Here is a 72,089-nt window from a genome sequence, read left to right as displayed (position 1 = left end):
CAGACTTTTGAACCCATCAGTCTTTAAAAGTAATTTCAAATTGTTCCATCTGATGTTGTGCTTTTGTACACTGATTTTGTGGTTGTTGCCCAATCATCTAGTTGTATAGCTTTTTTGAAGTTCTTCAAATTTCCTTTAGTCTTGATTAATCTAAATATCCTTCAGATGTTTTCACCTTCCTGTTCACTCCTTCATTGAGATTAATATTGAATGAACCGAATTGTACTACAGAATCTCTATGGATAATACTTCCATGCTCGAATAATAAGAATATAGCAGTGGGGACATATTGCTGACCACCTGACCAGGATGGTGATAGTGACTGTGAAATGCTCAGGGAGATTAGAGAGATTATTAAAATAAAAAAAGTAATAATAATTTAGGATTTCAACTATCCCCATATTGACTGGGTACATGTCAGCTCAGGACGGGATGCAGAGATGAAGTTTCTTGACACCTTAAATGACTGCTTCTTGGAGCAGCTGGTCCTGGAACCCACAAGAGGAGAGGAAATTCTTGATTTAGTCCTAAGTGAAGTACAGGATCTGGTCCAAGAGGTGAATATAGCTGGACCCCTTCATAAAAGTGACCATAATATAATTAAATTTCACATCCCTCTGGCAGGGAAAACACCACAGCGGCCCAACACTGCAGCATTTAATTTCAGAAAAGGAAACTACACAAAAATGAGAAACAGAAATTAAACGGTACAGCACCAAAAGTAAAATCCCTGCAAGCTGCATGGAAACTTTTTAAAGACACCATAATAGAGGCTCATCTTAAATATATACCCCAAATTAAAAAACATAGAAGAGAATCAAAAAAAGAGCCCCATGGCTAAACAACAATGTAAAAGAAGCACTGAGAAGCAAAAGGCATCCTTTAAGTGGAAGTTAAATCCTAGTGAGGAAAATAGAAAAGCAAATAGATACTCTGACGAATGAAGTGGAAAAATATAATTAGGAAGGCCAAAAAAGAGTCTGAAGAACAGCTAGCCAAAGACTCAAAAAGTAATAGCAAAAAAAATGTTAAGTACATCAGAAACAGGAAGACTGCTAAACAGCCAGTGCGGCCAGTGGATGATTGGGATGCTAAAGGAGAACTCAAGGACAATAAGGCCATTGCAGAGAAACTAAATGAATTCTTTGCACGAATCTTCATGGTTGAGGATGTGAGGGAGAGTCCCAAAACTGAGCCATTCTTTTTAGGTAACAAATCTGAGGAACTGTCCCCAGCTGAGGTGTCATTAGAAGAGAATTTGGAGAAAATTGATAAACTAAACAGTAATAAGTCACCAGTACCAAATAGTATTCTCCCAAGAGTTCTGAAAGCACTCAAATGTGAAACTGGAGAACTACTAACTGTAGTCTACAACCTATCATTTTAATCAGCTTCTGCACCAAATGACTGGAGGATAACTAATATGATGCCAATTTTTAAAAGGGCTCCAGAGGTGATCCCAGAAATTACAAGCCAGTAAGCTTCACTTAAATACCAGGAAAACTGGTTGAAACTATAATAAAGAACAAAATTGTCAGGCACATAGATGAACATAACTTGTTGGGGAAGAGTCAGCATGGTTTTTGTAAAGGAAAATCATGCCTCATCAATCTACTACAATTCTTTGAGGGGGTCAACAAGCACGTGGACAAGGGGGATCCAGTGAATATAGTGTACTTAGATTTTCAAAAAGCCTTTGACAAAGTCCCTCACCAAAGGCTCTTAAGCAAAGTAAGATGTCATGAGATAACAGGGAAGGTCCTCTTATGAACTGGTAACAGATAGGAAACAAAGGGTAGGAAAAAATGGTCAGTTTTCAGAATGGAGAGAGGTAAATAGTGGTGTCCCCCAGAGGTCTGTACTCGGACCAGTCCTATTCAACATATTCATAAATGATCTGGAAAAGGTGGTAAACAGTGTGGTGGCAAAATCTGAAGATGATACAAAGATAGTTAAGTCCCAAGCAGACTGCAAAGAGCTACAAAAGAGTCTGTCAAAACTGGTGACTGGGCAACAGAATGCCAGATGAGCTTCAATGTTGATAAATACAAGGTAACGCACATTGGAAAACATAATCCCAAACTATACATATAAAATGATGGGGTCTAAATTAGCTGTTACCACTCAAGAAAGAGATCTTGGAGTTATTGTGGAATGTTCTCTGAAAATATCCAGTGAATGTGCAGTGACAGTCAAAAAAACAAACAGAATGTTGGGAATCATTAAGAAAGGGATAGATAGTAAGACAGAAAATATCATATTGCCTCTATATAAATCCATGGTACTCCCACATCTTGAATATTGCATGCAAATGTGGTGACCCCATCTCAGAAAAGATATATTGGAATTGGAAAAGGTTCAGAAAAGAGCAACAAAAATGATTAGGGGTATGGAACAGCTTTCATATGAGGAAAGATTACTAAGACTAGGACTTTTCAGCTTGGAAAAGAGATGACTAAGGGGGGATATGATAGAAGCCTATAAAATCATGACTGTTGTGGAGAAGGTAAATAAGGAAGTGTTATTTACTCCTTCTCATAACACACAAACTAGGGGTCACCAAATGAAATCCATAGACAGCAGGTTTAAGACAAACCACAGTCAACTTGTGGAACTCTTGGCCAGATGATGTTGTGAAGGCCAGGGAATATAACAGGGTTAAAAAAAGAACTAGATAAATTCATGGAAGATAGGTCCATCAATGGCTACTAGCCAGGATAGGCAGGGATGGTATCCCTGGCCTCTGTTTACCAGAAGTTGGGAATGAGTGACAGGGAATGGATCACTTGATGATTACCTGTTCTGTTCATTCTCTCTGGAGCACCTGGCATTGGCCACTGTTGAAAGACAGGATACTGGGCTAGATGGACCTTCGGTCTCACCCAGTATGGACATTCTTATGTTATGTTCTTATATATGTAACAAATGACAGTGTTAATATAGATCGTTAGTGCACTCTATTCACTATGAGGAAAATGAGCATTTTTAACCAGAGTCTAATCCATGATAGAAGCGCTTACCCTGACTACTCAATTTCACTAACAGCCACTTGTGATGGACTTTGTCAAATGCTATTTTTAAATCAAAATAAATATCAACAAATACTCCTTTATCATCCATTTTGTTGACTGTTTTATAGGCTGGAAAGAGTTTTCCTTTGCAGAAGGCATGCTGTTTTTTTCTTCTGTCTATCTAGGTGTTTTATAGCTCTATCTTTTCAATTAATTTACTTTATACTCAAAGTTCATTAGTAGATAGGATCACTCCTGGTTCCTGAGAATTATTTTAGATATATGTGCAACACATTCTGCCATCCAGTCTTATGGCATAACTTTACAAGCTTGGTATTAAATTGAGGATTTGTAATCTATGAAAAATGAGCCCTTTGTTATCAGTCTTAATATAAATTGTGCATGTTTTCTCAATATCTGCAAAATGTATATGGGTCACAAATGTGGTAAGGCAGTTTGATTATGAAAGAGAAAGCTTCTGTGCTGACCCCAAAAGTCTGGTATCAAATACAGCTGAAGAAAACTTCAAGAAAATATTCTATTAACATTTACTCATTTGTAAATGAACTCACTACTGTATTGCTTATTATCCTTGCAAAAATGGCAAATTTTGAGTGAACTGCAGAATATTTGTAGCAAACGTAGAATTCGTAAATATATGTGTTCATACAAGTAATCTGATTCTGTCAGGGAAGAAGAAATAGTCTATATGACCTATGTCTCCAAGCAAAATTAACCAGCAAAGCTCAACTGTTGGATATTCTAGCATTAGTCTGTTCATGCACAGTGTCTACATTACATGTAATCTAACTGTATTAAATACTTCTATTACCTATTTGTGCATGGGGAGGTTCTGGACTCTCTCTATATGATTGCTACTTGACAATGAAAATGAAAGGTGCCTGCTACCTCAAATCTTTTTTTAGGGTTGCATAGTATTAGCACATAAAAGCAAATGATCAGTGACCATAATTTTTAGCTGCAATTAAATTATTCATGTAACATACAAAATGATTCAATCCTCTAAAAATCTTCCATACCCTTTCCATAACCAGGATGTCAGGGAACAGGGTTCCCCACATGATTAACTTATTCATCCTAAGTTCCCGGAGGCCATAGAAGCTATTTTATTTGGCTCTCTACCCCAGTCCTAAACACTTATTTTATCATGGCCATAGATGGCCATAAAATGATGAAAGTTAATTCAAGGTAGAGATTGAGGGCACATCTCCTTATCCATTAACCCCAAATGGACAGTTACTTGAATATTCTAGATTGAGATGCCTCTTTCGCCAATATCCGTGGTATCTTGGCTGTCTGGCTGCCTCCCGTCATCATGACCCTTTATTTGGATATGCATTGTCTTCACATAAAACAGGCAGATAGCTACTTGTAGCTAGTATTCTGTGAATCTGCAGCTATGGAATTTGCCACAGAATCAATCTATTCCCAGGGAATTGTGCTTTTGAATCTAAAGTTTTCATTTAAAATATATCTGTATAAAGTCTCTTGCAAATGTAAGTAAAGGGTTGAGTCTGGACAGTTACTAGCATTCTGTATTGTGTGTGAAATTTCAATGCGAGAGATCTGGTTCTGAACTCACCTATTCTACTGTAAATTAGAAAAAACTAAACTGAAGTCAATGGAGTTTACACTAGTTTAAAAGCTCTGTAAGTGAGTGTCCAATCAGGCCCAATACCAGTAACACTTGATGAGGAGATATTTTTGTATCAGACCCAAGAGCCAACCTTATTATATTGTGAGTGTCTTCAAAGTCTAATAAACTCATTTTCAGCCTTCAAAATAGCAAAATCAACTTTTTCAGCCAAAAAGATTTACTATATGGTGATAAATAATTCCATTACCTATTTGTAACTTGCAATTCTTTAACTGAGTTTACTGTTTAGTTTAGCTCCTACACAACATTATTGTGTATATATTATGAGTGCAATTCAGGCTCTTATGAGCCTGAACTGCTTGGTAGGGGAAGTTGCACTGTCCAAGCACATGTACCTGGATAGAGGTCCACTCACAGAGTCCTGTGGGAAGCATGGGGAGTAGCATCCCTTCCTACACCTGTACAAGTTACAGGGGGTGAGGCAAAAGGTGGTAGACAGTGTGGGACAGCACACTTCCTTTAAAGGAGTAAGAGGGTGTTGACCAATGTGAACGTCAAACACAAAATAGTCTCTCTGGACTTCTCTGAAAATGTAACTATAGTTTTCATGTACCTGGCATGTCTATTAGGCATGCAGCACCTGACACTTCAAAACCTATCCTTTTCTGTTGCACCAGGCACTTTAGTTTCTCCCACAAAAATTTCTACTTATTATTGCAGTTGTGAGTCAATTGATGGCTCTTTTCTGTTCTTCCTATAAATTCTGTGGCTCATATCCTGTCCCTCATTTTTCTGTACCAATCTCATATAGCTGGCCCTGGCTGAGAGGATTTCTATCAGGGACGTTCCCCCTCAGGCTACAGAACAGCAGTGAAAATGCTTCACGCTCACTACAGCAGCCTGCATTGTCCTCCTTTCCACAGAAGCACTGGGCAGTGGACCTGAACAGCAGTAGATCCATCATTCCTTCCTTCCACTCTTCCCATTTCCTGCCTCCGCCCCACCTTCCTAACCCCACAGAAATATATAGTAGGACTTTTTGTGGTGCTATCTAGTTTCCTACATTGATACTTGTCACTATAATATCTGAGTACCTAAATTCTCCTCTAGGATACCTTGTTCCCTACATTTTACACCAACTCTAACGTACATCAGTCCTGCTCCCTTTGGAGCACCTCATGGCCATGAAGGAAGGAACAGGATTTGGAGGCTTGAAAAATTCACCCAGAATGTCCACTTACAATGGACAATTGTAAACTACTGCAGTCGTCACCCTTTATGGCCAATGATTGACTTAGAGAGGCAAGAGGGTGCTGCTGTTTCTTTGATTTAGGCTTTCTGCTCCAAAAAGGTGTAATTTTAAGAAATGATGGGATTTTATTTCCTGATTCTGAGCAGCTTTAGATCAAATTATGGGTACTTGCTTCCAATTTCTAGAAGTCTTCTGTCTGTTATAGGTATTGTTGCTGTTTTTACAATCCTATCACAAAGCCCAGCTCGGTGAGCTTAATACCAAGCAACAAAAAATTCTATTCATTCTAAATCAGCTACTAGGCATGGAATGGCAATTATAGTTTTTTGGCCAATGTGAAGGCTTTCTTGGGGACATTTTCCCTACACTAAAATCATTAAATCTATTTGCACTGAAATCATTTCTGCAGTCTTTAGGATTCATGCAAGATTTACTAAATAATTTCTGCTGCATCAGAAAACTGCCATATTGCATTGAGTTAATTGGTTTTTATAAAATACTGGTGTGAATGTGCTAAACTTCCCTGTCAGTCCTTCACATCAGAGCGCTGTTAAGTGGTTAATTGACAAGGAGCTCAAATCATTCCAAAAAAAGTAAGAAGAAAGCAAAAGGCTCAGTATTTCTAAGTTACTAGTCAAATTTTCTCAATATGCTGAGGTTCTTTGATATTTTATGAATGGAATTGTCCACTAAAATTAGAATCAAGACAAAGCAAAGAAAAATAACACTGAATTAAAAAATTTTGTTCTTACAATTTATTTTATGAGTGTTGTTTCTCCAGGTTGTTTTATTTTAATGTGCCAGTTTTGCAGTCTTCACTCAGGTACAACCCCCATTGCCATCAATGAAAGCCTTTGGAGCACAATACCTCTGAATTATCAGGGATTCGTTGCTCACTGTTAAACACCACATTTGAAAACACTACCTACCTATACAGCCTGGTCACTTTACCATAATATTGTATATTCCAACTTCTGCAAGCACCAGATCCAAGTCCAATTACAAAAACCGTAACTTGATGGGCCTTGAACACAAAACTTATATGGAGACATATGAGAAGGAATTCTCCTCCTCATCCCAGAAACAGGGAGTAGAAAAAGTCTTTCATAGCCCCTAACTAACTGCTGTCTGATCCACTGGCCAGTCCATTCCTGTGCATTTTGACCAGTAGTTACAAGTGGTTGCAGATCTACTGATCATGTTCTCAGCCCTCTCCAAAGTTAATCTAAAACTCAGAAATGGGTATGAATGGTATTACTTTGCATTTGCTGAAACTGAATTTCTTCTGCCATCACGCTGACAATTCACCTAGCCCTGTTCATTCCCTCTGACATTCCAAAGCCTTCCACAGACTTAAATAATTTTGTCAGCTGCAAACTTGGCTATTTCAACATTCAACTGCTTTTCCAAATCAACAATAAATGTACTAAACACCGGTAGTATGACAGAAGCAGGGATCACTGCACTGTTAAACTTTTTATCCCTACTTTTTATTTGCTATCACTTAGTCAATTTCTATGCCATAACAGTACTTTGTCTCTCACACCATGACTACTTAATTTCCTTTTGTAGCCTGAAAGGTCTGTCTCTGGATAACATTCAGCTCAAACTAGAAGCATGCTCAATATCTCAAAAGGCAGAAATCATCTGAGGTGATGGAAAGTTGGAGATCAACTGTGGAGAACCTCAGGTATGAATTTGGGTCAAAATACATGTTCAGCCAAGAAAAGAAGGTCCATTCAACTATTTTCAACCTCCATGCATCCTGTATCAGCATTCAACGCTTTCTTCCCCAATACACCATTAAGAAATTCTGTTCACTGATTTCAGCCCATAAATTTTGATGTTTTGTGTCTAGCCACATTTTCTAAAATGAGAAGTTTAAGGAATGATGTCATTGCACCCATTACAGCAATAAAAAGAAGATGCTACTTGTCTTATGTAAAATCACAGTTGTTTCAAAATATTATCTGGTGTCCCATGATTTTCTCTAATGCTGCTTGAAACACAAAATTTCTTAGCCAGAGCTTGACATAGACATGTCCAGAGCTGTTCTGATTTAGTTACCACCTTCAGTTCCAATTCTTAGTGGCCTCTGATCAACAAAGGAAGAAGCATAGCAATCTCAAAAAGTAATTTATATGAAAGAAAAGAGATGAAAACCACGAAAGCTAAGCAACCAAGTACAGTATGAAAGGACCTTGCTTATAATGAAAGAAACAATGATCTCATAGTGACTCAAAGAAAATGCTTGGTTATTTGTTAGCTGTTTGTGGATTTTTTATTTATGTACCTTTTTGTAACTCCTGTCTGGTTTATTTCTCTTGTAGAAATACTCATTTGTTGATAGTGGCAGCTTTTAATCAAACCTCAAAGTGCATCAGACAGAAATACAAGATAGAGGGGCACTATCCCTCTGAAAGTTGGCTTATATTTTTGATTTCTGTGCCACAGGGCTGTATTTTTCTCTTCTACCACATTGTTTCCTGACCTTTGCTTTTATACCCTTACTTCTCTAGTTTGTGGTCCCAGTTTTCCATCATCTGTCTAAGCATCCTCTATTTCATAAGTGATTCCTGAAGACATTCAGTTGTTTGGGGCAAAATCCTCCTTGCTTTATTCACATAGGTAGTGCAATTGATGTCAACGTGATACTTGCATGAGTTAGAGAAGTAGGATTTGGACCTCAGTCCTTACTTTTAAAAAAGTGGGGAAGGATTAACCCCCATAATGAGAAGTTCTTTGTCTCCTACTATGGGCTGGACTGCAACTTTACAGAAGCTGACCTAAGTAAGGTTTGATGCATAGCTACATCATCCTAGAAGCTGAGCTGAAGGTAAGTGTACCCTGCCAAAAAAAAAGGAAATAAGTGTTCTTAACTCAGGTTAGCTAACACATGCCAGCTAACTTGAGTTCAAGCGGCAATTATGATGTGGAAACTCTGCTTTTAACTTGGGTTAGCAGCTCCATTAAAGCCTAAAAGGCAGCCTGGGGCTGAATTCAAACTGGTAAGCTAACCCAAGTTAAAAACTGAATTGTCATGTCTTCAAAGCTTTTTTAACTCAAGTTAAGAACACACTTTTTTTGGCAGAATAGACATATTCTGAATCATAATCCTCCCACTACTTCCTACTTGTTCTACAGAGGAGAGGAAATTACTTCATCACTTTTCCTGGTGTGGCTTATTTCCCTTGGTGCACACTGGCTGGCAAGTGGTGTGAGGGAGCCACCCTTCATCCTTCTCCACCATCTCCTGTGCTACTTGTTTACAGAAAGCAATATCAAGTAGGTTTACGCTGCTCTTCCTTCCTGCAACTGGAATCACAAGGGGCAGATTATACATATCTCTTGCTCAAGGCTGTGCAAACTCTGCCACCCTAGGAGTAGCCCTGCCAAGCAGTGTGATTTAGAAGGGTGAAATTACCTCCTGACTTCACTCTTCTACTGAGGAGAAGAGCAATTTTTTTACCTCTGAGTGTCCAGTCAAGTACTCTGGTTGGCAAATAAGTGGGGCAGAGCTAAGACTCCTTCCAGTCACCACCCCTTTCTCCCCCTTCCCTGCCAGGTTGCTCACAGGCAGACTTTGGGCAAATAGTCCCTGCCATACTGGTCGTGTCAGGCCTCAGAGTTCAGGAGGTACAAAAATGGCGCAGTAATAGAGTACCTGGTAATCGGGGTCAGTGTGTTTAACCGAGTGACATTGACATATTGCAGCTTTTTACATATAAAATGGCGGCCAGGGAATGCCACCAATATTTTTATTTTGATCATCACAGCCATGTCAACGTTAAGCATGAAAATACCCATCCAATAATATAAAATCTCTGGGGCTATGGTGACTTCCAGTTGTGATGTTGCACCCCATCATGCTTTATAGAAATATGCTTATGAATGTAAATATGACATAATTGGAATATGTTTTCTGCTACATATGCCATGTAACATATCTTTGCAAAGGTTATGTTCTACTGAATGTATTCATCCTATTCGTATGCATGTATCATTTCTATATATGAAGTTATGAGCATTGGCTCAACGATTGTATTTAAAGTTTTTGCTGTAGGAAATACATAAGACAGATTTGGTCAACATAGTGTGAAGGGGTTATTCAAGTAATTAGCAGTATTTAACTAAATTTAAAGATGCCAATCCACATCTGAGCTTTCCTGGGAATGTTCAAACTAACATGTAGACAATGGCATCGGCCTGTAAAGAACTGAGTCATGCATGGACATGTGACTTGCCCATGTGACTCCAAAACTCCATCTTGTACCTGTGATTCTGCATAGGAAAACACAAGGGGTTCCAGTCCACAAGAGAGACTATATAAGGCCCTGGGAAACCCCTCCATTTTGTCTTCAGCTGGCTCAGAAGATAGCCTCTCCACCCCAAAGAGATGCCTGAAAGAAACTGGAACAAAGGACAGTGACTACAGAGGGTGTGAGTGATTGCTGGACCCAGACTAGGAGGAAGTCTAATCTGTAAAAGAAGCTTATTGAAACATCTCTGAAGGTAAGATTTACCTGCATTTAGTTTCTTATTGTATTAGGCTTAGACTTGCGTGTTTTTGTTTTATTTTGCTTGGTAATTTACTTTGTTCCGTCTATCATTACTTGGAACCACTTAAATCCTACTTTTTATATTTAATACAATCACTTTTTACTTAATAATTGGGCAAATTATTATTGTTTATATTATAGATGACAGAGCATTATTAATAATCAAGGGAGCAAACAGCAGTGCATATCTCTCTATCAGTGTTACAGAGAGTGACCAATGTATGAGTTTACCCTGTATAAGCTTTATACAGGGTAAAATGGATTTATTTGGGGTTTGAATCCCATTGGGAATTGTGTATCTGGCTGTTGGAGACAGGAGCACCTCTTACACTGTTTTCAGTTAAGCCTGCAGCTTTCGGGGGATGTGGTTCAGACCTGGGGCTGTGTTTGCAGTAGGCTAGCATGTCTGGCACAACCAGGCAATGTACCGAAGTCCCAAGCTGGCAGGGAAAACGGGCTCAGAGGTAATCCCAGCACATCAAGTGGCAGTTCCAAGGGGGTTTCTGTGGCTCAACCCATCGCACCAGTGTCTATTTTTAGACTTCAGATATTACAGAGTGACCTACTCCTTTGTCATGTAGTAGTTTACAGGAAACAAAAACCCAAGTGTGGAACTTGGGGGGAATGATGGGTATTGCCCCCCTCACCAGAGATGACATGTCAGGGGACATGCAAAGTCATGTGCCCCCCTACCCTCCTGATTTCTGCCTTTCATTTAGTAGCAGAGTTTTCCAACTCTGCGGCACAGCCCCCTCGAGGGACACGCCCCACGGTTTAAAAACCATTGCCTCCTCTAAGTAACTGACAGTTCATAAGTTGGTGGGAACCACTAAGGACCTGCCTCTCCATGCTGTGGGAGCCAGGGTGCTGGCTGGCAACCTGGCAGCCCTCCCTGCTCTGCTTCCTGAGTTGGACTGACTCTGTAGGGCCAGGCACTCCCCAGGCAGGGTAAGTGGCACTGCTTCAAGCTGCACCCCAGTGCACTCTTGCCTCTCCTCTGAAGGAGCCTGACACTGGCTGGCAATGCCCCCGAAGCCAGCGCCTGCCTGTGGAGTCTGGATGCCATGAGATGCTCCCCAAGGTACTCGCTCACTGCTGAGCTGGCTCCTCTGCCCCTGCCCTCCCCAAATATAGAAGTCAAACTACACCTATGCAGAAACTCCAAATTAATTAGTTTAAATCAAGCTCAATTCACTGAAGTATATAATGTAGAATAGTAGCCTCATTTTCTTTTCTTGATGTTGTAAGTGCAATCTGAATTAACAGTAAGATAATGGTTATCCATTTTTGAGAATGCAGTAGAGAGGAACAGTTGGCATTCACATGTGGTTCAAACTGAATTTTACTGTTTACCCATGAGTCTCCTCTGCTCCTAGTTTTGAAGCAATATGATCAACGTGTACAGTCCTTCCAACTAAAAATAATTTTGTATCATTTTAATTTTTTATCATGGACTCAACGTCATCATTTAGGCTAAATCATCACAGTAAGAAGATAAGACATGGCACAGCAATGAAAAGTTAATGCAATATACTTTAAAAGTTGTTCTCAATTCAAAAAGTGCCTTTCGCAGTCAGCTTAGAACATGGAACCAGAGAGAGTCCCTGTGTGAAGGTGGGTGTGAACTTTTTGTACTGGTTAACAATGATGATTCAGCACTGACTACAATGCCAATGTAAATTAATTTAATTCCCAGGAAATATATTCTGCATTATCATGAGTTACCACAGTCATGATGGATTACTCCTAAATTAAATAATTAGAACTCATAGAATTTGGTTTGGACATATTTCAGTACTGAGGATCATATGAGAGTCATAATGGAGTAACCTCCTTTTTTCAGAAGTTTTATGCCATTGAAATACAATACAAAATACTATATACAGTATATTCCATTATGACTTTTGAATGATCCTCAGTAATTTTTACATTTATATATATACACACACATACAATTTTGGAAATAATCCCAATGCAGGAATCATTTCTCCAAAGGCCTTTTACTATTGTGATGCTATATTGTAAGTTACAAACATACTTTGAAAAATCAGAATGAGGTACTAGGCAGCACAGTGTGTCAATACATTAACATTTCAGCCATAGAGACTTATGTTCAAATCCTCTCTTAGGTCATTGATTAAAGCCCCACTTTCTGCATCAATATTAGTAATGTAATAAATTGAATTAGTTACTTGAGAGCAAATTTAATGTAGACAAGGCCTAAGGAACATTGGAAAGAGTTTAATTGAGTAGCATGATATGCTTAAAGTAAAAATTATTTTCATCTGTATTCATGAGGGAAACCAGAAAAAAAGATACAAAAAATAGAAATAAAGTCAGGGGAAAAGGGAAAGATTAGTGACAAGAGTTTGAAGAATTATAAAATGAAATGCTACCAGTTAAAATATCTGAAGATAGGCAAAGCCCCAGCATCACCAAATCATCATCATCAAATCCTGGAAGAGGTGGCTGAATAGTTTTTGCCCCTTTGTATTTTTCATCACTCTTTGGAGAGAAGCAAACCTAACTTCAATCTTTACAAAGTGGACAATAGTAGAGCCAATTAATCACACAGTGGGCAGTACTAGGCAAGATATCAAAGAAATTAATAGGGGAAGAAATCACAAAATATCTGGAGTCATATGAGGTGATAAAAACTAGTCAGCCTGGTTTCATAATAGAGTAAATCTAGTCTGTGGAATCTGGTGAAATTTTTAAAAAGATAACAGGGAGAATAGAAAGAGATAAAGGAGGGGATACAATCAGTTTAACTTTCAAAAAGGCATTTGACATTATCATACAGTAAAGTAATACAAACAGGGTTAAGGCTTAAACTCCTTACTCATTTTAAATCCTGTCTCTTTTTTTAAAAAAATTAAGTTTAACTTTATAAGGATGTCAGGTTTGGGCACATACAACCAGGAAGTATACACAATTCAGTCTCCTTAAAAGGGTTAAGAACCAGTCAGTTGAACAAGGGCAGAGTGTTCTGAGCCAGCAAATATGATGATGATGCATGAAGTACATAAGGCTTTTTACTGAGGCCAACATATTCTTACTCTCTAGATCTAAATTACAGAAGAAATAGTGCTAAGCACTGAGACAGCTGGATCTTTCCACTATGCTGATGCCTATTACAGAGGGTGGACATGCTTAAATATTCCTGAAGCAAGCAGAGGTTCTGCAATAGCAAGAAGGAACAATGAAAGGAACCTACTTCATTTCAAAAGAGTTTTAAAGATCAGTGCTTGCATTTTTTACATTAAATGCTACCATGGTGAACATAAGTCATTTCCTTCATGTGTTTTTGTTATCTAATACAATGTTTATATTCTGAGAAAAGGCTCTACAGACTTAGTGAATTTATCATTTCATTTTCAGGATCTAAGACTTTCATTCCCCATTAGTAATATTTGCAACATATTAGTGATTCCCTGTTACATTTGCTCTTTTCTTATTACGTTAGGGCCCTTGTCATCCAAAAAGATTTACCATAAATTGACAGATTTCACACTATTCGTATTATGTGGTGGATTAGGTTATTTTATATACCCAGTTAAGTTAGATTCTACAAATGATTTATAGAAATAATTTTTTGATGTACAATAAGACAGTGTGGATGTCTGTAGACTAGACAGATGATGGTTATGTCTAAATCCAGACATGAGCACAGGAGAGAAGTACTTGGATTATTTACCTTGTACAATATAAAATTCTGTAAAGACTTGGTGGGGGGGGGTTCATTATCATTTTAATAGATCACTGCCACAAGACATCAAAAAGCAATCAGAGACAGTATTTGAGGTCTGCAAAGCCCATGTTTGCTTGTTCCTGAATGGGGAGATAACAAAAGACTTGAGAGCAGAGAATGGACTGGAGTGGGGACAGTGGAGGGGACAGGCAATCAAGAATGAGAGGGAATGAGGTTTTTTCCAAAGACAAGAAAGGAGGGAAAGAAGGGAAAGAGGAGATGAAGGAGAAGGGAGAGAGAAAATGGTATAGTGAGAGAATGAGTTGGTAATAAAGGAGTAAAAATGGAAAACAGAGCAGTGGGAAAAAACAAACAGAAGTACAACTCATTTAGGTTCCTTTATTGTATTTCTCTGGCTAGCACCTTAAAATGCTGTAAGTTTAGGGGAAGTAGACTTAGAAAGTAACCTAAGAGTCATCAGAATGCACTAAAGGCTTTTAGTGGACTCCATGGGCCAGATCCTCAGCTGCTGTAAACCCATGTAGCTTCATTGGTGTCACAGAGTTGCTAGGGTGACCAGATGTCCCAGTTTTATAGGGACAGTGCCAATATTTGGGGCTTTGTCTTATATGGATGCCTATTACCCCCCCCACACACACACCCCATTTGGATTTTTCACACTTGCTAGCTGGTCACCCTTAGTGCTGCTGATGGATCAGCTGACGAACTGACCTCAAGTTCATAGTTTGACTGATGAACTGTGCATTTTCACATGTAAACAAGTATTTTATCACAATAAAGTGATATTGGGCCTGGTCGCCATTTAGTGTAAATCAACACAGCACCATCAACTTTACTGGGGCTATTTATACCAGCTGACTATCTTTTCCTTTGTTTTTTAAATATAGAATACCCAGTTTATAAAGTTGTAAAATAGGCTTACAGTGTAGATCATGCTGAAAAAAATATAAGAAAAATATTGTAGGGTACAGTTGTTTACCGATAATACACATTTAGTGTGTCTCAATCACACCAATTTGTAGGAGTAACTGGGCTACTTCTCTAAGTATAAACTCTTCTCCTTTTCCCTTGCTAGTATAGGAAGACTAGGTGGGATAATGCCCAATTGTTTGGGAAATAACTTTGTGGATAGACTTGTTTTAACCTCCCTTTTCCAGGTGGAAAGATCTGGGGTCAGCCTAGTATCCAATAGTAGTCCCCTCCTGTGGTAGGGGAGCCAGGGCCCACTCACTCCACCACGCTCCAATCTGGGGTCAGATAGTATTGACCTTTCAAAGGTTCCCTCTGAGCTACCCTCCCTGGGTCACTCTGCTCCTGCTTTTCTCTCCCAGCTTCCAGTCCAAGATAAGGTGAAAAGAAAAAGAAAAGGCAACCAAACTAGGCTCAGCATATAGTCTTATTCCTTCAGGGAGGCTTCTCCTGTGCCCTCATCAGGAGCCTTCAGGGTAGGTCTGTCCTCCTACACCCTCCTGAGCTAGGTTACTCCCTTTTTTTCCAGGTGGCACATGCTCTGCAGGGTTTGTAGGCTCGCATTACCTGAGCCCAGTAATGTCCTTCAATCGCTTCCAGTCCCATGTGAGGTTGTACACCCCATCACAGCAATTGATACTAGAAGAACTGTTTCTTGTGCATCCATACCATGCAGCACCATTTGTGGGCTCAGAAAACCAGCATCAATTTGGTGAGAAAGGATTGTTCTGAAGAGCCAGGATGGCCATCGGCGGTGAGAGAACTTCAGTATGGCAAGGGCAACCTTTTTTGTGATCTGTGCTGAACTAACCCTGGAGCTGCAACAGCAGAGCACCAAAATGCAATTCCCTATTCCCGTAGGGAAGCAGATGGCTATTATAGCCAACCAATTTGGTGTGCAGAGATTGACTGCTAGTGCCATTGTCATGCAGGTGTGTGGCGCCTTGGCAAAGGTACTACTGCGTCAGGTTAAAGGTTTTTAATGTTCAGGAGATTACTGATGGTTTTCCATGAACGGATTCCCAAAAAGTATTGGGGCAATTGATGGGACCCATGAGCCTATTATTTGCCCACATCCATGCCAAGGCTCAGAATTCACGAACAGAAAGGGGTATTTGTCTGTGGTACTTCAAGGACTTGTTGAGCAAGTTTACAGACATAAAGGCGGGATGGCCTGGAAAGATCCACAATGCTAGGATCTTTTGGAACTCAGATCTACTCACCTTAATGGAGAAAGGAGAGTTTGGCCCCAGAATCAGTGGACATTAATGGTGTGGAGATTGCTCCACTGATCGTGGGAGACCCAACTTTTCCTCTGGCTCCTAAGTTAATGAAACCATTCACAGGCCCCATGGCTGGAAGGAAGGACCTTTTTAACCATTGACTCAGTAGGTGCAGAATGATAATGGAATGTGTATTTAACTGTTCAGAAGGAAAACGGTGCTGCTTGTGGAATAGACTGGAAAAAATGTACCAAAGATTATAGCTGTATAGTTGTACAATATTTGTGCGAGTAAGGGAGAAAACCTTAACGGTAGGTGGGAGCCAGAGGTGCAGAGACTTACTCAGTGGTTTGAGCAGCCATCAAGGCATCTAATAGTAAGTGGAAACAGTCAGGGCAATGCTGTCAGGGATGGTTATTGTTCCTACTTTGAGACTGAGGCCTGAGAATGTGCAGCTGAACAATCCACTGGGCAGGTGGGGGTAGGGAGAATGGATTGTGAGCAGTGCAGTCCTGTTTCTGAGTGGTGGAACATGGGGGCAATCCTTATTTTACCTTGGGTCTGTGCCTATGTACTTTTGTAAAACATAATGGATAATTTACAGTTGAAAGGGTTTCTGTCTAAAATGCGTTGGCACTTTATAAATTAATTTTAAATTGCTATTAAACAATGTATTATGTAGCAACCAAAAATAAACCTGTAATTAAAACAACACCAAAACCAATTCAATGTGGCGCAGTGCAGCGAATGGCATAACACATCCAAAGGAAGAGTGAGTCAAATCACAGGTACAAGAAAGATGTGGAGAAATTGGAGAGGGTCCAGAGAAGAGCAACAAGAATGATTAAAGGTCTTGAGAACATGACCTATGAAGGAAGGCTGAAAGAATTGGGTTTATTTAGTTTGGAAAAGAGAAGACTGAGAGGGGACATGATAGCAGTTTTCAGGTATCTAAAAGGGTGTCATCAGGAGGAGGGAGAAAACTTGTTCACCTTAGCCTCTAATGATAGAACAAGAAGCAATGGGCTTAAACTGCAGCAAGGGAGATTTAGATTGGACATTACGAAAAAGTTCCTAACTGTCAGGGTAGTTAAACACTGGAATAAATTGCCTAGGGAGGTTGTGGAATCTCCATCTCTGGAGATATTTAAGAGTAGGTTAGATAAATGTCTATCAGGGATGGTCTAGATAGTATTTGGTCCTGCCATGAGGGCAGGGGACTGGACTCGATGACCTCTTGAGGTCCCTTCCAGTCCTAGAGTCTATGAATCTATGAATCTATAAATGCCTCTGCCTCTGCCTCTGCCTCTTTTTGTTCTTGGGTCTTCCGGTATTGAATTGTGAGGTTTGTAGTATTAGGGGTGTTATGTGGCTCAAAAGAACTGGGCTCCCAGGAGCAGATGTTCTTGATGCTCTGAGCTTGGATCTAGGAAGCAAATGGGCACTGCTCCAAGGGTAAAGCAGGAATAGTTGTTGGTGTTCCCAGTTCCCTGTTTTGTCCAGGGGGCCACAGAACTTGGCTGAGTCCTGGCTTACAGCACTGTATTGCCTGCTGGCCTGGCAGCAGCATGTGCTGCAGCACAGCATTCCGGCCCTATATGTCTCCAGGAGTTGCCTCTGCATCTCCATGTCTTTTGCCATGGCAACACGATCCTTTGCCACTGTTATGGTGTCTTCAACCACTCCAGGAAAGCTCCATTTCTTTTCCCCCCTCCTCTGTCCCTCTCTGCCTTCTTCAATTTTGTTTCATATCCCATGCAGAAATGTGAAAGTTCATATTAAGATAGACTAGGTTCTGCAATGATTGTCTGAAGCATTCACTATTATCAGTTTTTCTCTATGTAAGCCTGTGAAAAGCTATTAAGAGATTTGCTATTCCTAAGCTCAAGCTCTTTTCCTGAGAATGCCTGTTACAGGACCTTCATAACCAGGGATAAAAGTAACATTCAACACTTACCAGTACAGGGCTGGGGGTCAGCTTTCCTCAGCCAGCCAATCCACACTACCTGGCCCGTGCCACCCGGAACTCCAGCACCGATTTAAAGGGCCCACAGCTCTGGCCACTGCCACAGTAGCAACAGCAGCGGCCAAAGCCCCGGGCCCTTTTAAATCACGGCTTCAGGGCAGCTATTCCTTTTGTACCCCCAAATGGGTGACCCGGAGGTGGGCAGGGGCAAAAGGGGAAACGAAGTTAAAGCATCAGCTTTAACATCAGCTGAGGACAGGCCGGCACCAGCCTGTACCGACTTACTTTCATCCCTGTTTATACCCCAACAGAGAGCTGTAAACTTTACCTTTGGGGCATGCAATGCCCAGGGTGTCCCTCATGTAAAGTGATAATACTAACCAAACTTCTTTTCATGTAAACTCAGGTTCAATAAACTGCTGAAGTATGCATTTTTTGAATCTTCTACAGTAGAGGAGGGGTGCATTTCTGCAGCTGTGCCATGCAGCCAGCCACTATTCTGAGCAGGTGAACAGGGCTGGAGGGGGATGCAAGGGCATTCACCAGGCAGGACAGATGCAGGGAGGAGAAAGGAAAATAGGTAGATGGGCAGAAGCCCTCCACAGCATGGGTTTGAAAATGATCAGTTGTCAGGATGTTAGCATGAGACAGAGGCCAATCACTGGCCAGAGCAGATGCCATTTTGAAAACATATACCGCGGGGCTGGGGGGGAGGAGCATGATTAAACAGCATAGGCTGAGGGGAAAGAGGGAAGTGGGGGCTGTAGACTCAAAGTCCCCCAGCCCACACCCACCTACAATGTCTGTGGTTATAGGGTACATGTAACAGAAGCTAGTATGGCTGTATAACATAATAACAATAAAATATAAAGATACATACATGATTTCTGTCTCCTCAGTCTTGGCCTGAGTTTCTGACTGGGAATTTGGCTCAGCTTCTACCTGGCCAGCACCAGGGTCCTGAGTCCTGAAGATAGGCGGGCTTTCTGGGGCAGCTCTTCATTGGCCTATTTGTATTCATCCTCCAATGAGTCCTGCTGCTTATCCTTGAGGATTCCCAATCTTTTTTGGGTTGGGTAGTAGTGTAGCTGATCAAAATTCTGTCCAGCTCCTCAAAAAATGGACAGGTCACATTCCAATGCCAGACTTTTTCCTGGTATCCTGGGATATAATATATATTCTCCTGAGCTGTTTGTCCTTTATCCTGCATTGGTCAATATCCCAATATGGACCCTCAGCCATTTGCTTAGCAATGTCAATAAATAGATCTTTATTCCAGTGGCTGGTCACAAGAAGCTTGCTGCAGTGATGCTTCTACCCAGATGGTGAAGAGATCCAGGGTCTCAACACGGCTCCATGTGGCTGCGTGAGGGATGTTGTAAGGCTTCTAAAGTAATATCACAGCAAGGTTGATATATTCAAATCCAGGAACAAATGAGTAAATTCTGGTCCGAAACCATATTTTAAATAGGAGAGGAACATTCAGTCAACTTGACACTGAAGCCGTGGATCACAGACAGGTAAACAGATGGGTCAGTAACTGTTGCCCGCAAAGCAGTGTGTGATAGCAGTTGGAGGACTGCTAGAGTAGCAGCTGTGTTGCATGCACATAAACAATAAACCAAACTAACTCAATTCAAATCAAACTTAGTTCATTTGGAATGAGAATTCCAAAGTTTGTGATAAATGTGGAGCTAGTACTCTGATGATTTGTGTTGCGTTGCATACGTAAGTGTCTTCAAACTGACTTAATTTGACTAAATATGGTTTAAACCCCATGTAGACAAACCCTAGTTTCTCCTTCTCATTGTGTATCTTAGTTCCTGATTATTTTTCTCGTCAGTATTAAATTACATATATGCTCTACTAGCAAACATATATACATTTCCTACATCTGTGCAATGCAATGGAGAATTAGACCTAGAGCTTCTGATCCTGTTCACACTGAATGTCAATATCAAAATACTCATTGGCCCAAATCCTCTGCTGACATAACTCCATGGATGATGATAAAGTTATGCTATCGGCACAGAATTTGGCCCAGTGTCATCAATAGGAATTAGATTCATAACATGGGGGAAGCAGGGGAGATAGTTTATGAAGGAATCCTTTTTCCACTGATTTCAGTGGGAGTTCAGGTTTAAGCAAGGGTCTGCAAGGAAGTTATTTACCAAATTTCAATTGTCTTAGTAATAGTGAAAATAGTACCTTCAACAATTTCTCAGTGAAACTCAGTTTTATCAAATGAAGCTTGTAAAGATATTCAACTTACTGGAAAGGAGAGCTTCCATCTGGTAAATAACCTTGCAAACAGCAGCAAGGAAAACTGCTTCCTCCATTAAAGTTGCAGATTTCTGGGAACTAATGCAGTAGAAGTGCAAAAAGCCCCACTAGCTACAACTGCTAAAACAAAACCAGCACCCTGGGGAATGGTGTCTGGCAATATTACAGAGAGGAAGTAATCAAGAGCTATTAGGGGGAGGAAGCTAGAATTCTGGATTCAAATGAGAAACCTTTTCCCGGCTATTTTGTGTCCTCCTCTTCACCATACCACAAAAAACAGAGGAGAAAAAGAAATTATCACAAGGAGCCCTGAAGTGAAATGGAGAGACATTGAGAAGAGAGGTACAACAGAAATCAAATCAGAAGACTTGCAAATGATCCCTGCACTAGCAGCAGTGCTTCAGGCTCTTGGTAAGAACTGTTGTCTCGCCTCTTCCTGGAACAGTATGTGTGTGTGTGGTTGCCTCCCTTTTTTCTATTTCTAGTGCAAGGTGTTCTTGCCACTACTACTACCCACTCAGATCATTAGGCAGACTCTCAGAAAGAGATGATGATTGCTTCTTGTTCCTGGAATTCCTCTTCTCACAGAAAGAGTTTCCTACACCTTAACTGGGGCGTCTTTTCAGATTCCCAAGCCTTCGTTAGCCTGCAGGGACCAAATCATGCAGACAGTATTCAGCCCTAAATTTAAATAAGCTTTGTTTTGGACCTTTGCCTGAGTAAGGGTCCAGGATTTGGCTGCAATTAAGTTTTGTGTGATTGAGTTAAACATTAAAAGGAAAAAGGAGATGGAGGCTGATGCTGCATGTTTGGTAATATTTGCTTCCTGACATGCCTAAGTAGTTAAAATCCCCTTTTAAGTATAGAATCCTGAGGCTACCTTGCGCTTCTTCATGGTTGTTAGGAGATCTTCATATGACCCAGTGCACTGAGTGATGATGTTGTGGACCTCTTCAGGAGTGACATGATTGAAGTAGGAGATGCCCAGGATTTTATGGAAGGGGGGGGTGGATGGGGTGGTGGAAGGCAGTCAGGGGCAGTAGTTCCAGGGGCGGTCAGGGAGTAGGGAGAAGGGGTGGTTGGATGGGGCAGGGGTCCTGTGGGGGGGCACCAGGAATGAGAAGAGAGGTTAGATGGGGTGCCAGGGGGCAGTCAGGGGACAGGGAAGGGGAGTGGATGGGGCAGAAGTCCCGGGGGGGCAGGGGCTGGCCATGACCCCCTTGTGGAGTGAAGGGGGAACCAGTTTTTAAGATTCTGGCAGCTCATCACTGAATATCAGCACCAGGGAAGCTCCTTGTTTTAGCGCTGTTAATCCCAGAACAAAATCGGTTTTGCACCATGATGTAGTCGATCTGGCTGTGATTTAGACCATTAGGTGAGTGCCATGTTGGTCATCTGGATGCTTTATGTGTTCCTAATATATTTTCAAGAACCAGATTGTTATAGCTGGCAAACTCCAAAAGTCTCAATCCTTTCTCATTGGTTAGCCTTACTAGTGTCTAAACTGTAGCATAACCATCCTATCAGGTTTCAGTTTTGCCCAGTAAATCATTACCCTCCATCATTCAATATGTCTGTTTATCTTTGTTTCTTATGCCATGTGCATTTTTATATACTTATATAGTATTTGAATACTTAGGACATAAAGGACATATTATATACTTATACAGTATTTGAATACTTAGGACATAAACTTGCCAACACCACCACTATTGCTGCTCACAATTGCTATTTTTCAGGCTGGCCTGCCATTTGCTACTGGTACTTTATGCTACTCTTCATTAAGTGTCCCACTAATAGAGTGTACAGGAACTACATAAGCCAGAGCAATAACAGCAGCACTCAGGCTGATGACCTTGCAAAGCCTGTGAGAATGGAACTGGCTACATTGTTTCTCACTTTTCATTACACTTAATTTTTTTTAATTCATCTTGATCAGTTACGGTGGTAAAGAAATGACACTTTCACCAAGATATAGAATACTCATAAAAACATGGAAAAATTGAAGTGAAAGAGATAGAAGGGTCCCTTTTACATTCTATAAATGGGGCAAGCTAGAAAACTCTACATTATATCTTTCATGCACTTCATCTGCCTTATAGTTTTCCCCAAAAATATACGCTTCATTTTGTGTGTGTTTTTACCTGATATCAGTGCTGCTGTATGAATAGGTGGTGAAATTAAATTTGTAGCTGATATGCAAGACAATGCAGAACTTTTGAAGAAAAGTAACAAAGTCTCTTTCTTATAGTAAGGTATTGAATAAAGAATGCGACTTTCCTGTCAGTAAAGAAGCAATGAAAAGAGTGAAAAATAGACTGTCTTGTTTTCATATACTACCAAGCAAACACACAAAAAGCCTAACAGGTTTTCTTTTTTGTCTACTGTGATTTAACTTAAGGATGAGTGACTTTGAGATCAGTGCCAAATGTGTCTAGCTTCTACAGAACTATCAAATCAAATTTACATTATAAAGCATCCTTTGTGCAAGCATTCCAGGACATTGAACAAAGTCACTTTGCATTTATTTTTAATCAAATATTAATAAGCCAAGCCAAACAAATACATATTTAGATTATATTTTTTAAAAGAACAGTTATTCTGCACCTGTAATGCAAATGGGAATTGAATTCAGCGATCAAATCATAGTAGACAAAAGCATGCAGTCCCAACATGCAGACCAAATAAGTGGCAGAGCAGAAAAGGCAACCCAGTGAAAAAAGGACTACACTATTGCTCAGATGGAATGGAGCCAAGCTATGAACATGTTTAAACAGAATGAGAAATGAGGCGATTGGCAGCATAATTGTTAAACAGCCTTTTATCTTTGAGGATGTAGGCCAAGATTTTTCAAATATGGATGCCTAAATGAAAGAGCTAAATTTAAGGCACTCAGTTTTGAAAATCTTGACTCTCAGTTCAAAGCCATGATGTTCATTTGTGAAAGTGTATGATAGATTTATCCTAGATCTCACTAAACTATCTGATGCATCCACAATCATCATTCAGGAGAAACCCAAGGCTGGAATCCAAGGATATTGCAAATCAGAACTAAGATGCACTAATTATTTATTCAAATTAACACTTGTCTATCACGGGCTCTAGGCCATATATAAGGACACTATACATGGCTGTATTTAGTACTAGTAACTGCTCATTTTCATAAATCCATTAAGTTAATTCACATTTACCAGAAAAAAAAGTATGAGGAGTAAATACCAATATTTTAACTCTTTTTTGTTGGAATATGGAATTGGAAGATATATACAACATGGTTTAAAGCTAAGGATATATTAAGAACTCTATAAGCTGAATTCTATCCTGACTAATAAAGGTGGAGGAAGTTATCTGGAAGAATCAAACAAGGAACTTCACTAATAAAAACAGTTTTGTTTTGTTTTAAAAAGAAGAACCTGTGATGCCTCTAACCTTATTTTCCCATTTGCAGAATGAATCCTTGCTGGAGCTTAAGTTAAATGCCTCTGACCACAAGCCAGCCAAGTATTTAAACAGCTTATTAGCATAAAGCATAAAAGTAGTCCCAATGACTTCAACAGGACTGCTTATGTGCTTAAAACAAAGCAGATGTTTAAGAGTCTGATCTTGCATCATTTAAGGCTACGGGAGTTTTGCTCTTTACTTCAGTGGGAGCAGGAGCAGTTGCTAAGAGCCAGATTTCCAAAGGTATTTAGGCATCTAAAAGTGAAAATCCTGCTAGATGTGTGTCTGCACAGTGTCCAGCCACTTAACTCCCATTGAAATTTCAGTGATCAGCTAGGCATTGTTTTCTTTAGGCAGCTAAATACCTGGCCCTAAGGTGTTTTACTATATTGACATCTGAGGGAAATCTTTCCTGCTCCATTTCCTTCTCCTCTTACCATTCCTGTCCTTCATTCCAATCTTGCAGATACTTGACAATGTAAGTAAAGTTACTCAATGAGTAGTTCCATTGAAATTAACTGTACTGTGCATTGGCCAAATTCTGATACCCTTACTCACACTGAGTAGCATCTTACTGCACAAGTGACCTCATTGGCTTCATTTAAACTATTCTAAGGTGAGGTTCTACTCAACATGAACAGAAGTGGGACAATCTGGTGCTTTATGAGTAACTTTTTTCACATGCATGTTTGCATTGGGTCCATCGATGGTTAAAAGAGCTTTGTTTTACACAAATTCAGGCAATGGTGTGATACGTTTTGGGACCATTTTTTTCCACGTTTGTTTCATGCAATTTCCTGCTTAAGATATTGAGAAATATGTTGGTTAACTATTTAAGACTAACCAATGTATTTAATCAAGTTCAAAATTTGTAACTTCTCGTATCTATGTATTTCATGAGATCTTGTATTCTGAAACAATTGACAAATATTTCCATGTTTCCATACAAATTTTCACCTTTTGTTTACATGAACAATCACATCTCATAATTTGATAAAAATATAAATGTCAGCCTTACTAATAGCAATATAATAATACCCAGAAAGATGTATCTCAAAGTAAAACTTTTACACTCTAATAAAAATCACTGAATAGTAATATTTTCAGTATTAACCCCCTTCCCCACCAAAAAAAGAGACTCTTTTCCCATTTACTTTGTGTTAACATAAGGATGAGAGTTTACTAACAATTCAGTGTTGTATAAATGAATCCCCAGTGTGATTGAACAGAACTTTTAATGAAATCTTACTTCTCTACATACTGCATGGAATATAATTTTTCACATGTTGGTTCTTGTAATCTTGCAATGAAATAAAGTTTAAGTTCATGCAATGTGCCCCAAAGGAGCTTTATAGGGATCAGGTGGCATCTGTATGACTTTTTTTCTCCATTAGGAATGTGCGTGGTCTTTCTGGAGTTACTAAAGAGAGTGAACAGTTTATGGAATTCAAGTTCCTTCTCCTGTGACAAAACTCAATGAGAATAAAGCCAGATACTGCTGTACAACCACTGGGGGCAGAGAAATCAATATGCCAGGGACCACCCCCTCACACTCAGCTGGTGGTCATGGGTCTATTACAGGAATGGGTGGGTGAGGTTCTGTGGCCATCAATGTGCAGGAGGTCAGACTAGATGATCATGTTGGTCCCTTCTGGCCTTAAAGTCTATGTGTCTGAGACCCAGTGCACTCTGAGTACACAGATGTGTATTGGACATCTCTGCAGGGTAGCAGAGGAAAGAAAGCCTCCTCCACAGGTTGCAGAGTGGCTGTTCATTAGTTATGCAAAACTAACCCTTTCTAGTCCTAACTCAGTCCCTCTCTAGCAGAAGGGTACTGGAAGATTCATTCAGTGGTATATCTTCTGTCCCCACCCAGGGACCTGTGTCCACTAATCCATCCAGGCTCCTGGAACTTCATGTGCTCCACTGTCAAGTGCAATGTCATAGCTGTGGCAGTGGGGATAGAATGTGGTGCATAATAAACACTCAGACATACAACAGGCAATGGATAATTAAATAGGTGCACAGACAAGATTCTACCTCTAATTGCAAAAGCCTCCAGAAATTGAAAATAAAAACGAAACAAAATAGCTTCTCGTAAGAGGAAAATGTAGGTGGTAAGAGCTCCAGGTTCACAGTGGGACTAACCTTATTCTGGCTTGTCATCCTAGATGGAAGGGCTTCAAGATGCACCTGGTCAAGAGCATAAGAAACATGCAAAATTCTCTCATAATTATGCTAGTTTTGTCCTAACAGAGAGACCCTCTCAAACCTTGCCCTCTCCAGAAGTGTATTAGTCCAGTGAGCTGTGTTCTCATCACTATTCTAATTGTACCATGACGTCCCCAGAAAGAAAGCAGCAGCACTCTCATTGCTTGGGACTCTCAATCATGCATATGCACAGTGCCTTGTTCATAAGACCTCCCTCAATACGGTTCTCCCCATGCACTCTTTTTCCTTGGTTCATCATCCCTTTAGATTACTCCTTTTGCTCTCTTCAGAAAGCCCTCACTGCTGGCCTGATCCAATGCATACTGAGGTCACTTGGAGCCTTTCTATTGATTTCAGTGGAGACTGATCAGGTCCTCTCATTCTTCCCTCTCCTCACAAGAGAACATCATTATAGGTGGAACCTCAAAAAGAAGAGTAAAACCCTAGTTTGAAATCCTTCTCTCTATTTGTTTAATGGCATTTGAACTTCGCCAAATAGGTCCATTTCATCTCTATTGATTGGCATTTTAATTTGTTATTTGGCAAATAAACACACCAGTTCCTAACATATTCAGAAGGCCTAAGCCAAATGTCACTGGAGTCAATGGGAGCTACCAATGGACTCCAGTGGGCTTCAGATCAGACCCAGAGGCAGGGGCAGCTCCAGGCCCCAGCACGCCAAGCGCGTGCTTGGGGCAGCAAGCCGCGGCGCTCTTCCAGCAGCTTTGGTAGACCTCAAGCAGGCATGCCTGCGGAGGGTCCACTGGTCCCGCGGCTTTGGGGGACCTCCCACAGGTACGCCTGCGGGAGTTCTGCCAAAGCCGCGGGACCAGCAGACCCTGCGCAGGCAAACCGCCGGAGGCAGCCTGCCTACTGTGCTTGAGGCAGCAAAATCCCTAGAGCTGCCCCTGCCCAAAGGCATTATTTCTGACCCAAAACCAATCCTGGTAAAATGGTGATAAATATCTATGGGCAAAACAAAAACTGTATTATTTTGCCTGCCTTCTTCCAATCTGAATGATTCCCGGTTTCTTTACTTGACATTGCCTTCTTGTATAAGATTTCTTCCATTGTCTGAGTAACTGGGTGGGTGGCAGGACTGGATTTGTAAACACACTACTATTTTTCATATGTGACTCCTCAGTGCTATCTGGAGCCTGAGTGTACCTAAAGTTAACCCTGAGGGTCACCTAAGTGCAGCATGGAAGTCAGCACACATAGCTTAGCATGATTAAATCTATTTACATTTTTCTTTCAGAATAGTCCAGCATAAAATAAATATGACATACTGTGAGATTCCTCACAGACCAATTACTGCATTTCAGGGTAAGTAGTAATGGAAAAACAGAGAAACTTTATAATGTGGCGGGTTGTTAAGAATGTGCTGAACTGAAGGACACTCATTTGCAAAAACAACAAGTCCGGTGGCACCTTAAAGACTAACAGATTTATTTGGGCATAAACTTTCATGAGTAAAAAACTCCACTTCTTCAGATGCATGCCTATATCTGTAATTTTCACTCCAAGCATCTGAAGAAGTGGGGTTTTTTACCCACAAAAGCTTATGCCCAAATAAATCTGTTAGTCTTTAAGGTGCCACCGGATTACTTGTTTTTGTGGATACAGACTAACGCAGCTACCCCTCTGATACTCATTTGCAGTGTTTTCTAGCCCTTAACTTTCAGCTAGACCTAAACTGCAGTACAAATAAGAGCAGCTCTCCCTTCAAGAATCTGAGGTAACATTTGTCTCTCTCATTTCCTTTCACTTCACTGTGTTTAATTAAGTAACAATTTAAGACTTGTTAGTCTCATTGGAAGCTCCACAAGTAGATCTCACCAAGGCTATACATATTTCCTTGTAGATAAAAATTACACCGATGACAGTTCGCACCAGGGGAATTCATTACAGAAATGAAACAAAGCTACTGAGAAACAAAAAAGAACATGAATTTACAAAGGGAATCATTTGGGATGAGTGTCCTGAATCAAAAAATCAAAATATTCCATAATGTATAACAAACCTGGAGAGACCAAAAGAAAGAAAATAACATCTGTTCTGCATGATGTTGCTACTGGAGTCAATGTAGAGGGATTTAAGGTCCCCAGTGTGCTAAATAGTGATTTGAATCAACCTGTACACACATGCATGATTACTGCTGTCCTAGGTATTTTTGTGTACTGAATGTGCATTGCAGTTAAAACCTTTATTTCCAGCTAGTGCTTGAAGAATTAAGATTGCCATTCAGTTAAGATTGATTTCAAGTTACAAAACCACCGCCTGAAAGAACAATTTATCAGCACATTCTCTCAGCCATTTGGCTAATTGTTCTTGGCATGGGTCAAATGTCTTCTAGCACCTCCATCATTCAGGGAAGATAATATGGAAGGAAAGACTCTCATCTATAAAACTGTCATACTGAAGCAAAAAAATTTTATAATCTGGCTTTCTTAGTTATTCTTTGACATATACTACAGTTAGGAATCCAGATTGTAACTCATGGATGGTTATCAATAAACTGTTGTTGCTCCGAGCGTCTCACATTCTGGATATCTATCTATTAATTTTCCTGTTCTCATGATTAGGAAAACTGTGGGTGGTATTGTGATCTCAGCTGCATAGTTGTAAATTTAATTTACACCACTGTGGCTCAGATCATGATCTGACCCCTATGTTACGCTTTTATGAAGCAAGAGAAGCCTTGAGTTAACCTGGTGCTTTGAAAGATTATGTATGACTTCCACTTTGTGGACATACTCTAACCGGCTATAGGACTGCCTCTATCCATCCCAATTTATGGCATATCTTCCTGGACTATGCAAAACATTCTCTTGTTTTTAGCAGCTAGGAGGGTCTTTGACAACTGAGATTTTCTGAGTGCTTATTTTTGATCATTATAGCCACTTGAAGTAATTAAAAGTGTTCTTGAGTTAGAAACAGAGATAGATTTTCTTGAAATATATATTCTATATATAAAAATGGATGCATCTACATAAAGGGTCAAATCAAGCATGTTAGTCTAAGTGTCCTAAACCATTCAATAGCTGAGAGAAGTTCATTGTGAAAGTCCTTGAGGAAACCAAGCAGCAGACCTTGCTGGTGATTACAGCCTGTACATATGTGAACTGCATCTTCAAACTGCTCACAGCAACAAAGGGCAGAGTCACAAAGGCCTCACTTATAATCATTAGCTGCATATCTGGTCATTCCACATCTGAAGCAATTGGGTTTACTTAAGGATGACTTGGATGGTCAGAACCAGGGGGATGGACAGTTGGATCTGTCACTAGAAAGGCATTGGCTATGTTTGAAGTTTATTCTTGCCACCTATTATGCCACCCGGAGAGGAATTGACCAAGCTCATAGACTCATAGACTTATAGATTTTAAGGTCAGAAGGGACCATTATGATCATCTAGTCTGACCTCCTGCACAATGCAGGCCACAGAATCTCTCCCATCCACTTCTATAACAAATGGGGTGCCTTCAGCTAAAATAGTGGCTTGGTGGGTTAAGCATTTCTTTAAATAGAGTGGTTGTGGCATGTCATGTGCCTTAAGAGAAAATTCTGCAAGGCCTGATATCAGAAGGGCCGATGTTGGACAGAACAGCTATCCAGGCAGGCTGGTCAGTCTCGTGGTACCCAGTGCTATCTGCATGGTTTAATTCAGATGAATTTCTACTAGTCCTGTGCCAAAAGAGCTGAGTCACACCAGGAAGCACTACTCTGCTGCAGAATAGCACAAGGCAAGCCCAGAATTTCTTAGTATCTGTGCACTGGCTCTCCAGGTAGAACCAGCTAGTTTGTTGATCAGGTTGTTTCTTGTTAACATTTTTCAGTAAGGTGTTCCTTGAAAGTCAAGGTATGGTCCAATGCAACACCTATATACACAGCCTTTTGGTCATGGTCCAGCCTGTGTCCATTCAGGAAGATGTAAAACTGTTTGTTGGCCTCTGTGTAGTACAGATGGAGGCAACTGGAAACTCTCTTTTTGGTACTAGGTTTAAATCTCCACCTTTTAAATAGTGGGCCATCTGTTTCATTGTCAGCATTCAGGACATCTTCTAGATGACTGAAATTCTGGTCCTTTACCACCAGACAGATGTCATCTGCAGAGATAAAATGCCTGGCAGTGGTGTTGGGAAGGTCATTTGTGATGAGGTTGAGAAGTGTTGGTGCCAGAACTGAGCCTTGAGTTAGATGGTTGTTTTGAGATCTCCAGGAGCTACGATTCGGCTTTTTGTTTGTTTGTTTTGGGGGGGCTAGGGGGGTGGAGAGGGGTTGTCTGTCCAAGTGAAGCTTGGAAATGGTGATCTCAGCAGCAGTTCCACAGACATGAAAACCCATTTTGGTAGTACCAATGACAGTTTGTACAGTAGCCTGTATAGCCAGATTGTGTTACATGTAGCCATAAGATCTAGGAATTGCGTGCCAGCCTTCTACCTTGACTGGAAGCCAGTCTCAATGTTGGTGATAAGACTTAGCACTTGATCACAGGTACTACAAAATGTATCTGAAATCTGCTTGATTCATACTTAAAGGGGGCAAAAGTGGGGTCAGTTCTTTGAAGGGCATGTCTTACAAGTCATTTGTACATGCAGCTTACCAAAGAGATGGGGTGGCAACTTGTTGAAAGTCAGTGGTCTCTCTCAAGATTTGGCAGGGCTATTACTTTTGTTCTGTGCCAGATCTTAGGTATTTTATTCTTGTGGAGCACTCTAGATTGAAAGATATCTAGCCATTGTCTGCAAGTTTTTCCCAGGTTCTTTAGGAATGATGGGGAGATGTTATCAAACCCACAGGCTTACCTCTTTTCAATGTTTTCATCACCCTTTCTATTTCATCTGTGATGAAAGGTACGTACTGTTTAGATTGCCAATATTTCTTCACCTCTCCTTCAAACTTGTCCTTATTCAGCATTGTGACATTTACCAGATGGGCAGCAATGCTGTTTGGAAAGTCTGGGCAATGGTGTGCTGTGGAAGGAAGGGGGGATGGAGCAGCTCCAGGTTTTCTGGCTTTGCAATCAGATGTTATCATATTTAGTTCCATGGTAACCTGTTCCCATCTTATACACATGTTCAAGTCATCAAAAAGATGTGTTGTGATGCCTAGATCTCCACTTTCTTCAGATTGCTTGAGGATTCTTCACATTCTTCATCTGGGCAGGGAATGCACGTCTTACAACTACCTCTTGAAATTGACTTGGTGGCAGCTTCATAGATGGGTTTTGTGACTCGCATGTAAGCTTCTTCAATAGAGATATGTGGGATACAGGTTTTATAGTGTAAAGCTAGGCCAGTTTACCTTTGGATAGCTCCAGCAAGAGTTTTTATTAGTGGTCACAATCAGTGCAACAGGTATGGGAAATGTTGACTATTTGGGAAGCTTTTTCAATACACTGCTTATAGACGGAAATGGATAATTGCCTGTGATTGTGGTGCAGGTGAGGTTAGGGAAGTAGTCTTGCTTCCATCTTGCAGAATGAAATGTACCCGGTTTTTTTGGGTCATGGATGAGGTGAAGGTCCTGGAGCGAGACGAAGTATGAAAAGGTCAGTTCCCTTTCGCTAGAAAGAAAATGTCTAGCAGCTAGGAGGGAAACTGAGGTTGCCGGGAATGTAGAACTTAAAAAAAAAATCATTTAATTATGCATCAAACAACTTTTCTTTGCCTCCTTCTTGCATTGTCTCCTTCTTCCATACGCTCAGGCATCCTAAATAGCTGTCCATTGGTGCATGTCATTATATTTTCAAGCTGATCTATCTTATTTTTCAAGCTGATCTATCTTTGTTCCTATCCACCAGATAAGTAGGAATTGTTTCTCGGATAGATGGCGTATTTTCAAGATCAAAAACATAAGTTTCAACTCCTGGCAATTTGGAAGAGACTATTTCTCCCCTACCTTCAATAGTATTCAAAGAATATTTTAAGCCAGCAAGTTTTTTATTTACTAAATCCATACTGTTCGTGAGTCTAGATTTTAAAGGTCAGATCCTCTACCATATTACACCAGTTTTATGCCACTGTAATTCCATTGAATTCAGTGGAATTACATAAGCATCAAACCAGTGTAATGGAATGGAAAATCCAGCCCTAGCTCCCACAGACCTGCTCCCTACCTTGGAGCTACAGTGCTAGATGTAGCGCTACTACTTTTTGAATCTGATCCCCTTAGTTTGAAAGCAGCTTCTTTGGAAATACAGAGCTTATTTTTAGGCATTTCAAAAACCAATTAGCATTACTAAAACTCTTGCAAGCTATACTGCTGCCAGTGCTAGCAGAAAGCCAATTTCCAAAGAGTAAACAAAATAGACACAGCAGGTGGGCTGGCGGAGCTCAGCAAAATGTGGCTGCTTTCCTGAATGAGCATAAATTCTGTACACCTTTTTTTTCCATTGTGGTAGCAGTAAAAATCCATGTGCTGACTCTCCTACTATGGTTAGTCAGTGTTCATTATCTGAATGTGAGAAGGGATTTAATAGATATTAGAGTTTTCTCAGCATTGTTAGCTCGAACCTGCAACTCTTGCTCATATGAGCAACTCTTATTGATCTGATTGCCACTATTGAAATCAATGGGACTGCTCAGATGAGCAAGAATTGTGGGATTGGGCCCTAAAATAATGGAAACATTTTTCACAGGACAATCTATTTCAAGTCAGATTGGCAATGGCTGGGCAGCTGGTGTGCTGTGACTGCTGCTTATTGCATCTATCGTAATTGTCTTGCTGTTACTTTGTGCTCTCCCCATCTGTTTGTTGTCTGCATTTATCAGTCATCTGATACTTATTGTAAGTTTTTTGAAGCAAGAACCTTATTTTTTTGTCATGTGTACACACAGTGCCCAGTACAATGGGGTCTTAACTGCTCATTAGGACCTCCAGGTGCTAAGGCAGTATAAATCATAATATCTAATAATAGTTAGAGAGATCAAATCCCTTTCATATAGCCAGCGACCAACTCTCTTTCAAATGATAACACAGCCCAGTGGAAGTAGCATCCAATGCACTTAAGAATGTCTGAAGTTAGTGAGCTCTTTTCTATGGCTGAGCTGTTGGGATAGGTCTATGTTGGGATAGGTCTAAACTGCAAAATTCAGCACTTGGGCTGGATTTCATTAACCCCCAAAGTTCAGGCCTTGTTCACATCCAGGCCTTTGGTGTGGCCCATGACAGAGATCTGGGCCAGCTGCAAAATTTGAGTCATTTTGGGTTCATATTCTCACCCCCTTTATCCCCAAAATCTAGGGGTGTTCAGATGCAGAGGTTTTATTCATGGCCTTTTCAATTTCTCAATTACATTTCACAGTATATAGCCAAGGAACAGCAGTAATTGCAAAGCATGGTTTATCTCACTGTACTGCAAAGGTTTATTTTCTCCCCTCACTTCATAGATCATTCAGAACTAGCAACAGTGTCTCTGCAGAATCAATAGCTCCTCTCCTTAGCACAACGTTATGGAAGAAATACATACACTTTGTTTTGGTTTTGAAAAGCAGTCAGATTGGGCATGTATTTCATTTTCTTTTCACTACAGCTTCACCAGCTGCATTAATAGCAGTGTGGCATATTTCCTACCAAAAACAGAGAATTCTAATTGCATTGTTGTTGTTTGAGTGTTCTACACTTTTTAGAGATTATAGTCATTGGATTAATTTCACTGGCTTTTAACAACCTACCTCACATCTTAGCTTTAATGTACACTTAAATTCCAACTAAGTGTGAGTTAGAGGAGCAGACTATCAGCACTCCTGGCGCTGTTCTGGCTAATGTCCCTTGGGGTATTGACCTCTTAGAGAATGACTTCTGAAAATGAAAGTGCTGAGAAAATCATCCCATAAAATTAAACATCACTGCCTGCCTGCCCATTCCTCTTTCTCCTCCACTAAAATAACTGTTAAAAGATGAAAGACACCTGCTGCAAGCATTGCCAGGCATTCAGAATTTGCAGTGCAATGTGTGTAGGTTGAGCAGATATGTGTGTAGTGTGAAAAATAGGGCTGGAGTGGAGAGTAACGGGCACCTTTATAAGGCAAAGCCCCAAATATCAGGGGCTGTCCCTATAAAATTGGAATATATGGGCACCCTAAGTGTGTGCAATAATCTCACAAATACATCAGCCTTGTAGAGAGCTTGAGGAATGGGAGAACACAAACTAGAACTAGAATTTTTCTTGCGATCCTCTGAGGGTATTTAAGAAAATGTCTGAGAAGCACATAAATCCTTTGAGTTTTCACAGAGGGTGACTGTCAACCAGCTACGGAAATATTTCTTCTAGTATTGAGGAAATGCTGTGTAGACACAGTGCCTCCTTAAGGTCACCTTCCAGGTTCCTGGTTAAGCAGAGACAACCTGTGCCTGCCAATAGTGGTGGGGCACAGTGAGGGTAGTGGCTTCAGCAGATGTCACTGAACATGCTTAGTACAAGGCAAGCAGCAAATTAGTGGGGGCTCATGACCCCGCATGCCCCCCATGCATTGCCTCTGGCAGAGACATTTAATTAGGCCCTATGCATGGGTAGGAGGAGTTCCCATAGACTTTAAGATCAGAAGGGACCATCAAGATCATCCAGTCTGCAGACTTCCATGGCACAGAATCTGACTGAGCCACATAGCTCTGTCCATGGGATTGCTTAAACCAGGCTTTGGCTGTCAGGATTTTCAGTGTCCGTATCCCATGTTTTGCCTTTAGCTTCTGATTGCTTTTCTGTGATTTTAGACATTAAAACCAACATATTGAAAATACACTAGGAGAGATAGAGACACCATGTTTCTGCCACCTTCAAATGGTCTTGTTCCCATTACCAACGAATTTTAAGCTAGGGTTTATGGGTCTGATCCTAGAGGGGTTAATCTAGACTCCCTTTGACTCCCCAAAGGAAACTTTGCCTGAATAATGACTACACAATCAGACCCACGATGATTATTCTTCTCTAGTTCATCCTCTTTCTCCTTCCCCCTTGCTCAATGGGAAAACATATTTCCTGTTTACACTACTCTCGTTTTAAGTCTTGTCCCCCCCTCTTTTTCCTTCACCCATTTTTCAAGAAGTTCTTCATGTATCAACTGAACTACCTGACCCATACATTTTTGGGTACCATTCAGGCAAGACTATCTGATTACACTATGCGTGTTTTGCTGGCTAAAGAAGAGCCCAGGTATCTGGATATTTCAGTACAGAATGACCCTGAATCACAAAAGTGAGCCCAACTTACTCCCACTGAGGCAATGAGACTTTGAATGGAAGTGCTCGCAAAAATCTAGCCCTTACCATTCTCCATATACAAGTGCATATTTCAACCAGCGAAGAAAGGCAAAACATATTTTAAAGATTATCCTTTACATCTTTGAAATTTATATATGGATCTTGGCAGCTAGCAGTAATGTATGAGTTTTTTTCTTAAATGTGCGAGCACCAGTGATTTCACTCACACATCACTAATAAAAAGTTATGGGGCCTTTCATGCTTTTAAGAGCAACTTCTGCTATCTATGAAGAGTCTTCAGACTTTGTAGTCTTGCAAAAGCAAAAAAAGAACAGGGTGCTGCTATCAGAGTCGGTGGAAGTTACAGCAGCTCACTTTCAGCACACAGAACATTAGCCAGTTTCTGGTTTACATTCTGTTCAGCAACGGTTGGCTAATAACAGAAATGTTGTCTTTCCAGTCACCCTTCTGCCAGAGAATGCTAGTTTAAATAGAGTGTTTCACACGAGAGATGTTTGGAGGAAATATTAGTCATACAGCTCCACTGAAAATTTAGTCTGTATGTGTTTTCACAAAAATGATAAAGTCCTCTTGCAGCTTTGAATTCTATTCCAGAGTAACATTAAACGATTTACGAAGGCACTGCATAATTCAAAAGAAAAAATGAGTGTGCTATAGAAGGAAAATTGTATAATGTTGTGGTTTAATGTATTAGAAGTCAGCATTATCTGGAACTTTCTAATCATAATTTCCGCCGTTAAAGCACCAGGGACTCCATCAGTATAGACACTATATTCTGAGTCAATTACATTATGCATTAAAAAGTGGTGGTTTACAGCATCTATTAGACTTGTTATTACCCTTGTGCCATACTCAATTGACCAAAGGGAAAAAAAAAAAAGCTCTCTCCGAGGGGAGGGAAAACAAAAAAGCAAATTCAGTGAAATGCATTAATAGGTGCTCCCTGAGAGAAGACTGTAGGTTTCAGTTCATTTCTTCCCAAGATGAGTATTCCTACAAAATTCATCAAAGTAAACATCATGCCTCATTACCCCCTTTCTATTGTTCATACCACACACAGATAGGTATAATACTGATTAATGGAAATAAATTACAACCTACTATGACTGAGAATAAGCAGCTCCATAAGCTTAACTGGATTAACTGCATGAAAAGAATCTCTAATAAAAAAAGTTTGGCAGGAAAATAGTCCAAGCCTTGTCCACACCGGGTTGAAAAGTGTGGGCTAGAATACCTGGGCTTGAAAAGCCTGTTCAATGCCTTGCATCTATAAGAAAAAAGATTTGACAAGATGTATGGCTTAGATCTGCTGAGAAAGTACAGTATGTAGCCATTTTTCCCCATTGTGGTCAGCAAGCCACAAGCATTGCAGCTGTGCCAGTTTGGCTAGTCATCCTATCTCCATTCATCCAGTGCCATGTGTTGGAAAATAACCACAAATCACCTGCTCCCAAAACAATGCAGGATTTTATTGATTAGATGTTTCACGCACCCTGGATTCTCTAGCACAGCCACCACTGAAAAAGTAGACTATACATAAAGACTCCACAACAGGTCCCATTACAAGGACAAGCAAGGCAACAACGCATTTCATGCAATCGCTGTTCATAGAGTGGTCTCTATATTGCATTCCTAAAGATATTTTGGCTAAATGTGTGGGAAGGAACAATCCAAATACCACATGCCCCTGCCACGGGGTGCTCTACTCACAACTGGAGTGCCTTCTCGTGGCCACGACTCGGGATTAGCTCTGCCAGCTTGATGCCCCTTCCTGCAGGTGCATGTTCAATCTTTCTCTTGGGGCTCAACTGCTCCCTCTTCGTGGCTTGGTCCTCCAGCCAGGTGACTGTAGTTTTCCCCTTCCAGAGGGGTTCATGTATCAAAGTCTCCCAGGACCCTTTCAATGCCCCTGAACAGTGCCACTTCCCCAGTGCTAGGAAAACCCAGGCCACCCTCCACACTGGATTCCAGCCCAGGGACCCTACAGCAAGCAGTCAAGGGTTGCACAGTCCTGATCCTTCCTGCTATATTCCTGGGCTGCTTCTTACCTACTTCTCTCACCCTAAGGGTATGTCTACACTATGAAATTAGGTTGATTTAATAGAAGTCAATTTTTTAGAAATCAATTTGATACAGTCGATTGTGTGTGTCCCCACTAAGCGCATTAAGTCAGTGGAGTGCATCCACAGTATCGAGGCTAGCATCAACTTTCAGAGTGTTGCACTGTGGTAGCTATCCCACAGATCCCGCAGTCTCTGCTGCCCATTGGAATTCTGGGTTGAGCTCCCAATGCCTGATGGGGCAAAAACATTGTCACGGGTGGTTCTAGGTACATGTCGTTAGGCACCCCTCCCACTCTCCCTCCCTCCATGAAAGCAATGGCAAAAATTAGTTTCTTGCCTTTTCTCCTGAGTTACCCATGCAGATGACCTATCACGGCAAGCATGGAGCCTGCTCAGCTCACTGTCACCGTATGTCTCCTGGGTGCTGCTGACAGAAGCGGTACTGCATTGCTACACAGCAGCAGCTCGTTGCCTTTGCAAGTTAGCAAAGAGAGTTAGCAGCTGTATTGCACCATCTGCTGCTGTGCCCTGGTTGCTCCTGGCCGACCTCAGTGAGGTCGGTAGGGGGCACCTGGGCAGACATGGGTGCCCCTGGCCAGCCTCGGTGAAGTCAGTCGGGGGCATCTGGACATAAATGGGAGTGACTCCAGGTCATTCTCTTCTTTAAGCTTCATCTAATGGAGATTCAGTCTGGCCTGGAATATCATGCAAGCTGGAGGCTTTTGCCTTATGCTGTTCTCCAAGCTGGCAGCACCACGCAGTCGCACCTACTCCAGCCTACCCCTGGCTCCCATGGCTCATGAAGCCAGGACAGTAGAAAGGAACAGTTCAACTGTAGGCTGAGCAAGTGCAGAATGATGGTAGAATGTGCCTTTGGATATTTAAAATCTTGCTGGCACTGTTTGCTGACTAGGCTGTTTGTGATTAAAAGAGCACAGCAAGGCGTGCTGCGTATCACAGAGGCTTTGAAAACCAGTTTCATGACTGGCCAGGCTTCGTTGTGACAGTTGTGTATGTTTCTCCTTGATGCAAACCTGCCCACTTTGTTGATTTGAATTCCCTGTAAGTCTACCCTGTAAGGCATGTCATTAGTTGCCCATCCCTCTGTGAAAGCAACTGCAGACAATCATTTCACACTTTTTTTCCATGCAGATGCCATACCATAGCAAGCATGGAGCCTGCTCAGATCATCGTGGCAGTTATGAGCATTGTAAAAACCATGTGCATTATCCTGCAGCACCAGAAACTTCAAAAGCAGGCGAGGAGGTGACAGCAGCGCGATGACGAGTGATGAGGACACAGACTTATCTCAAAGCACAGGCCCTGGCAATTTGGACATCATGGTGTTAACAGGGCAGGTTCATGCCGTGGAATGCCGATTCTGGGCCCAGGAAACAAGCACAGACTGGTGGGATCGCATAGTGTTGCAGGTCTGGAAGGATTCACAGTGGCTGCGAAACTTTCGCATGCATAAGGGCACTTTCATGGAACTTTCTGACTTGCTTTCCACTGCCCTGAAGCACAAGAATACAAAGATAAGAGCCGCTTTCACAGTTCACAAACGAGTGACAATAGCCCTCTGGAAGCTTGCAATGCCAGACAGCTACAGGTCAGTCGGACATCAATTTGGAGTAGGCAAATTTACTATGGGGGCTGCTGTGATCCAAGTAGCCAGCTTGATCACTGAGCTGCTGCTATCAAAGGTAGTGACTCTGGGAAATGTGCAGGTCATAGTGGATGGCTTTGCTGCAATGAGATTCCCTAACTGTGGTGGGGCGATAGACGGAACACATATCCCTATCTTGGGACCGGACCACCAAGGAAGCCAGTACATAAATTGAAAGGGGTACTTTTCAATGGTGCTGCAAGCACTAGTGGATCACAAGGGATGTTTCACCAACATCAACGTGGGATGGCCAGGAAAGGTACATGACACTCACATCTTCAGGAACTCTGGTCTGTTTGAACAGCTAGAGAAAGGGACTTACTTTCCAGACCAAAAAATAACCTTTGGGGATGTTGAAATGCCTATAGTTATCCTTGGGGACCCAGCCTACCCTTTAATGCCGTGGCTCATGAAGCCATACACAGGTACCCTGGACAGTAGTCAGGAGCTGTTCAACTATAGGCTGAGCAAGTGCAGAATGGTGGTAGAAGAATGTGCATTTGGATGTTTAAAAGCATGGTGGTACAGTTTACTGACTCGGTTAGACCTCAGCGAAACCAATATTCCCATCATTATTACTGCTTGCTGTATGCTCCACAATATCTGTGAGAGTAAGCGGGGAACATTTATGGCAGGGTGGGAGGTTGAGGCAAATCGCCTGGCCGCTGATTACGCATAGCCAGACATCAGGGTGGTTAGAAGAGCACAGCAGGTTGCAGTGCGCATCAGAGAAGCTTTGAAAACCAGTTTCATGACTGGCCAGGCTGCGGTTTGAAAGTTCTGTTTGTTTCTCCTTGATGAAATCCCGCCCCCTTGGTTCACTCTACTTCCCTGTAAGCCAATCGCCCTCCCCATCCCTCTTTGATACCGCTTGCAGAGGCAATATAGTCATTATTGTTTCAATTTCATTCATTCTTTATTAATTCATCACACAAATGGGGAGATAACTGCAAAGGTAGCCTGGGAGGGGTGGGGGAGGAGGGAAGCACCGGGTGGGGTAGTGGAGGAGGGAAGGAGGAAAGGACAAGGCCACACTGCACTTCAAAACTTATTTATTGAATACCAGCTTTCTGTTGCTTGGGCAGTCTTCTGGGATGGAGTGGTTGGGTGCCCAGAGGCCTCTCCACCGCGTTCTTGGGCGTCTGGGTGAGGAGGCTATGGAACTTGAGGAGGAGGGTGGTTGGTTACACAGAGGCTGCAGCAGCTGTCTGTGCTCCTGCTGCCTTTCCTGCACCTCAACCATATGCAGGAGCATAGCAGTTTGATCTCCAGTAGCCTAAGCATTGCTTCCTGCCTCCTCTCATCACGCTGATGCCACCTATCATCTTCACCCCACCAGCTATCCTCTCGCGTATCCCTCCTGTCCTCACGTTCATTTTATGCTTTCCTGCACTTTGACGTTGTCTGCCTCCATGCATTCTGCTGGGCTCTTTCAGTCTGGGAGGACCCCATGAGCTCACAGAACATTTAATCACACGTGCATTTTTTTTGCCTTCTAATCTTCGCTAGCCTCTGGGATGGAGATGATATGAGGAGCATTGAAACATTTGCAGCTGTGGGAGGGAAAAAAAGGGAGAGTAGTCTTTAAAACGACACAATTTAGAGAACAATGGGTAGACTCTGTCACAGTGAACCAAGCTGTTAATAGTACATAGCACATGTGCTTTCTTTACAAGGTCGCATTTTGCCTCTTATATTGACAGCCTGTCAGTTTGGTGTGAGAGATCACACACGCAGAGCCGACAGGCATCAAAATTAAGCTTGCAGGCAGCCATGGTAAGCCACAGTCTTTTGGCTTCTTTAACCTTCATAACATGTGGGAATGGTTTCAAACAGCAATGCCCTCATTTCATATACCAAGCACCCGTTGGGTTGGCCATTTAAAATGGGTTGGCCATTTAAAAGGAGGGGCTGTGGTTTTTGGGTTAACATGCAGCACAAACCCAACTAAACCCCCCCACACACCCAATTCTCTGGGAAGATCGCTTCACCCCTCCCCCCACCATTTGACTAACAGGCTTTGGGAGTACATCCAGGAGAGTTTCATTGAGATGTCTCTGGAGGATTTCTGCTCCATCCCCATACATGTTAACAGACTTTTCCAGAAGCTGTACTGGCCATGAATGCATCACAAGTCTTCAGGATAAATTAATCCTTAAACATGTTTGCTTTTAAACCATGTATTATATTTACAAAGGTACACTCACCAGAGATCCCTTCTCCGCCTTCTAGGTCCGGGAGCCTGTCTTCAGTGGGTTGAGAGGGTACTAGATCCAGAGTGAAAAACATTTCCTGGCTGTTGGAGAAAATGGTTTCTCCTCTTGCTTGCTGTGCGCTATCTTCAACCTCCTCCTCCTCATCATCTTCCTCATCCCCAAAATCTGCATCCCTGTTGCGTGAGAATCCGTTCACGGAGTCTACGCATAGGGTGGGGGTAGTTGTAGGGGCACCCTCTAGAATGGCATACGGCTCATCATAGAAGCCGCATGTCTGGGGCTGTGACCCGGAGTGGCAGTTTGCCTCTCTGGCTCTTTGGTAGGCTTGCCTGAGCTCCTGAAGTTTCACATGGCTCTGCCGCAAGTCCCTGTTATAGCCTCTGTCCTTCATGCCTTTGGAGATTTTTTCAAATGTTTTGGCATTTCATCTTTTGGAACGGAGTTCTGATTCCTCACCCCATACAGTGATCAGATCCAGTATCTCCCGTTTGTTCCATGCTGGAGCTCTTTTGCAATTCTGGGACTCCATGGTCACTTCTGCTGATGAGATCTGCACGGTCACCTCTGAGCTCGCCATGCTGGCCAAACAGGAAATGAAATTCAAAAGTTCGTGGGGCTTTTCCTGTCTACCTGGCCAGTGCATCTGGGTTGATAGTGCTGTCCAGACCAGTCACAGTGCAGCACTCTGGGATAGCTCCCGCAGGCCAATATCATTGAATTGTGTCCACACTACCCCAAAATCAACCCAGCAAGGTCAATTTCAGCTCTAATCCCCTCATCAGGGAGGAGTACAGAAATCGATTTTAAGAGGCCTTTAAGTCAACAAAAAATTGCTTCATCATGTGGATGGGTGCAGGGTGAAATCGATCTAATGCTACTAAATTCAACCTAAAGTCATAGTGTAGACCAGGGCGAAGAGTGACTGTAGTCTCTTCTTCTGTAGCACTCTTCTTACTCTCAGCTATTGGACTGCAAATAGGTCACTCCTGTTCCTGTCCAGCTGAGCTTCATCTTTAATTAGTCCTCATTGCTCCTGGGCTCCTCCTCCAGGTGCGAGCTCAGTGGTTAATTGGACCACCTCGCCACCTTTAACCCCATCAGGCCTTGTATGGGTTGGCCACCCCACCCCTTAAATATATAATAAAAGGAAATGGAAGTCAAGCACAATGACTATCTGTTGTTGGTTTGTTTGTTTTTTTTAATGAACAAGAGGGCTGATTTTAACATGAATTAAAATCTGTATACCACATAAGTAAAGGAGCAGTTCATGATACTTCCACTGTTTTCATCAAGTACTCATAGATCTTCCAAATACATCTTAAGAAAACAAACCATGAAGTAAGTGGATGTGTCTTGTCATACAGCAGAAAACAGCCTGATTTTTGCAGTACTTTCCTAGACCTAGAGCACCTAATTTCTCAATGTCAGTCTCCCCCTGTTGTGCTTAACCCTAACGGCAATAACTGGATGTTAAAAAAAAGAAATCTAAATGATCATCTGCCATTATCAACTGCTGCCATTTTGAAGTCCACACCACTTACGATTCAAGAGCAACTAGACTCCAACTTAGAATAGCCTGCAGAGTCTTGAAATATTTTCAGAGTAAATCAGAGGCCAGGCTGAATTTTAGTTCATGGCATCACCCAGTGACAAGCTGGCATAAAGCGTATTAGGATACTTTATAAACTGATGACTTATTTCACTAGGGCATAAAGTGGTAGTCGTGGTTACCATCAAGTTACCACAAAAAAAATTGCAGCATTTTGCTCTTTACACTCATTAAGACAACATACAATAACATTGCCCGAAATCTGTCATAACCACACAGCACCATTCTGCCATTTCATGAAAGCTTGGTGAATAACTTCTGTAATCCATGTTATGCCTACGTTTGTGAGGCAGTGTTTAATCCCTAGAAGTCCTGTAATGTGTGAAAAATGTTCTTCAGAAGAAAAGATAGTCTGGAATGGGCTCTCATTTAAAACACAGTCAAAGTTCCAAAATGCACAGACTGATTCTCAAGTGTAGGTTTTACCAGGCTTCTGCATGCACCACTGCACGTCTCACTGAGTGTTTTTTCCTTTCTGTTACACTGGCACAGACCATATTTTCACAGTATTGTTCACCTACCAGGTTCTGACCATCTGTTCCTCTGCTGCAATGTGTCCCTTTTGGAACTGTATTATACACTCTATAAGATTTCTTTCACCAGTTTGTTTCAGAAAAAAAAATGTGTTTGATCAATTCCCCCTGCCTTACAGTGTTTGAACCCCATTCACAAACTGCAATTACCTCTAAAGGCAGAAGTTTTATAATACATTGGGTTAATGTGAATACTCATCCATCAATACTCTTCTCCCTGGTTTTAACACCTAATCTTGCTCCAGTTGAAATCTATGACACTGGCATTGCTGGATGCAAATACAGGCTTTTGGAGTGTGTCTTCCCGGCAGAGTTAGCCCTTGTGATCCGCACCTGACTTTGTTCAGCCAGGTTACCCTAGTCCAGGTGTGAGCAGTCATGCTACAAAGCCATACCCTAGTTACTATGTCCTCACTGTTGCTGCATTCATCCATATGTTTGGGCGCATTTCCCATAGTCCTTTCTCCTGAGATGCTCTATGATTAAGTGATTTAGCCTTTTTCTTCACTACAATGTAGACAGGTGCCAGCCCAAGTTAAAGCAGAGCCTAGTCTCTAACCTACACCCACAGTAAACGAACCCCAGCTTAACGCACCTCCAAACCCAGATAAAAGGCTTTTGTGTGTTGATGGTAGGTGAGTTTGGGCTAATACCGAGCAAAGAGCCCAGGATAACTCTGCCAGGGAAGAAATGTGTAGGTCCAATCCAACAATGAGCTCCACAGAGGTGGAGTCTGTGCCTACCAGAATTAATAGGGCTTAACTCAGGCATTGGGGCTCATTGCACCATCAGAACCTTATTGAGCAATTCCTAAATATTGATATACACACATATCCCATTCCCTGCCTGTCTCCCCTCTCAAATCCCTGCCTCCCCAAAACACACACAGACATACACATTCCATGGACTAAATCCTCAACTGGTATAAATTGGCATAGCTCCACTGAAATTAATGGAGATATACTGATTTTCTTAAGCTTCATTATTGTGGGATTCACCCTAGACCACATAAGAGGTTGTGTCATCTCCTGCCCTGCAACTCTGGATGCCTTAAAAGCTGTGCTGCTGTGGCAGACACAAACATGCCAGTCACATCCTAGCTTCCCCCACCCAGTTTCTTTTTGCAGGGTAAGCCCAACACACCCTAGTCCCAGATTTGCTGAAAACTTTCTCCCGGTAGTGGCCAGCCCTCTCCTGGAACAGTCACAGAAGTTATTAAGTTATAGACAATAAACAGCAGCTTGTGAATTTAACTGGGGTTTGCCAAACACTCTTATGAAAACCACAGTACTGTGTTGGTTATTACTGAAAGAAAAGCAAGTTTATTAATCAAAAAGGCATAGATTTACCAAGTATAGGGGGAAAAGACAGAAAGTGTCATAAGCAAACAATAGTAAAATTATGCTTCTAAAACTAAAACTAAATTTCTGCAAGTTAAAACCTTTGCCTAAGCAGGTTTCTCACCTATATTCAGTTCCCAGAGACTTCAACCCATTTGACTGAAGGATCCATCATTCTGTGAGTTCAAGAGCTGTGGCCCTGTTAGCCCCTCAAGTGATAGATGCCAAAATGGTTTTCTATCCTTGCTTCTATCTTCTAAAGTTCACTGATCCTGCTCCAGGAGGCAGGGACCCTTCCTGGGGGCCACAGCTTTCTGTGTCCACCAGGGAGCTGACATCATGTTAATTTTTGCAGACTCCTTCCCACCCCCAACCCATCATGATAGCCTCTTCACTATCTCTTCATTCACTAGGTTGATTGCTTTGTTTACTTTTTATGTAAATGTACCTTCATTGTCTCCACCTGATGACCTAGGGCAGACTGGGGTTAGATACTGCTTGCCAAACAAACATTAAGAACATAATTCTAGCACATATTTATCATTCCTTTATTTATAATACTCCGGACATACACTACACAGTGATTTTGGAACCTTACATGACAACTTTTGTATACAGATTATGACAACAGTGTGAAAGGTGTAGTGAGTATCTCAGGCCTGACAAGAGTTGCTGACTTAGAGTAGAGAACATCCAACAGGCCTCGGTGTCCCAACTGTATAACTCCCCTATGAAGTGGGATGGGAAAGCACATCTTGCAGATGTTTATTTCAAAAAGTACATATGCATCTTTCCAGCTATATTTTTTTTTATTTAAATTATGTATTTATCTATTTACTTTGCTTTGGCAAGGGCACCTAGCCCAAAATGTTCAAACTTCTGAAGTTAGGAAACTCAATACATATTTAGACAGCTAAATAAATAGCCCTATTTTTCAGAAGTCCTGGACAACCATAACTCTCACTGCAATTTCTTTGAAGCCAATGGGAACTACAAGTGCTCAACATGTTTGAAAACCAGGCCATTTACAAGGGTGCTAAACATGGATTCTGGTGTCTCACATCCACCACCTGCATTTGAAAACTGTTCCATTTTCTCTGAGTGTTTGGGATACACAAGCATTTCTAAGAACAACCAGGCCTGAAGAGTTTTACTTCTGTTGTATACTGACGCAAGCTGGAGATAAAAAAGCAAAGTCAGAGAGGAAATGAAGTCCTGATCAGATAGCCATGTGGAAACTCAGACCTTACCAAAATATTACTATGCCTCTATGGTAGTGGTATGGCTCTGAAATCTCAGACTAATGGTGCGTGATGGAACTGTCTCTTTGCAGCCTTATGGAGAGAGGTAGACTAATCCTTGAGATAGCAATTAGCACAGCCATCTTCATTAAACACTTAATTGTGCTTTGAATAATATTTTGGAAACACTTTAGGTACTTTGGGAGAGTTTTGTTTATTTCTTTAGAAAAATGTTGCCATCAATTCTGCCAAGACACTGCAACCCTGAACTGAAAAAACCCCCTGCAATTTCAGCACCAAGCCTAATCTAAGCAGAAACTGATAACTGTGCTGTGGGAAGAGGCTAAAATTTACTGTGATGTAAGTGGGACTTAAACCCAAACATTCAGAGATGATACAGCAGTGTCTTACGTAGTTATGTAACCCAAACTATGCATATTGTTATTGAAAACTAAGTAATTAATAAATAGCTTTGCTGCACACATATATATTTTGACGGAGCCATGTTTGGGAATAACTTTGCAACCCTGGATCAGTCCTCTCCCTTCCAGTCACTGCTGCAGGTAGTGACTTTATTCATTCTGCATATTCTAGGAATAGCCAAAGGCAAAAGAGAGAGCTGATTTTGTTTCTCTATATTTAACCAGTTGTATGTAATATAAAAACATAATGATGCTAGAGGAGGCAAAGACTCAGTGAGCCTCATTCTGACCTTGCATACATGAATTTTACACCCATATAATTCTATGGACTTTGAACGAATTACTTCTGAACTACCCCTGTGTTAGCGAAAGCAAAGTCAGTATTTATAGCAGGGTTCTCTAATAGATGTGCCACCTAGTTTTTAAGTATTTAATTGTGCTTGTGTATGCTGGCAACCTTGTTGAGATCATCAATAAATGTCAGTACCAGACCCGCCCCCCCGCCCCGCCCGAAACACTCTTCTGTATGAGCACCTTGTCAGTGGAAGAAAAGTTTGCCACAAAATGAGAGAGAAAATGTGGCTTCTTTGTCAAAAGGAAAGCTAATGGGGAAAACAAACTGCATTTCATTTCATGCCTTCAGACACCCCGATGCTATAACCTTTTAGGAATAAAAAAAGAATACTACTATTTATGGCCCCAAAATGTGGCATTTAGCCACTGGCTCAAGCAAAGGAAAGTACAGAGCAGCACCACAGCATGACGAGCTGAACAGGATGCACAGTCCTCCCTGAGTGGCTGGCTCAGTGCACAGGATAACTGGCAGCTCTAGTTTGTCCTGCAGCACCAGTGATTTTTAAACACTACTGAGTGAATTGGTCCCTTCTGACTTTAAAACTTATTCATCTGTTAAGTCAAATGATGGCATGGTAACCTATTGTAGAAAACCCAAAACAACACACTCTCACAGATAGTAATGAAGATAAAATGCTCCAGAACTCTGATGGGCAAAACCATCCTATTGAACTAAAATATACAAACATGTAATACTTCAACTAACTTGCCTACAGAAGTTCTGTCTTATGTTTTCTCAGAACTACATAAGCAGAAAAACCCCAAAATAAAAAGGGACACTCAACAGCAAAGTTTAGAAATATAACAAAGGCCAAAGAACAAAATTAGCTATGAGACTACAGAGCAAAGCCAAAAAAAGAAAAGGGCCTGAAGTTAAGAAGAAATTGATTGCAATAGCCAACACTTTATAATAGAGCATCACTGTTCCCATGATGTTACATTTTTTTAGGGGTTTTTTACACTTTCTTTGGTACTTTTACCTGGAAACTCAATATTCTGGACAGTTCTAAACATTGGCAGTTTGACAATGACCATACCACACATTAAGTTGGTTGGGGGGGTCCATTGTTGGGCTTGTTGGAGGAAGGTATGTACCTCTTTAAGGGGTTAGAGAGGCAGCCAGTGACTTTTACTGCAGCTGCAGGGCAGGGCACAATGGCGATGCTGACCCATCCTCTCAGGTGACCAGAAGAGAGGAGGTACTATATAGGTTTATACCAAGTAGGAAAAGCCCTCTTTTACCTGGACCAGGCAGAGCAGCAGGCACCCTCCCAGCCATGGAAGTGGTGAAATAACCTCCCCAGACCTCATTCAAGGAGGGATGGTGAGGTCCCAGCAGCAGCTTGACTGTGGTCCAGGAAGGGTAAGGGGGAGGGCTGATATGGAAGCCCCCTCGTTATATATGAAAATGATCACGGAACTACTTTTAACTGCTCCTAGACAGTTAAGAATAAAGTTGTGGCCTAATTAAACCACATCCAGTGCCTCCCATTCTCCTTCTGACATAGCCAGACAATGTGAGGTGTATGAAGTGAGACAGGATTACTGGAGTGGGGAACATAAAAAAGTGCTTTTGCTAACATTCATATTTGCTTTCCACTGGCAAGCTGTAAATTAAATTTGGGTAATTTATATTTTATCGCACACTGGGGTTCTGATATGGCATCAATTTATTTCTTATATACAGCTACAGCTGTGCCATAGTGTTTTATAAGCAAAGAAGAAGACAAGAGGCATTATTCTCTATGGACTGGCACTTTGTGTAGTCATATATACCTGTGTGAAGTGGGTGACTAGCACTACCTGCTCTGCAGGAATAGCCTTGGGCATTCACTTTTGCAGTCATTTTGCTCACCTTTATTTATATGACTGCATGAGACACATAACAGTGGGGAAGAACTTCCGAGCTCCCTGACCTGAGCTTTTCTCCTGCTGATGATAGCTCATCTCAATTGATTGGACTCTTCCAGTTGGTAGGCGTACTTCCACCTTTTCATGTTCTTTGTATGTATAAATAGCTCCTGTCTGTGTGTTCCATTCTATGCATCCGAAGAAGTGAGCTGTAGCCCATGAAAGCTTATGCTGAAATAAATTTGTTAGTCTCTAAGGTGCCACAAGTACTCTTGTTCTTTTGTGAATATTTAGAAGTATTTTCAGAGCAAAATGTCCATATAACCCAGGGATCGGCAACCTATGGCACACGGCTCATCAGGGAAATTCGCTGGCGGACTGAGATGGTTTGTTTATCTGCAGTGTCTGCAGGTTCAGCTGATCGCAGCTCCCACCGGCCATGGTTCACTGTTCCAGTCCAATGGGGGCTGTGGGAAGTGGCGTGGGCTGAGGGATGTGGGGCCCGATCCAAAGCCCATTGAAATCAATTGGAATTTTTCCTCTGACTTCACCAGCCTTTGGATCAGGTCCACCATGAACATGAAGGGGCTTAAATGATCTCATCTCTTTTCTTCTGTTAATAGCATCTGTAAAAAATTATAGGCTATATGAGTCTAATTCCAAAGATTATTTTGACAGCAAAAGATAAACATAAATAACTAAAGAGTAACATAGTTTGTGCTGTTGCTTTTCAGTATATATGAAATGCTAGTCATCTCACATTGCTTGGTCTGCCCCGTTTGATTTACAGAGGCTGATATGACTGTTCTTCTAGAGGATGAGAAATCCCTAGTCTTGTCAAAATCAGTGAAACTGCATTAGACACCATTAATTTCAACATGCTGTGATATTTTGAAGTCCAGCAGAGCAGGACAACCTTGACATTTTGACTCAAGGTTTTAAAAATGAACTAATCTCTCTTGGTAATTTCTATTAGACTTGCTTCCCAAATCAGATACCTTGATATTTTAATAATACACAAACTGGCACTCTGCCTCTCCAGTCCAACAACAAAGAGCATAATCATAGAAATGATATCACCTATTTGTTCTTCTCTGAGCGGATTGTATTGATTTTAGTGCATTTAGGAGTTAACATTCTCTTACGTAGAAAAAAAGAGCCCAGGCACACTTTCTGGTGTGAAAGTGATGCTTCACAAAGGGAAAGCAAACACACTTTGGAAGGAAGAAGAAGATCTCATCAAATAGAGATCACCACTAAAAGTCAGATTATACCACGTGATTGTACTGAGCATGCTAATGTATGGAGCCAAGATTTGGCCAGTGACAGTGGCTAACAAAAAGATTGGAGGCTGACCATCACAGATGGCTGAGGAAGATATTACACTTTTCATGGAAAGACAAAATAACAAATGTGAAAATAAAAGGATCAGATGGAACAGGACATGTTAGAAAATATCAGTATAATCCCACCTGCCTTCTGTGAACAAGGAGACCCTTCTCGCCTTCATTTCTGACATTTTATAACCAAATCTGTGAACTGCTCAGCACTTCCACTTCTGAAACAGAATTAGACTGAAAGTCTAATTGTTACTGAAGTGAAAAGCATGTCTTGGCTCATGGAGAAACTGAGAAGGGCTTCAGGTGACGGAAAAAAGAAAAAGGAGAGAGAACTTTAGAATGATTCTCATTATTCTTTCCCTTCCTATTTTTCCTAGCATTTCTACTATTTGCACAGGAAAGAAGTGTTGAATAAAATCCTTTCTCATCTCCCGCACCAAGTGCTTTCAATTATTTTTTTACATGTAATTTAAAATTGAGAACCTATAGTAGCAATAAGCCATATCAGGGTGCTCATTCCTATGCCACTGATGCACTGTATCAGAGGAGTAGCCGTGTTAGTCTGGATCTGTAAAAGCAGCAGAGAATCCTGTGGCACCTTATAGACTAACAAACTTTTTGGAGCGTGAGCTTTCATGGGTGAATTTCGTGGGTGACCTGCATCTGACGAAGTGGGTATTCACCCACGAAAGCTCACGCTCCAAAATGTCTGTTAGTCTATAAGGTGCCACAGGATTCTCTGCTGCTTTTACTGATGCACTGATTGGCCTTTGGCCTTGTGCCTTACAACGTATTTAAGGCATGCACCAGGTGCCCAGGAATACAAGACCTATTGTGGCTTATCACTTAATTGGCAATTATAATCCTATAATTAACTATAGAAAAAAGCCTCTTGCAAAAATGTGAGATATAAAATTGCTCCTAAAACCAGTCAACACAGACAGCTCATCTGCAAATTAATAAGCAAATCCCAGCAGAGGGTTAGTGTTATAAATTACAGCACCCACTCAGGTCTCTCAGATCAAGTGGTCCATTTCAGTTCAAAAGTGACAGAGCAACCATTAAACTGATCCTGGACTGAACAGGTCATTGGCAGTGTCCTCAGAAACGAGAGAAGACTGAAAAACCCTAATCACTTTGTCACTGTAAACACCCTCATATAATCTTCTAGTTGAAAATCACTTACAGGAGCAGCGGTCCAATAAATGAGCTCTTGACAATGTCACTTGCAACAACACATCAATGGGCCAAAAGCCAACACTGATTGGCAACTGTCCTGCTGAACTTGACTGAATCCTTCACACCAAACTGCAATACTAATTATATGAAAACACATAGCTGCAACCCACTTATTCTTTTTAACAGGGTAGCAGACAGGCTAAGACTGTGAACGACAGAAAATATATTCTAATAGGATTCACCTAATCTTTTCGTTTTGGATATTTATAACTTTTTCCCATTTTCTTGCACGTAAAATGAACAATGAATCCTTTTAAATCCACAAGTCTTCTCAGCCTATTTATTAATTACTATTCTAGCCAGATGATAATATACTGTATCTGACCATGTGCTATAAATTCCTTGTCACACAGCCTAACTGAGCCCAGGCAGAATCTATTAGTCCCTTTCCAAAAGCACTTAATCTCAGGCTGCCTATAAAATGAGATTATTTTCTTTTTTCAATTTACACTCACTCATCTACATTACCTCTGTATCTCACACACTACATGTTTAAACAATGTGTCAGACATTCCAGTAGCCACAGAAGATGGAATAAGAATGAAAGATGTTACAATACTGGGTTCCTATCTACTCAAAGACAAATAGATAGTCCTATCTCAGCCTCCCAACCCCAAAACCTCCCTGATTCAGGATCAGATCTAAAGACCAATGGAGTCAATGAGGGCAGATTTTTAAAAGCATTTAGGCATATAAACATTCAGATTTTCAAAATCCCACTTTTGAGAATCCCATTAGGCACCAATCCACATCTTTAAGCATCTAAATCCCTTTAAAATCTACCCTGAGAGTATTTTTGTTCACATGAATGGGTTTAGATCAGGGTCTTAGGGAAAAAAAACAAAATAATATAGACACAGTGAAACCCAATTAGCATCAGTTTGTTTAACGGAAAATCCTGCTGAATGGGAAAAAAAAGTCCCTTACACCAAACCATTTTGGAATAATGCAGTACAATTTCCCACTTACAGATCATTGGCAGTGTACAAGATCCAACAGCTGGAAGTTAAAACAAATGCAGACTAGAAAAAAGGCACAATTTTTTAACAGTGAGGGTAATTAATTATTGGAACAACTTACCAAAGGTTGTGGTGGATTCTCCATCACTGAAAAATGTTTAATCAAGACAGGATGTTTTTTCTAAAAGATATACTCTAGTTCAAACAGGAATTAACTCAGGGAAGTCCTATGGCCTGTATTATACAGGACTTCAGACTAGATGATCACAATGGTTCCTTCTGGCCTTAGAATCTATGAATCAATAACCACTGCTTCCTTCCACAAATGGCATTTAATGTCAATTATTATATGTGATAACAACTAGTGTGGTTTTTTTTTTAATTTTTGAGTTTATGACCCTATATAATGCTTTGTTTTCAGTTTTGTTGCATGGTTTGTGTGTACAGCTGTGAAACAGTTACAAGGACAACTGGAACAAAGATTTTTCTTGTTAGCATTATAAGCTATGGGAAAAACACTTCTGCTTTGATTTCAAAACCACCTTGAAGAGGGTCAGGACATATTCTTGTCAGTACCTTGACAGTGTGTGCCTTCTAGGTACTGATTTATGCATTTTTACAATATGGGATTTTCTGTTCTTTCTAATGACTTGTGCATGTTGAAAATGCATATTTTAAAATACTCGACCTGTGCTGCTGCAATACACATTTTTTATTATTATTCCAATGCCTTTACATACCTAACTAAATGGGCGAGTCCCTCATTTCTGCCCAACTTCAATGGAGTTGGAAGTTGAAAGGCAAATTGAAAGCAACAGGAGGCAGAAGAACACACAAGCCAGTATTTTTCCAGGCAAACCGCGATATTTCACATTTGGAACACCACCCCTGTTTAGCTTATGTTTTATTGCAAGCGGTTTGAATCTATCTCACAGATTGAGAATAGGTCCTGTGTGGTTTCACAGCATATATGAAACTTTTCTTTTTTTTTTAAATATTCATTTGTCAACTCTCTAGATAAAACATATTATTTTAAAATATCTTATTTTAGTATATTCATGGTTAGTTGTGGGTATTTTTATTTCTCAAATTTGAGATTTTGGACCATATTGAAACTGTTTCATAATGTCAATGGCTATTTGAAAAAGTATTATCCATGTTAACATTAGACTAGATGACATGCTGGCACACCCTATTTAGTTACTCATTTTACTTTATTAACTATAAACAGAATTTTTTGGTCTTTAGGAAATTAGAGTAGCATATCTCCTACAGTGAGATGTGGATTATTGTTTGCTTTTCCTAGTTATTATCTCTTGGCTTCTACATTTCCTAGTAGCGTTCATCACCTTGCCAAAATACAGAGCTTTTTCTCATCCCAACCCATCAATCAGCTCATGGGGTCTTCTAAAAGTAGTGGAATCAGCAAGTTTCTGAGAAATCCCACATCTCACCTGTAAAATCAACCCAGTTTCCAAGAGGCCACAGAAATGGCAAACAAGGAGGTTGAACTTTCTCCCAAAGAAATCAAGGGCAAAATTCCTGCTGACTGCATTGGGAGCAGAGACAGGCACCAATCCAACTCTCATATACCCTTTAAACATTGAAAAATTCAGATACTAGTTTTAATCCGAAGCACAGGACAGAAGCCATGAGATGTTGAATTTTATATCTTCATCTTACAATTCAGTGATAAAGCTTGTCACTCGCCTCCTCACATCAAAAGACCTGGATCTCTTAACAAATTTCAACCCACCCCACCCGAGAATATCACAGCAGGTTTGAATTTCACACAAATCATTGTCCCTTATCTATGTAATGTGGGCCAAATTCTGTTCTCAGTTGCACTAGTGTAAACATGGAGTAATTCCATTTACTTAACTGATGTGTTTCCAGATTCACACTGGTATAACTGAAAGGGAATTTGGCCCTGAGTGATTAACTGTTCTCTTTGTCCTTTGTATGGTATTCCAGTTTACTGAGAGACTATCAACACACTGAGAAGCCTAGTGCCATATATCATCTGCTATCATTCAGTTTCCCCTTTATATGCAGAATGTCAACTGTATTTTAAGACTCAAACTGATTTTCTTCATTTTGACAGAGGCAAGGTAGATGAGTTAATATCTTTTATTGGACCAATTTCTGTTGGTGAAAGAAACAGGTTTCAAGATACAAAGAGTTCTTCTTCAGGTCTGGAAAAGATACTCAGAATGTCACAGTTCAATTCAAGGTGGGATAGATTGTTTAAGATAAGGGTAAACATTTTGCAGGAAACCATTTAAGATGAAGAGGATAATTAACACCTCTGGAGTCATTGGACCTAGAAGAGTTAGTGGGTTATAGATTGTCATAATGAGTCATAAAACCAGTATCTTTGTTGATTTTTTTTAAGTCTAGCAGAGTTATGAATTTATAATCCCAGGCTAATCTTTTAAGGTGTTATGCAGGTTTCCTTTGAGGACAAGGAATGAGAGGTCAAATATGAAATGATCGCTTTGTGAAAAGTGTTTCCCCACAAGCAATAGGGTGTTTTTGTCTTTTATGATTTTCCTGTGTGACTTCATTGGAGATTTTAGTGATTGTCTTGTTTCACCCGCATAGTTGTTGTTGGGGCATTTAATGCACTGATTGAGGTACACCACATGTTGTAATAGGCATGTATAGGACCAAAGGATCTCGATAAATGTGTTGTGCGGGGTATTGATCATCGTAGCAGAGACTATATGTCTGCAGGTTTTGCATCTGTTGTTCTGTCAGGTTCTGGTGCCGCTTTGAGTTGGTGTGTCCTGGTCTGTGGGGAGTTTGCTTCTAATGATGAGCTTGGCAAGGTTGGGGGGTTGTTTTGATATGTGAAGATACAGAGTGCGCCTTTCAATCTATCACCCAGGAGTATGCCAACAAGAGATGCTGTTGAGATGACTACTTTTCTGACAACAGAAGTGGCAGCACCTGGAGCATCTAATGAACAAACTAAGATAAGAAACTAGTTTTCCCATACCGTAATATGAAACCAGATTCTATCAATTTACTGTGCCAATAGGCACATTTTCTATATTTCTAAATACTCTGTAAGATAATGATATATTTCTCAATAGTAAGTAAAACAATAGATCCTTGAGAGGACTTAGACACTTACCCTATAAATAAGTGGTATTTTTCTCTATCTACACTTGGTATACCCAATAAAGTACAGTCAGCCAAATCCCATCAAAATGGCAACAAACAGCTGCAAACCTCTTAATAGTTTGTCTGCTTGTTTTCATTAATGAATAACATAAAGTCAATGCTTTCTTCTTGTACCACAGAGGGTAGAGAACCATTGTAATCTGAACCAAGACTCCTGCAAGAAAGGTATTTCCAGAATAGTGAAAGTTATATATTGTATAAAAGATGAAAATAGACCAGACCAAATTCAGAGATGATTTGTAAGGTAATGTAAATTAGACCAACTTGGATCCCCTTACATTAGTTAGATTTCCATATATTGTTAGGCTCCTTTAAAACTTCTTATACCCATTTACCAATGCTGAGACCAAGGTAGTCTGAGTGGATATAATCTAAATACTGAGGAGCCAGAAGAACATGTATACTAAAGTAATGGGGAAGATCCTCAATTTGTGTGAGTTGACCTAGCTGCATTGACTTCAGTAGAACCATGCCAATTTACATCAGATGAGAATCAGGCCCACTTTAATGACCTACTTTAATTACACTTTGTTACAAACCTCCTTTTAGTTACTTTTCTTGATGCACTTTCTCTTCTAACTCCCATCATGAGTATTAAACTAATGTAGACTCCCTATAAGTAGCTAGACTAAGTGGATCATATTCAGAGATGACATTGAGAAGAGTAATGTAAATTACATATTGGTAGGTGGATGAGAGTTTAAATAAACCTGAGGGAGTCTAGGTTGATATAATTTACAAACTGAGTGGGATGGAAGAAGCTGTAAGTCATTCTAATTTAGATTCCCTCCAGACTTAGTCTGGCTTAAACCCACTACTGAATTTTACAGTAATTTTCACATACAGCAAAACCAAAATCCCTGTAAGTAACCAAAATACTTGTAAGTGCCTATCTTGTTTATTTAGACTGTAAACTCTTATGACTGTCTCTCATTATTTGTTTCTGCCACACTTCGCACAATGGGACACCTATCTTATTTGCAACCCCTAGGTCCAACTATAATGCAGCTTGTTGTGAAAATCGTTATTGGATGTGATGCCACCACAGAACCAAGATTTGTGTAAGTGTTACACTTGATGCACACTTATTATGTGGTGTATGTTTTAGATATATTTAATTTAAACCATGTGTTCTGAAATGGTTTTGCAACCAATTTTCACTGCTGTAAAACTTTCAGGTTCCCAGAGAAGTTAGGGTTGGTTGCTGCCTCCATGGATCCTGCTCCTGGCCATAAAGAAGCTCACCATGCCCTGGATAAGGAAACAAATGTAAACTACAGTATTGGATGAAGGACTCAATCAATTGCCTTACCATAAATAAGGGCATGTCCGAAAAAATAACAAAGTTGTAAAAAAGTCATTACCCCACTTCTAACGTATCTTGGAACTAAGAAGTTGTCACAACCTATATAACCCAGCAGGCTATAAACAAAGAAATAACAGCCCACACAGGGAAATAGCACAGTAACTATAAGTTTATTAGGCTTGACAATGTCAGATGTCCATGAAAAATGTACATGATGACATCTCTAACATAACCAATAGGTTAAATGTACAGCATGTGATCTGTTTTGATCTGAATTCCAAATCCAAATACAAGACAGGTTTTGTTGTTGCTTTAATATTTGTGCTGTCCATTCACTCTGATTCACTTCCATTGTTTCTCAGTGAAGAGTGTGCTCTAAGCAAGTAAGCAATGTACAAGCTGTGTCCATTTCTACCCACATAAACACTACAATAAAATCATATTACAAAAAAAAGTGCAAGGGAAACAACAACATAGGATTAGCCATACCAGATCAGATCATCAGTCCATACAGTTTGTTATTCTGTCTCCAGAACTGGCAATATCTGATGCTTCAAAAAAATATACCTGATCAATTCTGCACAGCTGTACGTAGAGAGAAAAAGGTCCTTCCTGACCGCTGGGGTAATCAGTTTATGCCCCAAAGCTTAAGATTTGTTTACCCTTATTTTAAGGACAAAAGGATGCCAACAAAAACCTAATGTCTGCAGGGCTGCCCAGAGGGGGGTGCAAATGGGGCAATTTGCCCCAGGCCCCACAGGGGCCCCCCAAGAGAATATAGTATTCTATAGTATTGCAACTTTTTTTATGGAAGGGGCCCCTGAAATTGCTTTGCCCCAGGCCCCCTGAATCCTCTGGGCAGCCCAGGATGACTGACAAGGTGGGTCTTATTAAGCACCAAACTACATGGTTGCTTTAGCAGGAGGGATGGATTTTACACAATTTTTTGTTAATGAATTGGCTTACAGACTGTTCGGTATAATTACTCAAAAAGCAGTTCACTTCTACTTTCATAGCAAAGAGATACTGTACTGAGGTGACAGTGAATGCATTCAGATTTGGATTTTACTACTATGTAGTCTAATTAGACAAAGGAGTCAACCTTTGCATCAGTGCACTAGGGACTAGCTGGTATATAACTTTGCTCTTTCTTCCATTATATTATTCACATTTATAGATAGAAAACGAGCTCTGCTCCCACTCTACCCTGTAACCTTTTCTTTTATTTGTTTTTAGCACCTGGGTAGTTCACAAAATGAAATGTAATGACTAGCACCTCCACACCAACCTGCAAGAGGCACAGAAACAAATCAAATGCAGTGCTGCTTACCATTTGACAGCAATGAATTAAATTGCATACCCCACTTCAATTCATTTCATCCTCCGTGAAAGAGAGTTATATGTAAAATGAGCAATTTAAAAACACATTCTGCATTTTTATTAATCTAACACAGTGAATTGTTTTCTATATTGTGACTCTAATAATCCTTGTTCTCACACCGCTGCATCATGGCATAAAGCTGTGGTGCCTGTCCAATGAAAAGATGCAAAGAGGCAATATAGGGATCAAGAAAATGTCACTTTCTAAAGCTGACTTAGAAGCCACCAGCCTGTGAAAAATGTGTTTCATTTGTTTAGATGCCTTCATGTATCTGCCACATCTGTGCCATTTAGTTCCTAAATGAATCCAGTATACTTTTAGTTTCAGTGGAAGAAATTATCTTTACTATGCAGCATTCATATTTCTCACTGTTTCTTACTGCCATCTACTGGAATTTTAGAAACTTTCAGGCAAAAAATATGTGGATTGTTTGGTTTTTTCAGCACAAGTTCTTCCTAGTCTGATCCTCTGCCACTGCATTTTACAGCTGTTAAAAGGTTTAACCTTTCTTTTTCATTTCTAGTTTTCTTTGCAGTAAGAGTTAAATTCTGCCCTCAGTTACCCTGTGACAGTGCCCATTGAAGCCACGCAGGGGTAACTGAGGACAGAATTTGCCCAATTATTGTTTTATCATATAGTTGTGACTATAGTTAATGTTTTAACAAACCTCTGTACATTCAATCCCTTTAAAGGAAAGGTTCTCCTTTAATATAAGGGCAATAAATAGGCTAATTTAATATAGGCTACTTGTTCTTCAGAAAGGGAGAAACTCTAACTTTCTTTTACTGTTATCTTATATTTTTCACATATGAAAACTGAGGGGAAATTGTGTTTTGTAATGGGGTTCATGTATGTACTGAATAGGGTATGTAGTGCACTCTGCACTCCCTTCCATGAATGCTTGTCTCAGGCTTTGATTTACAGAGACCATGTGTGATGATACTAAACAGTCCAGGCAGTGGTTAGCTAGTCTTCGAGCTAGACAGCCAGGGAAATTAGATCTGTTTGTATCCAGCAGTTTGGTGTTAGTTGTTAAGACATCAAACTGGGAGTCATGAGATCTGGGTCCTACGCCTGACAGCACCAGAAACTTCTCGTGTGACACTAGGCAAATCTGTGCCTCTGTTCCCCCATCTGTAAAATGGCATAAATTATACTTCCTTCTACTTTACAAAGGTTTTGTGTGGCTAAATTTGCTAATGTTTGTACAGCATCTTGAGATCCTTGAAGAAAAGATGCTATAGAATTCAAAAGTGGTGGTGGTGGTGATGGTATTTTATTATTCCTAGAAATGTAGGGCTGGAAGGGATCTTGAGAGGTCATCAAGTCCAGTCACCTGTGCTTAGGCAGGAAAGTAAGCCTAGACCCTCTCTGACAGGTGTTTGTCTAACCTGTTCTTAAAAAGTTCCAGTGAGATGGATTCCACAACCTCCCTTGGAAGCTTTTTTCAGAACTTAACTACCTTTGTAGTTAGAAATCTTTTCCTAATATTTAACCTAAATCTCCCTTGTTGCAGATTAAGCCCATTACTTCTTGTTCTACCTTCACTGGACATAGAGAACAATTGATCACTGTCATCTTTATAATAGTTCTAAACATATTTGAAGACTTCTTTTCAGGTCTCCCCCTCAATCTTCTTTTCTCAAGACTAAACATGCCCTTTTTTAACCTTTCCTTATGGTAGGTTTTCTAAACCTTTTATCAGTTTTGTTGCTCTTATCTGGACTGTCTCCTATTCATCCACATCTTTCCTAAAGTGTGGCACTAGAACTTAACAAGACACGGTATTCCAGCTGAGGCCTCTCCAGTGCTGAGTAGAGTGGGTCAATTGACTCTCATATCTTATGTATGACATCCTGTTAATATATCCTAGAATGATATTAGCCTTTTCACAGCTGCATTACATTGTTGACTTATATTTAATTTGTGATCCACTATGACCTCCAGATATTTTTCGGGGTACCACCACATAGCCATTTATTCCCCAATTTTGTGATTGTGCATTTGGTTTTTCCTTCCTAAGTGTAGTACTTTGCACTTATCCTTAGTGAATTTCATCTTGCTGATTTCAGACTAATTCGCTAATTTGGCAAGGTAGTTTCTAGTCCTGTCCTCGAAAGTGCTTGTCTGCTTTATTTTTTTTTTAAGTCATTATCCTAACTTTGCTACTCTCCTTCCTTCCTTTCTTCAGAATCATGAAATGTAGCATTTTATGATCATTTTCACCCAAATTGCCTTCCGCCTTCAAATTTGAAACCAATTCCTCCCAGTTGGTCAGAATCAAGTCTACAATGGCCGTACCCCTGGTTACTTCCTTCACTTGCTGAAATAAAAAGTTGTTCCCAATACATTCCAAGAAGTTATTGAACATTTTGGGTTTTGTCATATCACTTTTACAACAGATGTGTGAGTAGTTAAAGTTCCCTATTATTATCTGTTCTTGTATATTGAATATTTCTGTTATTTGTTCTTGAAATGCATCATCCACCTCTTCTTCCTGATTTGGTGTCTATAACAGATCCCTATCATGATATCACCCCTATTTTTTCTCCTTTTATCTTTACACAATGACTTGCAACTGGTCTGTTGCTAACATCCTTCTGGGTCTCAGAACAAGTGTATATATACTCGATGTACAATGCAATACCTCTACATTTTTCCTGATATACCCCTCTATACCAGTAAACAGGTCATGAAATTTATCTCACTAAGACTCTGTGATGCCAATTAAATAATAATTTAGCTTATGTACTAATACTTCCAATTCTTGTTATTTATTTCCCATGCTCCTTGCATTTATGTATAGACATCTAAGATGCTGAGCAGATTCCCCCATTGATTTCCCTCTTGTTGCTCCAATGACTCTTTTGTAATCTTCCATGTTTCCACCCACCACCCCTATACGCACACACACATCCCAACATCTAGCCCTCTCTTAAGGTTGCCTTTTTTGTGCTCAGATGTGGGCTTTTTTCATCTGTCCCCTCTGAATCTAGTTTAAAGCCCTTCTCCCTAAGTTAGCAAATCAGTGTACAAAGACACTCTTTCCCTTCTTGGTCAGATGGACCCTATCTTTTCTCAGCAGTCCTTCTTCCCAGAACATCATACCATGGTCGAGGAAGCTGAAGTCCTCCCATTGACACCAGGATACATGTGTCCCTGCCTGGGCCCTTAGCCTCAATCAGGAGAATGGACAAGAACACAGACATAGTGAATGACAAGTGAATAGATGCAGAAATGAAGTAGGAGCATTTGCATTACCTGCGTAGTCACGTCTGGCTCAGCAGAGGTATGCTTACTGACACACAGGCAGCTTGGAACAGACAAAGAGATGGAACTGACACCTAGGTGAGAACTGACTCAGACACTGGTGGACACTGGTTTGCAAGCAAGGCCAATGCCTTGGCACTTCAAAGGGATTTGGGTGCATATGTGTCTTTACTTATTTATTTTGCAGACTTATCACAACATCAGGATGAAACAGATCCAATGAAAGCCTGAAAGGGAGGATTACAAACTGTCAAAAACCGAGCCAGAGCAGCATGTGTACAAATACGATCAGCTATTAATAATTTGAGTGGACAGCATAGCAGTAAACTGAATATTTATGTTTAAAAACACCACAACATAGCATTTGCTACCTGTGCCGGTTGGGAGCCTATGCAAACAGAACTGTTGGACGCCATTCCTTTCTCTTCTCCATCTCTCTCATTTCCCTTCTTCTTGCCTCATCTTACTGCACAGCTATCAACAGATGGCTGATTTCTTATCTCGATGCCTGCCAAAACCAACAACAGCACAGGCGCAGCACTTAGCTTTCTGATGTCATTGCTTTGTGTTTTTACTTTGAGTACCATGAACACAATTTCCCACCACACTAAATGCACACTAAGTGTGAGAGCATGATGTCAGAGTGTTTCTACTTATTTAATAATACAAAGCTCTTACATTTTCTCCTCTGTAGGCCTCAAAGGAAGGTAACATTTCTGTTACAGATGGGGACACAGGCACAGCAAGATGAAGTGACTCTTGCTCAAGGTGACACACAGCAAGACAGTAGCAGAACTGGGATTAGAATACATTCCTTCCAACTCCCTCTCTAGTGCCTTATATATTAGAGCACACTGCCTCTCATAATGGTAATATTTATATTGAATAATATTTGTATTGCAGAAGTGCCCAGCAGCCCTGATCAGGATCAGGGCCCCATTGCGATAAGTACTGTACGAACACAGAGAAAGACATGGTACCTGTCTCAAAGAGATCCATTTACTTCATCACACTTCCATTCATCAGCCTTAGACAATCTTACAACCTTTAAGGTGGCAGATAAATGAAAAAGTTTTTTACTCTTAAAAGTCTACAGAGAATACAGAATATGTTGCATACTCTCTTCTGCCCTCAAATGGTGCAAGGCCCCAGTGTTTCATGGATTTTCCAGACTTTGATCTTGTGACAAAATATCTTGCAGAAGCTCAATCACAGACGAGAATGATTGGAGAATATTGAGTCCTAATAAAAGAACAGGAACAGTGCGATGACAAAAATAGCCATCAAAATGATAGATGATGTTTGTTTGTAAAAATAAATAGCTAAAATAAATAGAGTCTAATGTTATTATTTATTATTATGACACTGCCTAGGGACCAACTGAGAATGGGATCCCACTGCATGAGGCACTATACAAACAGAGTAGTAGACATTCCCTGCCACAAAGAGTTTTCAATCTAAATAAAGAGTTTACAAAGTTAATGGTACAGTATTCTATCCATTGATTTCAATGAACTCTGGATTAGGGTCTAGGGCATCTGTCCTGAGACAGTCACTGTATGGTCCTAAATCTCTCTCTCCATGCACATTTGACTACCCTGTGCCATGCTTCTATCCTGAAAGGCAAAAACAGAACTAAGTAAACATTTGGGAGCCAGTTTTTTAAAGGTATTTTAGATGCCTAAAGATGCATATAGGTGCCAAACTGGATTTTTGTAAGAGCCTAGGCTTAAAAATCCCATTGAAATCAATGAGAGATCCTTTTGAGTACCTATTTGCATCTTTAAAATACTTTTAAGATCTGTCACTTTGTTTACAATTTCGGTACTTCCTGTTTCAAGGTATAGGGAACTTCCCACATACACAATAAATGACTATTCTGGAGCAGACAAGGATCAGCTACAGGGCTGTAGTTTTCATAGTAACTGACCAATACATGACAAACACTGAGAGTCAATACCCATCATTGTACCACGGCACTTACAACTGTGATGCAGCAAATCTTGTGCTATTGATGATAAGGATTTATTCTATACCTCAGATCCAGTTCCAGAATCTAGCTTTCATTAAGGTGAGTGTCCTAGAAAGTTAAACCAAATGCAACAGTCTCATTTTTCAGAACTATTCAGGATTCAGAGATGTTTGTTCACTTAGTAAAGCCAGGGACTACAAGCACAATGCTAAGGATTTATAGCTTAGGGTACTTCTACACTGAACACTTCTTTCAGTGGCATGTAGAGTACGTAGCCGCATAGCCTTCCTGGCACGGGTATAAACAGCAGTGTAGTCAGTGAGGCCTGGCTTAGGTTCATAGAGTACAGACATGCCTGAAGGGCGTGGGTATGTATGAGAGTGCATACCCTACATGTAGGAGAGTGCATACCCTACATGCTCGCTACTTGCCCGAGCTGTGCCTCCCATCTAAAGTCCTGCTGCCTTCTCCCTGTGGGAGCCTTTCCCATGTGCAGAAAAAGACCTCTCCAGGACAGAAAGGTTCTGGCAGGGGGAAGGCAACAAGTAGAGGCTTTGCCAGCTCCCCCTTCTGGAGCCTTTCCCTGTTGCAGAGAAAGAGTCTGACTAGGGGGAAAGGCTAGACCAGCTCCCCATGGCTGGAGCATAGCCTCACCCTTGGGCAAGGCTCGAGCAGGAGTGAGGCATCAGGGAAAGGCTGAGGCAGCTACTGGAGCCATTCCCCAGAGCAGGGAAAGATTCCAGCAGCAGGGAACTGCTGAAGCCTTTCCCTACTGCCGCCCCTCTACCAGAGCCTTTCACTGACACATGTAGCTTGTGACGAAGTGGCGTTTTCCTCCTTATTATGTGAGTCTTACTGTTTTGCATGAATACTGTGTGTACCTCAGTTTCCCTGTGTATTGCACCAATGCCTAGGTGGTGGGAATAAGGGTGTGATTTTTGCTGAGGCCTTCCAGGGCAGGCGAGGCGGCTCCAGCTGCCTGCATTTAAGTGAGAGACAGTGCCCTTCATAACCTGAGGGCCAGGAGAGGGGTGCGACCAGGTGACACTTTGCCCGAGAAGTGAGACAAAGCCCAGAAGGAGGGGCAATGGGCATGTTGGAGGTCAGTCTGGAAGCTGCACAGTCTGCTGCTGGGAACTCAGAGAGAGGTGAGTCCAGGGCATCCGGCCTGGGGTCCCCCCAGTATACTTTGCTGAAAGTCACAGATTTCTGTGCTAACAAGCTCTGTTCTACGCCGTGTTCCTGTTGACTAATAAACCTTCCTTGTTACACACTGGCTGAGAGTCATGGTTAACTGTGGAGTTGGGGTGCAGGGCCCCTCTGGGTTCCCCAGGAACCCACTGCAGAAAGTGTATGGTGTGAATAGGGATGGTGAATGCTGGGGTCAGATCCAGGAAGGCTATAGCTGAAGAGACTCCTTGCCCTGGACAGCATGCCCTGAGGGGAATCACGCTACCCAGAGTCCTGTCTGGCTTCATACAAAACAGTTCCAGAGCATCAGACCTGTGACTCTGTCACATAGCTACACAACGCAGTGTGGACACAGCCTATTTTGCACTGCGGCACATAGCTACACATACACAACACGCTGCTGCCAGTTATGGTGACTAGATAGCAAGTGTGAACAACCGGGATGGGGGTAAGGGGGTAATAGGTGCCTATATATGAAAAAAACCCAAAAATCAGGACGGTCCCTATAAAATCGGGACATCTGGTCACCCTACTGCCAGTGGTGTGCAGTGTAGATGTAGCCATAGAGGGTTCAAATCAGTTACATAAAATGAGGACAGCAAACTCATTTCTGTTGACTGAATTTTATTTTTACCCATCACTGTTGCTTTCCTATTAAATTAGTATTGTTGGCTTCAGGAGATGTTTTAGGTTTTTTCCCCAAGTAAATACTGATTCTAATTTATTCCATTTTAAGATGAAAATCAGGCATATTGTTGGTCATTTTAACATAATCTAGCATCTTCACTATCTAGTCCCCCTCTTGATGCATAAGCATACTTCCATTAACACTAATGGTAGTTATACGTGCAACTCAAGCAGAGCATATACTCCTAAGTGTTTAAGGGCTAACAGTTCTATGCACTCTTTTGAAGCAGTGGCATTAGGCAGAATTTGTGTAACAGTTTAAAGAATAGAATGATGCAATCAGTGGTTTGTTTTCCATGTTGTTCTTGCAGAGCAGGTTATATTTATGGATGGGTATAGCATGCAATTCACCAACCATTGTTTTCACATAGTGCATGACTGTATTATACATTTGTATGGGTAAAAAGTTAGTCAATATTTGGAGTAGGTATTTAAATTTATGAAACCTGACAGCTACTTCCATTTTAGTGAACTATTATTGTCTACTGATTTTCTTTATTGTAGATTTCTTGTCTCACCATGGAAACAACATCTCACTTTATTTTGAATGGTATCCTGTATCTTTTAGATAGGGAGACAGAAGGAAATTGTGTCTTGTCTGTGACTAAAAGCATCTCTCTCTCGCTCTCTTTTTCAGTTGCTTCATCTCATCATTTTAAACAATCTGAAGCAAAGCTCTCTCAAGGCTCTAGGTCCTGTTCTCCTCTGTAATACTCTTGGATCAAACACCTTAACAGCCTGCAGCTTTTTCTCCTACAGTGTCCCAAGCCAGGCTTCCTTATAGCCTGCTGTCAGTGCCGCTTTCTCTGCAGCATCCCAAGCCAGACTGGAGTTATTGACTGTAGGTATTGATTGGAATACAAATGTCATGGTGCTGTTACCGCTGTAAATATATTGCAAGATGTACCCACTTCGGATAAAGGTGACATTAACATTTAATGAAACCTTGAAACTGATCCTAAAATATAATACAGGATTTCGAGCTTATTTTATGACCAAGTAACAAAGCCTGGTATACTTTCAAAATACTGATTTATGAAAAATCCAGTGATCACAGCTTGTCAATAGTCTGCTTCAGTTGTTGCCCACGCTAAAATTAATTTAATATAATTTCAGATATTAGTATATCCAGTTGTGTAGGGGAGTGGAAAAATATGTTCAAAATGCTGGCACTGCTTTCAGACTGAACATATTAATATATGTGTAGCTATAAATGTACATAGGGAGGAGACAGAGACAGACCTCACACACAGACTGAAAGTATGTGTAAATGAGTGCTTAAAATCGTTTACCAGGCCTTATTTATCTTTTTTACAGCTCTTAGAATTGTAAAAAGCAGTCACTCATTCTTTACTGCTTGCAGTCTGAGCATTTGTGGTCTTGCCAAGGAGAATAGATTGGGCAGTGACTGCAAGCATATGTTTAATAAATGCATCAAACAACCTACGTTAAAGGAACATTAAGGTTTTGACTCAAAGTGGCAAAAGTGCAGAAACTCAGACCTTGTCTTCACTGCTAAAAAAAAAAAGTGCATTGTTTTTTACCTCAGGGTAACTAACATGCGTGAGTTATGAGGTAAAAACACAGTGAAGAGCAAAGAGCAGGCACTTTACTTTTACCATCTGTTTCTTTTACCAGGTAAGCAGAACAATACTCCCTCGTGGGTCTCACCCTGGCAAGTTTACCCTATAATAAACTAAAGTGACTGGTCTTCACTGTGTTTTTACCTCAGGATAGCTCACATATATTAGTTACCCTGAGATAAAAAAATGCACCTTTTTAGCAGTGAAAACAAGACCTCTATTTTAACTCCCAAGACTTCAGCCATCTTTAAATGAAAGTAACTCTTAATAGTCCTGACCTTATAACCCTTGCTTACACTAATACTCCCTTCTTAGGCAAGCAGTCTCCCTGGGCCTAATCCTGAAGTCTTTCCTAAGGCAAATTCACATTGAAGCTGTCAGAAATAAGGGCTGAATAAGGAGTTTAGGATTTGACCAGGATTCATAGTATTTCTCATAAGAGTGAGGATTGCTCATGTAAGTGAGAACATTTGTTGCAATACTTGGGCAAGATCATCTGAGTTAAGCACAGGATGGAAGAAACTTCATAGAATTCCTTTGTTTTGTATAGATCAGAAGTCACCAACCTGTGGGGTGCGCCAAGGGATGTTCGGGGCAGGTGACTGGGGCCCAGGCCAGCCCCCACGGCGGGTGGGGAGGGAGTTACACCCAACTCCGCTCCTGGCCTTGGCTGCTGGCCCCAGGTCCCGCACCTAGTGCCTCTGCTGCTGGCCCTACACCCTGGGGCCCAGCTGCTGAGGGGGTCTGAGGCTCTGCTCCCACTCCTGGCCCCACCTCAAGCTGAGGCCCTGTAATAAACGTCTGTCTCAAATCTGGACTTAGAGTTCAGCATCTGAGTGTTTACTGTGAACCTTCCCCAAGCTTATACCCAGCTTGGATCTATCTCGCTGCCACCAGACAGGAATATAGCGCCTGCCTCGCTCTGGTCCCCCCAGACTTTCCCTGGAGAAACCCCCCAAGACCCAGACCCCTGGGTCTCCCTATCTCATCCCCCAGCTTCCTCTTCGCTGGCGTTAGCCGGGGTGCGATGCTATACTTCACTTCCTTGAATACAACCGGAGAGGCATCTAGCTTCCCCGAGGCTAGGCATTCACTAGTCAGCTCACACAAGAGATTCCCCTCACCTTTGTGCTGTAGCCTTTTCCCAGCCACTCTGGACACATAGAGGAGTGAAGACACAGAGTTTGGGCTTTGCACTCCCGCCCTCTAAGCCTTGTCAGCAAATAGTAACAGAGCTCTGGGCCCAGAGATTCCTCTCCCCTCTGCCTCACTAGAAAAAGAAACTTCCACACAGTTAAAACGGAAAACTTATATATATAAAGAAAGAATACAAAACAATAATACTGCATTACAAGAGTCAATACAGGCTCTTGCTTATATAGAAAATGATGAATAAAGACAGTCTGACTTTTAAAAGAGATAGCCACCATTAAAATCAGATCCAGCACAGTACAACCACCACACATGTAAATACAAATCAATAGCTCAGCACAGCCGAATTACTCTGTGTTTCCTTTTGTACTCAACAGATTGTTTAGTGAGAAACCTTGGAAAGCAAGATGGAGTTAGAACGAAAAAACTTGTTTACTCACAGAGGAGGAAAACAAAAAGACCCAGCACAGAAGCCAAAAAACCGATCCAGAGGTTCCCCCCCTTTACTTTTGAAAATCCTGTTTCCTGATTGGTCCTCTGGTCAGGTGTTTGGTTCCCTTTGTAAACCCTTAACAGTAAAAGAAAATTAACCCTTACCTTACCTATCTACTTATGACAGGCCCCAGCCTCGGCCCCTTACTGTGTCGGCATCCCCCACTCCAGAGCCACGGTCCTGCTCCCAACCCAGCTCTGAAGGGGAGCGGGGCGCAGACAGGGGCAAGGGGAGGAGAAAGATAAAAAATTTGGGGACCACTGGCATAGATTATGCTCTAACCTTCATATTTTAAAGTAGTTTGTTGTTGTTCCTAATTATTGGTATTAAATATGTGCCTATAGGCCCGATTTGAGATCAGGGCTTACTATGCTAGACACTGTACAAATAAATAATAAGTAAAAGTGCCTGCCCCAAAGAGCTTTCAATATAAATCAATGTGATAGACAAAGAGTGGAAGAAAGGCAATATTATTTCTGTTTTACAGAAGAGGTACCACTCTAAGTCACACAGAGAGTCTGTGGCAGAGTTGTAAACTAAACACAGATTTCCTGAGTCCCAGTTTTAACAAAGCCATCTGTGATGGGGGTGTGGGAGGAGGGGTCCTGTACCACATAAAGCTGAACAAACAGGAGTCAGCAAGCTCAGTAAGCCCACCTGGAGGGTGAACCAGACCTAATTAATGTGAAACCCAGCTGGGGAGAGGGAGTGGGCTAGATGATGTTATAAACAGAAGTCTGGAATGTCAGGTGGGTGACAGACATTCTTTCTGCAGTCACTCTTCTGATAGTAGGAACAGAGGGACCTGTGAGAAACAGGAAGCCTCTTACAGGATGAGGAGAAAGGAGAAAGTGCAGAGGTGGCCAACCTGTGGCTTCGGAACCACATGAGACTCTTCAGAAGTTAATATGTGGCTCCTTGTATAGGCACCGATTCCGGGGTTGGAGCTACAAGCACCAACTTTCCAGTGTGCCAGGGGATGCTCACTAGGGTGACCAGATGTCCTGATTTTATAGGAACACTCCAGATTTTCGGTCTTTTTTCTTATATAGGCTTCTATTACACCCCACCCTCTGTCCCAATTTTTCACATTTGCTGTCTGGTCATCTTAGTGCTCACTGCTCAACCCCTGGCTCTGCCACAGGCTCTGCCACAGGCCCTGCCCCCACTTCACCCCTTCCCGCCCCCTCTCCTGAGCCTGCTATGCCCTCGCCCCTGCCCCTCCCCATCAGAGCCTCCTGCATGCCATGGAACAGCTGATCGAGAGGTGCAGGGAGGGAGGGGGAGGCGCTAAGCGGTGGGAGGGAGGCACTGAGAGCGAGGTGGGGGAAGATGATAGGGGGGTTGCTGATGTATTACTGGGGCTCTTTGGCAACCTCCATTGGTAAATTCTGGTTCCTTCTCTGGCTTAGGTTGGCCATCCCTGGCTTAGTAGGAAGAAGTCCAGGGAGGAGGCAGAAAAGAATCTGGTGGAGTGAACCTTGACGGCCTGTCCTAAGGTCACTGGTCTTGAACCCAGTGTAGAGAGTGGGCCTGACTTCCCCTATCAACCAGCAGGAAGGTAGCATGAAGTGTCCCTGACACAAGGGGGATAAGGACAATTCAGAGCCTGGAGAGGGAGATGTAAGGACTACCAGGCCCAGACTCAGGGGCTGGAGACCTGACCTGATACCAGGTTTTGGAATTATGTATCGGACTCTTGTTTGTTGACCCAGAGGGGTGGAAGTAAATTGTGACCTGCCTGAAAGACTGAGTCAAGAAATGAGGCAAAATGAATGTTGGTACCTGAAGTGGCTGTCAGCAGGAGGTGCTACACCGGAGATAACTGCCACACCCAGCCATGAGAGAGCAGACTAGAAGTGAGTCCACTCCTACCTCCCTTCCTCTTTCCTTTGTTTTTGCTTTCTAAATTGTTTTACTCAATTATTTTAAAACTTGGTGAGTTTTGTGCTCAGGAAAGTGAAACTCTCACCAGTGGTGTGAACCAGGCATAGGGCAGACAAGCTTTGCTAAACCTTCCCATACAGCTCTGTAAATGCATCTCAGTCCCACCCTATAACTCTCCCATGATGCTAGTCCTAGGCATCTCTTCAGAAGAGGTTTTAGCCAGGCTGACTTGTGAAGTTGGATATGTGATATGGAAAAACGGGTGAGACTCTTCAAACTCATGTTTATTTCTAACATAAACAAGATTTCAAACTAACTTTCAGGTTGTGAAAGAATATCAGTATGCAGTGGTTGGCTGGGTTTTTTGTTTTTGGCTATTTTGATTATGGCTAATTTGTTTGTCTTTCATAGTATGAAACTCTGTGAAGTAAAAAAATTCTATTGGTACTGAAATGGCATTACTATTGTGTTTTATATAGTTTCTTTTGGGAGATGTAGGTTTTTAAACTATCAAAGAAACCTGGTATATAGGTTAAATGCTTCTCTAGTTGTGTGTAAATAAGTAAAAATATATATTTGTGATACAGCATGGCTAGAGGGTAGCAGGAGAGGGTTAGAAGGGAGTCTTATTCCCTGTAAGGGGAAGAAAGTTTGCTATAGATTAATTAGAGCACCTGCAGTCAGTCACATGATAAAAACCCATGCTTCAATCAGACAGTGTGGGAGTAGGAGCAGAAAGGATTGGTGCTGGAGCGGAGAACAGTTTGGAGGAGTTGGAGCAGAAGGAATTGGTGTTGAAGCAGAGGACAGTTTGGAAAAGTGCTGCATTGGGTTAAGAAGTCCTAGACCCTAGGTAAGGGGCACCTGACTTATGCAGAGGGAGGGCAGGAAGCCCCCCACAAGCTGAAGGGCAGGAGAGGGAAGTAGCCCAGGGGAAGGAACCGTCAGTTCAAGTGGTTCACCACTATCCTCAGGGCCCCTGGGCTGGAACCTGGAGTAGAGGGTGGGCCCAGGTCCCTCTCTCTCCACTCCCCTCCTCTAGGACACTAGTGAGGCAATTAATATTCCAATTTAGGGGAAAGAAATGGCACCCTGAACCCCCCCCCCCCCAAAGAAGAGAAAGCGTGAGACCCATCATAATAGTGCTGGCAATTTGCCACAATTGTAATAGCTCAGAATTATATGATGCAAACAGAATATATGTTGGAACTTGAGTGCAGAATAGATAAGAAGTGGGCAGGGGAGGAGATATTGCTGTGGGAGAAATCTGATGAGATGGAGGGGGAAAGGAAGAGAGAAAGATCCAGAAGATGAGTACAAGGCATTAAATATTAAGTATCTTATTGCAAAGGCAACGGAACAATCAGTTATGGTAAGTGTTGGAAACTCTTGCAGTATTTGGTATTTTTCTAATAGCCCCAGCTCCTCAAACCTGATGGATATGTGAGAATCTTGGCATTCAATTTTCTTCTTTAAATTTCTTGTCCTCCTAGTTATTGAAAAATACTGGAAAACATGAAACTCTAAAGGCTCAAACCCAAAGGAAACAGTCCAGTATTTAGGAAAAATAAGTAATTATCATTTGGGATGTGACAAAGCCAATGATCTAAATGGTATAGGATAATTTTTAATCCTATTATATATCTTTTCAGTGATTTAAACTTTGTTGAGTTCT

This window comes from Chelonoidis abingdonii, chromosome 7 (genome assembly GCF_003597395.2).
Source record: "Chelonoidis abingdonii isolate Lonesome George chromosome 7, CheloAbing_2.0, whole genome shotgun sequence".
In the NCBI taxonomy this organism is placed as follows: domain Eukaryota; kingdom Metazoa; phylum Chordata; order Testudines; family Testudinidae; genus Chelonoidis; species Chelonoidis abingdonii.
This window is presented reverse-complemented; position numbering follows the sequence as displayed.